This window comes from Myotis myotis, unplaced genomic scaffold (assembly GCF_014108235.1).
Source record: "Myotis myotis isolate mMyoMyo1 unplaced genomic scaffold, mMyoMyo1.p scaffold_m19_p_4, whole genome shotgun sequence".
NCBI lineage: Eukaryota > Metazoa > Chordata > Mammalia > Chiroptera > Vespertilionidae > Myotis > Myotis myotis.
The window spans coordinates 98,780,373-98,852,461 of NW_023416346.1; the positions used below are offsets into that span (position 1 = coordinate 98,780,373).

General features: G+C 40.2%; 1 protein-coding gene, 1 non-coding gene and 1 pseudogene across 2 annotated transcripts; 2 read left to right on the forward strand and 1 right to left on the reverse strand.

Annotated features, from left to right (window-relative positions):
- The first annotated feature begins 8,514 nt into the window (after positions 1-8,514).
- On the forward strand, positions 8,515-13,000 carry LOC118654510 (protein CXorf21-like). The gene is made up of 2 exons (XM_036305876.1): positions 8,515-8,650; positions 11,844-13,000. The coding sequence occupies exon 2, from the start codon at positions 11,886-11,888 to the stop codon at positions 12,810-12,812; it is 927 nt and encodes a 308-aa protein (XP_036161769.1). The 5' UTR covers positions 8,515-8,650; positions 11,844-11,885; the 3' UTR covers positions 12,813-13,000.
- A 614-nt stretch (positions 13,001-13,614) lies between these two features.
- Positions 13,615-13,778, forward strand: LOC118654916. Its single transcript, XR_004967157.1, has one exon. It is a non-coding gene; the product is annotated as a U1 spliceosomal RNA (small nuclear RNA).
- A 23,133-nt stretch (positions 13,779-36,911) lies between these two features.
- On the reverse strand, positions 36,912-37,290 carry LOC118653801 (annotated as a pseudogene).
- Between the last annotated feature and the right edge of the window lie 34,799 nt (positions 37,291-72,089).

The following is a 72,089-nucleotide window of genomic DNA, read 5'->3' on the forward strand; positions in this document are numbered from 1 at the left end:
CATTTTTTTCCCACCATATTTGGTGCTCCCTCTGTTGTGACTGACACAATTTTAGAGATATCAATGTTTAAGTCACTGAATGTTTTTATAACAACCTTACATATTTCATTTCCTGATGTACTTATTGGCACTGATTCTAACTTTATCAACTCTTCTCTCATTGTGAGACCATCAGAATATCTAGCAATAATGGCCAACTGAGCATTTGATGTGACATCAGTAGTTTCATCATGAGAAATCAAAAAACATTTACAACTATTTAAGTCTTTTTTTAATTGATGTTGTACATCTTTGTTAAGATCTATTATTCTGTCTTTGATAGTATTTCTACTGAGTGGCAACTCAGAAATTCTTTTAATAATATCATCTTTATGTTTCATATCATGAAATAGAGCTGGTGCACATCTTAGAAATGTTTCCTTAATAAATTCTCTATCACTGAGGGCTTTTCCATGCTGAGCTATGGAGTGAGCAATACAGTAACTTGTTGATGTTAAATTTGTAAAACATCTTACAAATTTAATGATGGAATTTGATTGACTTTTATAGAGATGTAGCTGCTTAGAAATGTATTCCTTCCTTTCATCGATATTTTTTTCAAGAGCTGACAATGATTAGTTTCAAAATGTCTCTTTACATTCCATGTTCTGCTTACTACCATTTCATTACACAGTATGCACAATGATCTGTTGTTTCTGTCGACAATCCCATACATCTCGGTCCATATGTCTTGAAAGGGTCGGTTGCTGCTACTTCCACTTCCTTTATCATTCAATCTTGGTTTTTTATTTTTTTGATTCTCCATCACAAGGCTGCAAAAATAAATAAATATAAATCATGGTGTTTTTTATAAAAGGTTGATAGGTTTCTTATCTATTAACTTTTTGCAGTGTTGTTGCACTGACTCCTGGTGCAAAATAATTCAAAGATAGTATGTAAAACCAACAAATATATGGTGCTGTAATCAATGATCCGACACGCAGAATGTCTCGTCGAGCACCATTGCACTGTATATCTTTTTCTTCTAACCCTCCCACTCCTGACTCCTAACGAACATGGAGATCAAGTGCGTCCATTTGCCGAATGCACCCAAAGGCACAGGAAGCTTACCCGAGGCACATGTTGACAATAACGAGGCCGTTTCCATAATTGGGCATTTTGTCACTCGAGTAAAAATAAAATGTCATGAGTAAAGATGAATCTCTTTATAGTGAAATTCTTAACCTTTTTATATTAATGTCAATATTGGAACGATGTATCTTGGATGTTTTCACTATGTATCTTTGCTACACAACACCGATGTACATGTTTACATCCGGTTTTAGAATTGCATTATTGATCATGAGTAATGTGAGTAATAATATTACTTGAGTGATGCCCAACTCTGGCTGTTGCAAGAGACAAATATTTGAATTATGCAATTTTTGTCTCTGTCGATGTGTGTCACCCAAAATGAGTTCGCGTGTCACCTCTGACACGCATGTCATAGGTTCACCATCACTGTCCTAGGGCAATGGAAACTAAGGAGAAAATAAACAATTGGAACTACATCAAAATATAAAGCTTCTGAACAACAAGAAAGCCCACTGCATGGGAGAACATATTTGACAATATTATCTCCGATTAGGGTTTAATCTCCAAAATTTACAGAGAACTCATACCACTTAACAAAAGGAAGATAAACAATCCAATCAAAAAAGGGCAACAGACCTAAATAGACAATTTTCGAAAGAGGGCATACAGAAGGCCGAGAGACATATGAAAACATGCTCAAAGTCACTAATCATCCAAGAGATGCAAAGCAAAACAACAATGAGGTGCCATCTCACACCTGTCAGAATGGCTTTTATCAACAAATCAACAAATGAAAAGTGCTGGCAAGTGGAGGGAAAGGAACCCTCTTGCACTGCCAGTGGTAATGCAGACTGGTGCAGCCACTGTGGAAAACAGTATGGTGTTTCCTCAAAAAGTTAAAAATGGAACTCCCATTTGACCCACTAATCCCACTTCTAGGATTATATCCCAAGAAATCAGAAACACTAACCAGAAAGTATATATGCACCCCGATGTTCATAGCAGCACAATTTACAATAGCTAAGATTTGGAAACAGTCTAAGTCCCATCAGCAGATGAGTGGACAAAAAAACTGTGGTACATCTACACAATTGAATACTATGCTGCTATAAAAAAGTATGAACTTTTACCGTTTGCAACAGCATAGATGGAAGTGAAGAACATTTTGCTAAATGAAATAAGCCAGTCAGATAAAGATAAATATCACATGATCTCACTCATATAAGGGATATAATGAACAACATAAACTGATGAACAAAAATAGATCCAGAGACAAGGTTAAACTGAACAAACTGTCCAACCTCAGAGAGAAGGTGGGGGAGGGGAGTTAGAGATCAACCAAAGGACTTCTATGCACGCATATTAGCAAAACCAATGGAAATGGACAATGGGGTGGTGGAAGCTTGTCCAGGGGGCTGGGAATGAAGGGGTGGGTTCAACCTAGGAAAAAGGAGACATATGTAATACTTTAAACAATAAAAAAAAAGAAAAGAAAGAAACATGAAGAACATCAGTCTGCCAGGAAATAATAAGAATAAAGGAATTTGCCCTGACCGGTTTGGCTCTGTGGATAGAGCATCGGCCTGCGGACTGAAAGGTCCCAGGTTTGATTCCTGTCAAGGGCATGTACCTTGGTTGCAGGCACATCCCCAGAAGGGGGTGTGCAGGAAGCAGCTGATTGATGTTTCTCTCTCATCGATGTTTCTAACTCTCTATCCCTCTCCCTTCCTCTCTGTAAAAAATCAATAAAATATATTTTAAAAAAAGAATAAAGGAATTGTAGGTAGGAACCATGAAGCCACATGGTAATTGGATCTTTGGGAGAAAGTGTAGGAATAAAAGCTGAAAAAGTAAACAGGGTAAAGTACATAGACTTTCAGATTTCATTTTAGATTTTGATTTTTTGTATTTTTTAATGTGTTTTTTTTTTGGTCCTGTATAAATGTGCAAAATCTAACTTGCAGATTTGCTGTTAAGATTATATAAGTACAGATGTTGCCTAAGAGCATCTTTCACTTACAAGCCACTCAATAAATTATTTTTATTATTAATCAATGAATGATTAGAAGTCATTGAAAGATTTAACAAGTTTGTGTGAAAGATGAATCAATCTAACATGTCTAGTGAATTTGACAGGGGACAAGCTTAAAAGCAGCTGCAGCAATCCAAGAGAAAGGCAGGGACAGGGGACTAGTAGAATTTAGATCAACTGGATATAGGAGTGATGGGGGCAAAGGAGATAGGGTACAACTGATGAAGGAGTCTAGGTTAGTTAGGAACAAATTGAGATATCGATATTCATTTAATAGTCCTCTGTGGTGGCAATGGTAGAAAACTTATTTTTTTACAATTGTTTTTATTATCTTTCTGGCAACCTGTGTGGGATTGAGACATTTTTGTATTTCACTGTGAGCCATTCCCCTGGTTTTAAGATAAATTAATGCACTATCCTATCTAATAAAAGAGAAACATGGTAATTAGCATACGTTTGCTACCCTTCAGATTGGCTAATCAGTGAGATATGCAAATTACCTGCCAGCCAAGATGGCGGCCGGCAGCCCGGCAGCTTGAAGTTAACATGAGGCAAGCTTGCTTCAGTGACGGAGGAAACCAATGTTCCCCGCCTTCCTTGCCGGCCTCTGAGCTTGCAGTTTGAAACATAGTTACAAATATAGAAGCTAAACAAAACCCCAGAAACCTGCTTGCAGCCCTCTGGGATCTCAGAGCAGGAGTTGATCCAGTGTTTCGACTCTAGAACCCAAACAAACCAGATACCTGCTTTCAGCAGCAGAGGCCTCAGAGCTGGAGCCAGAGCTACAGCTGGCCCAGAACAAGAAAGAAAAAAGAAAAAAAGGAGCAGTTGGGAGCTTCAGTCACCCGCCAGCCTGAAAACAGCCCTCAGCCCCTCACCCAGACTGGCCAGGCACCCCAGTGGGGACCCCCACCCTGAAGGGTGTGTGACCAGCTGCAAACAGCCATCATCCCCTCACCCAGGCTGGCCAGGCACCCCAGTGGGGACCCCCACCCTGAAGGGTGTGTGACCAGCTTCAAACAGCCATCATCCCCTCACCCAGGCTGGCCAGGCACCCCAGTGGGGACCCCCACTCTGATCCAGGACACCCTTCAGGGCAAACCAGCTGGCCCCCACCCGTGCACTAGGCCTCTATCCTATATAGTAAAAGGGTAATATGCCTCCCAGCACCGGGATCAGTGGAGCTGTGAGGCCTCCTGGCACCGGGATCAGAGTGACAGGGGGCAGCGCCCAAACCCCCTGATCTCTCTGCGGCTCTGTGCATGACAGGGTACAGAGCCCCAACCCCCCTGATGGGCCCTTCTCTGTGCGTGACAGGGGGCAGAGCCCCAACCCCATGATTGGCCCTGCTCTGTGCATGACAGGGGCTGGTGCCGCAACCTCCCCATCGACCCTGCCTTGAGTGTGACAGGGGGTGGTGCCCCAACCCCCCAATCGGCCCTACCCTGAGCGTGACTGAGGGTGGCATCGCAACCTTCTGATCTGCCCTGCTCTGTGCATGACAGGGGGCGGCGCCCCACTCCCCAATCGGCCCTGCTCTGAGCCCGACCAGGGGCTGCACCAAAGGATTGGGCCTGCCCTCTGCCAGCAGGTCGTTATCTCCCGAGGGGTCCCAGACTGCGAGAGGGCACAGGCCTGGCTGAGGGACCCCTCTCCCCCCCAAGTGCACAAATTTTTGTGCACCGGACCTCTAGTTTATTATAAGATGATATCTTTGACAACCTAACATACATTTATTGGTATGACTTACATAATTGTATTAACCAACTAGAGGCCTGATGCATAAAATTCATGCCTCTGTAGGGTCCCTAGGCCTGGCTGGCAATCAGGGCCTATCTGTGGGAGGCGACTGGTGGGGGTATCGGGGCCCCCACTGGACCTGCCTTGGCTGGCTTGGGGCCTGCAGGTTCGGGGAAGCTCCTGCATTGAGCATCTGCCCCCTGGTGGTCAGTGTGCATCATAGTGACCAGTCATTCCACAGGTAGTTCCACTGTTCAGTCAATTTGCATGTTAGGCTTTTATTATATAGGATGGCACACCCATAATTAAAAAAAATAAAAATGAAAAAAACAAATTTAGAATAAATCTATTCTACGGGATATTTGTGATAATTACTTTAAAATAATTATTGGCTAAAATAGCCCTAACCGGTTTGGCTCAGTGGATAAAATAATTATTGGCTAAAAAAAAGCTTTATTAATAATTGTAGCCCAAAGTATCAACTATGTAGAAATTTTGTTTATGCTTCTCAGTATACTTTGGCAGTTTGTATCTGGTTTAAAATCATTCTAACGAATGTGGCAGACACTTGTAAGATTGAGAAAATGATTTCTAAAGAAGATATAATAATTTTTCTTGTCCTTTATGTATGTGAATTGTTTATTTTTCAATTGTGCAAATAATACATGAATACATGGTCCTTGTAGAAGTATTCAAACCACAGCAATATTGGAAGTAAAAAGTAATATTACCCATTCACCTTCTATGTGCCACCTACTACCAGAATAAACCATTATTAGCAGTTTGATTTATACCCTTTACCACAAACATAATTACATATATTAGTTCAATTAAGAGGGAGAAAAAGTCAGTTATAGCAGGAAAGCTAAGCACAGTCTTTGATGCCAGGCTTACTGGGTCCAAACCCAGACTCTATACCACTTACAACTGTGTAGTATTGGGCATCTTATCTAACTTCTCTGTTCTTCAGTTTCCTTGTATGTAAAATGGCAATTATAATATCTGATTCATAGAGATGTTATGAAGATTATATAGTTAGTACATGTGAAATATGTAGAAAAGTGCCTGGCACATATTAAATGTTCAATATATGATGCAATCATACTGTATATGTTGTCTACAACTCACATTCCATCAATACACATGAAAGTAATACACTGTAGTAATTAAGAGCATGGGTTCTGAATTCAATTGCCTGGTGCACGTAATAGTTCCACCATTTCCTCACTTTCTGGTCTTCAACAAGTATAAAACATTTCTTTGTATTTGTTTCTTTTGTTACATGGAGATAATAGCTTCTGTTTTTTTTCTCTATTATTGAATTACTAGAGGCCCGGTGCATAAAATTCATGCACAGGGGGGTGGGGGGGTGATCCCTCAGCACGGCCTGCACCCACTCCAATCTGGGACCGCTGGCTCCTAACCGCTCACCTGCCTGCCTACCTGATTGCCCCTAACTGCCTCTGCCTGCATGCCTGATCACCCCTAACTGCCTCTGTCTGCCTGCCTGATAACCCCTAACCACCTCTGCCTGCCAGCCTGATTGCCCCTAACTGACCTCCCCTGTTGGCTTGGTTGCCCCTAACTGCCCTCCCCTGCTGGCCTGGTCACCTTTAACTGCTCTCCCCTGCTGGCCTAATTGCCTCTAACTGCCTCTGACTCAGCCCCCGCCACTGTGGCTTTGTCTGGAAGATGTCCGGTCTAATTAGCATATTACCCTTTTATTAGTATAGATGTGTTTTGTAGTAATTATTATTATTTTATTTTATTTTATTGCTTAAAGTATTACAAAGGGTATTACATATGTGTCCATTTCCCCCCCCCCGCCCTAGACAGTCCCCTAACCTCCCCTATCCCCCAGTGCCTTATGTCCATTGGTTATGCTTATATGCATGCATACAAGTCCTTTGGTTGATCTCTTACCCCCCTACCTCCTGCCTCCCAACCCTCCCTGGCCTTCCCGCTGCAGTTTGACAATCTTTTTGAGGCAGCTCTGCCTCTGTATCTATTATTGTTCAAAAGTTTATAATGGTCTCTATTATCCATGAGTGAGATCATGTGGTATTTTTCCTTCATTGACTGGCTTATTTCACTTAGCATAATGCTCTCCAGTTCCATCCATGCTGTTGCAAATGGTAAGAGTTCCTTCCTTTTTAGAGCAGCATAGTATTCCATCATGTAGATGTACCACAGTTTTCTAATCCATTCATCTACTGATGGGCACTTAGGCTGTTTCCAGATTTTAGCTATGGTGAATTGTGCTGCTATGAACATAGAGGTGCATATATCCTTTCTGATTGGTGTTTCTGGTTTCTTGGGATATATTCCTAGAAGTGGGATCACAGGGTCAAATGGGAGTTCCATTTTCAGTTTTTTGAGGAAACTCCATACTGTCTTCCATAGTGGCTGCACCAGTCTGCATTCCCACCAGCAGTGCACAAGTGTTCCTTTTTCTCCACATCCTCTCCAGCACTTGTCATTTGTTGATTTGTTGATGATAGCCAACCTGACAGGTGTGAGATGGTACCTCATTGTTGTTTTGATTTGCATCTCTCGGATGATTAGTGACTTTGAGCATGTTTTCATATGTCTCTTGGCTTTCTGAATGTCCTCTTTTGAAAGGTGTCTATTTAGGTCCTTTGCCCATTTTTTGATTGGATTGTTTATCTTCCTTTTGTTAAGTTGTATGAGTTCCCTATAAATTTTGGAGATTAGGCCCTTATCAGATATGACATTGGCAAATATATTTTCCCACACAGTGGGTTTTCTCGTGGTTTTGTTGATGGTTTCTTTTGCTGTGCAGAAGCTTTTTATTTTGATGTAGTCCCATTTGTTCATTTTCTCTTTAGTTTCAAGTGCCCTAGGAGCTGTATCAGTGAAGAAATTGCTTCCGCATATGTCTGAGATTTTGTTGCCTTTGGATTCTTCTAGAATTTTTATGGTTTCCTGTCGTACATTTAAGTCCTTTATCCATTTTGAGTTTATTTTTGTGTTTGGTGTAAGTTGGTGGTCTAGTTTCATTTTCTTGCATATATCCGTCCAATTTTCCCAACACCATTTATTGAAGAGACTATCTTGGCTCCATTGGATGTTCTTGCCTCCTTTGTCAAATATTAATTGAGCATATTGGTTCGGGCCGGTTTCTGGGCTCTCTATTCTATTCCATTGATCTATATGCCTATTCTTGTGCCAGTACCAGGCAGTTTTGAGAACAGTGGCTTTGTAATACATCTTGATATCTGGTACTGAGTGTAGTAATTATTTAATAGATGCTTATTATCATTCCATTTTTAAAAATCCTTAGTTTTGTATTTAATGGAATAGATGTATCATAATTTATCTAACCATTATCTTCTTGATGGCCATTTGAGTTATTTTAAATTATTGTTACAAAATATGGTGGTTTCCACACTGCTTTTGTTTTAACTTAAAATTGTTTAAATAACCTTGTCTCTGTCTTTGCTTGAACAACAACGAAAAAAAAAAAAAACTATTGCTGTTAACATTTCCCATAGTCATTTCATTTGCATCTTGAATAAAAACTTTCAAGATCCTCTTTTGGTATGTGTGTTCTTCATCACCATACCATATATGAGATCAGCCCACATCAGTTTCCTGTTAGTTTGGTTTAGTCCTAGGGCATGAATGGAAAGCAGAACCATTTCATTTTGTGTGGTTGAACTTATCTTTCCGAGGTATAAACCAAAAGCTAAGAAACAAAGAAGCCAAAAGGAACTTTTCCTGTGTTTGGAGTGTTGGAATCTCAGAAGACTGAATCTTTAAGTATCTTGATATTTGAAAAAGGTAAATCTAAATTCTTACATATTTTGTGTTGTATTGTTTGATTTTTTTCCAAAAAAAACCATTTAAATGAGAATAATACGTTTCCTGGAAACATTTATAGTAGACACTATAGTCCTATAAAGAAAAATTGTGTCTTGAACCAAGTCTCCTTTTTCTTTTCTCACACTTGTAGAATGTGTAGAAAAAATTGAGATTCTTAAAATTGCATGCCAAACCATGCAAAAGACTGAATTAAGTGCTTTGAGAAATAAGATTTAAGTCAAAAAGAAGGGAGAAAGGGGGGAAGGAAAGGAGGGAGGGAGTGAGGGAAGGTGAAGGGAGAGAGAGGAGGTCAAAAGAAAGGGAAAGACAAAAGAAAAAGAAAAAAGGATGGTAGTGAATTTGGCAAAACATTTATTTATTTATTTATTTATTTATTTGTTTGTTTGTTTGTTTGTTTGTTTATTATTTTAGCTGTTTTTAAGTGTATAATTCAAGGGCATTACGTACTTTCATGTGTTGTACAACAATTACCACTATGATTCCAGAAATTTTTCATCTTGCAAAACTAAAACTCTGCCCATTAAACACTAATTCCCTGTTCCCCTCTACCACCAGCCCCTGACAATCTCTTTTCCACTTTCCATCGCTATGAATTTCTATTTCAAGTTAGATTATTGAAAAGTAAGTGGCTATATTTATATTTTAAACCTGAAAGTATTCATGAGTTTAAACTATGTATAATTAAATATTCATTTCTTGTACACATTTTTAGGCATAGTAAGTTTTTTTCACTGTGTGATTTAAATTACAGTAATTACAGTTAAACTAAGACCAAGGTCTTAATAGCAGGCTTGATTTTAAGTTGACTATTTTAAGAGACAAAGCAGGACATCTACAACAGTGTCAACATCAAAAATTATTTTTGAAAAAGAAAGGTTAGGTGCATTAATAACTTTAAAGAAATCATTTGTGACAACTGGATATATATACATATATAATTAAACATTTGTATAAGTTTGTACTTTTTTATTGTCTGATCTATTTATTTTTATGGAACATTACATTATAAAACATTGAACAGGTTCTGGAATGAATATAAATATATAAGCTGGCCTTTTTCTGCTTCTTCAAGATAAAAAAGTGATTGATATAATTCCATTACTTTGCTTCTCCTTTCAATCTCTACTTTTCTTCTTTTTACTCTTTCTTTTTGTCCAAGGAACAAGAGGGGAGGCTGAAATTGATTAATTAGACAAGACGGAAATACTGTGCTGGCCTAGTTTGCTGTAACTTCCCTCTATGACTAAACTATGCATAGGACCTAGACATAACTGTGCTGTTACTAACCTGTCATTTAAGACAGCATCAAATGGTTTAATGTGATTTAGTCACTCATTCTCTCTTTCTCTCTCAATAGTTTAATACATAGTCACTATCATGGCTTGTTATCAATATGGGATACCAAGTGATGCTTTTGAATTCTCAGTGTTTTTGGAAACTCTTGGCCTTATGTCCAGCTACCTGTGGATTAAAACCCACAGCCTCCATTCTTTTTACACACTTCCTTCAGGCTTCAACTCTGACCCCAGGTTGCAAGCAATGCACCCACCATACGTGTTTGGTTATATGACTCTTTAGCTCTAGAACAGTGTTTCTCAACCTTCTGACCCTTTAAATACATAAGTTCCTCATGTTGTGACCCAACCATAAAATTATTTCCGTTGCTACTTTGCCGGGGTCCAACCCCAGCAGGTCCAGGGGTCCCCAAAGGTGTGGACGGAGTCGGCGAAGAAGGAAGGACACGGAGACAGTGTTCAGTTGATCAGCAGCCTAGCCAGGATCTCCAGCCAAGTTCTGGTCTGGATCTCCAGAGAGGTTCTGCTTAGGATCTCCAGCCAGGTTCTGTGTCCATGTTCTCTTGCTAGGTTCTCCAGCCAGGTTCTCCAGGTTCTCCAGCCAGGTTCAGTCACCAGGTTCTAGTCAGGTTCTCTTGCCAATTTCTGTAGTCAGGTTCAGTCCAGGATCTTTTGCCATGTTCTCTCCAGCGAAGTTCTTCTGTCTCTAGGTTCTGTGTAGGTTCTGTCTTCTTTGGTTCTGTCTTCTAAGTTCTGTCTTCTAAGTTCTGTGTGTTGCTGTCTTGTTACATCTGTATTTATACCAGTTGATTCAATCCTATCAATCTCTATTCCAAAGGTTAGGGCGTTTCTTATCTCCATTCCAGGGAGTAAAGATTATGTAGCTTAAGCATGATTGTTCATAGTTAAAGTGATTAATTACCTGCCTGGCACTTAGTTAAGAGGTTTTATTCCCTCCCTAACTTCAGGGGAAAATCCCTACCTGGGGAAACAACCTTTCTCAGAGAGGAGACCTTGGTTAAAACACATAGTGCCAAGAAGGTGAGCAAACATATTAAGAACAGTATGCCATATATGCCAGGTCCCTTGAAACATATGCTGTGCAGATGTTTCTATCCTGCAGCGACTGTGTCAAGCAGCAAGGATGGACCGGCTTCCGGCACTACTTCATAACTGTAATGTTACTACTGTTATGAATCGTAATGTAAATATCTGATATGCAGGATGGTCTTAGGCGACCCCTGTGAAAGGGTCGTTCGACCACCAAAGGGGTCGTGACCCACAGGTTGAGAATCGCTGCTCTAGCAGATCCGGTCATTTGCAGAGAAAAAGATGAAATAAAGATGATGCATAAGTTTGTACTTTTTAAAACACTTGCATGTACATCATATAATATCCTGACAATAATTCTGTGAATAAAGCAGGGGAGTGTTATCACCATTTAATTAATAGGAAAATTGAGATCCAGGAATGATAATAAATTACCTAATATTAAAAAGTTAGGGGAGGGTGGGAGGGTAAGAGATAAACCAAAGGACTTGTATGCATGCATATCAGCATAACCAATGGACACAGACAGTAGGGGCGTGAGGGCATGTGCTGCGGGGTGGGAGCAACCGGCGAGAGGTCAATGGGGAGGGGGGAGGAAGGAGACATATGTAATACTTTAAACAACAAAGAATTTAAATTAAAAAAGTTAATGGCCTAATTGGAACCCAAATCTCCTTATTCCTGGTCCTATTCTCTGTCTTTTGAGTAACACTACCTCCCTAAATCCTTTGTGTTTCATGTAGAAGAAACATCTTACTTTGACATTTTAATATATGTTGCCTTAATGGGTTCTTTTATAATTTCAGGAATATACTGCACTCTTCTGTTTAGAAATCTTGACTAATAAAATGCTTGGAGAAGCCTTCCTACTTGAACTCCTATACAAAGAACAGAAATATACAACATTTTGTAAACCACCTACATGTAAGAAGACCTCAAACGATGAAAAGGAAACTTGGAAAAAGCAACTTTTAGATATAGAAGACAACTCACTTTCTCCTGATAAAATAGAAAATCAACAAAAGGTTGAAAAAGAAAGGTTAACAAAGCAAATTAATGATACAAATAAAATAAAATTTGTGGATGAAATAACTGTACCAAAATGCAAAAGTGCATCCTTTCCAGGAAATCTGTCTGTTGCACTGCCCATTCCAAAAAGAGAACAATGTGATGAAAGACAACTGGATTTATACCGATCTTGGTCATGTACAAGTATTTGCCAGAATTATCCTGACCTACAGATTGGAGGAGACCACGTGGGCAACATGTATGATTCAGGCTGCTTTGTGGAACACATACGTGATGATGCTTTTAATGGTCCCCTTTTACTTTCAGTAGATATACCATTGGGCCATTCTCCCATCATTGAGCCTCTAGAGAAACTATCTGCCTCAAAACTTTTGAATGGAGATGAAATTCGAGAAAAAAGTATGTTGTTTCATAAGCAGCCTCGCTCTAATTCTATGCTTAATAAGTATATGGAAAACAAGCTGGATGAACTCTACAAACAATTTTTGGAAGAAAATCTCACTAAGTGCCTCTCTATAACCAACCTTACGGCTTCTAATTTGCTAATGAATAATGTAAATCAGTTTAGCCTTCAAATCTCTCAAGAGCAGAACGTAGAGGCTTCGAAAGCCCGGGAAGCTCTCCTACATTCTTTTTCAAGATGTAATCTCTATAACATTTCCCATGGAAACAGTTCTGAATTCAGCACTCCTAACCTACAAATATCAAAACAGAGAAGTAGGGAATTTGCATCACATGTAATATAAAAACCAATTATAGGTTCCTTGCACTGACTTAAGAGATTGGAGTAACAATAGTTTTCTCTGCTTTATCATGTCACATCAGGCCTCCTTTGGGCTGTGGTTATTACATTTTTTGAGAAATTATTTGGCCTTGGCAGGGTAGCTCAGTTGGTTAGAGCACCATCCTTCATACGCCAAGGATGTGGGTTCGATTCCCAGTTGGGGCACAAATCTCTCTCTCTCTCTCTCTCTCTCTCTCTCTCTCTCTCTCTCTCTCTCTCTCTCCATTCCTCTCTCTCACTAAAATCAATAAATAGAAAACAGAAATGATTTCATCAATGGTATATCTGTATTATTTTATGAGACAATTTTAATAATTAAGCTGTATGACCATGTTTGTTAATTATTTTGACATCTTTAATGGTTGCCACATTCATGTTTGTAAATTCTGTATGGCTTATTTATTTAATTGCCACTGGCACCCCAAATTTATTGCCTCACTCTTGCTTTATTTACCAAAAAAGTGGTACAAAATTGAGAAGAGGAAAGGATTATTGCTTTCAGCTACTGAAAGGATCACTAGAAATGATATCATACAGAACCATTTATTTGCCACAAAAATATTTAAAATCTTATGGATTATGCTTATTCTTTCTTTTATTTTTAACATACATACAGATATTTTGACACTGACAGTAAGAATAGCCTAAAGGAAATTCTTCAAACTAAAGTTGGATTTAAATGGCATTGGAAAAGTATGGAAGAAAGGCTTAAGGAAAATATAGAATTTGACATTGAAATTTGCAATTGAAACCTGGTGCTTTCTATACTTACCTGGCAAGGGAGATGCCATGATCAAGAAGGTGGTTGTCCCAGGGTGAGGTTTATCCATTGCACTCCAGATGTGCTGACCCCTGCGATTTCCCCAAATGTGGGAAACTTGACTGCATAATTTGTAGTAGTGGGGGACTGAGTTTGCTTTGCGCTCGCCCCTGAGGGGCGGGGGGGCGGGGGCGGGAAGAAACCTAGTGCTTTCTAACTTTCCCGAGGCAGGCATCAACTTTTTTTTATATCTTTATGTGTGCATGGTGGTTTTAAGGGTTGAGAGGAAAGAAAACATACAGGTAAATAGGACAAAGTATATAGAGAACCACCATCTAGAAATGAAGAGGCTCTCTTGGCAATTTTTGACACTTCTCAGATTATCCTCCATCAAGATCTTGGTTAAGGATAAAAGTCAGCAGGATGTTATAGTGATTTTGAAATCTAAACTAAGTAACAAGACATACCCAAAATAATGTTGTTTTATTGCAGACTTGGAAACAAAACTCTACACTTAGCAGCTTACTAGTACGCTTCTCCTAGATATAGTAAAATGATCGGCATGCACTTTTGCTTGTAAAATAAGATTGTATTTATTTGTTGTAGAATTATTATGATTGCATTATATATTAATAAGATTTGTGCATTAGTGATCACGTGGATTTTTACACATACACAGTTATGTATGTGTGAAAATCCATGATAAATAAAATTATATTTGAAAGCAAAAATAAATAAATGAGGGCAAAAAATGTTCTCATAAGTTAAAATCAAGATAACTGTCTTTTGGAAAAAATGCTTATTGGGAATTTAGGACTTTTCTTCTCTAATCATGTTGTTGTATTCCCTTCCTCGAGGTCTAGTAAAAATTTATTAAAATGTTATTATTTCCTGTTGGTTTTATAATTATTATAGTGTAATGGTATAGCATCATTTGTCACAATTTTATGAAATAGCCTTCAAATAATTATATTTAAGAACATATCTATAAAATGGAAAAAAAGATACACCATTGCCTTTAGATAAATAAATAAAACCTGAATCCCTTAAAAATAATAATAAAAAAAGAACATTTATAAAATGATGAAAATCAAATTACAGTATGTTGACATCAATTACAAATACTGAATTATTGTTATAGGCAGCTAATTCTTTGAATTGTTCTGCTATTTTTTTTAAAGATGAGAAATTTGTAGATTACAGAATTGCAATGTAGTTCTGGTTTTTACTTCCCAAAATGAATAGAGCCGCTTTACCATGAGACCTAAATTGTCATAAGACCTTGGTTTCATCTGACAGTGACTGAAGTTCATAGGTAAGCTATTTCCTGAAATTTATTTATCTCTACAGTTGTAAACTGGACCTACATCTACCAAGTAGAATTTGTGTAGATGAAAAAGTTTAAGGAACAGCTCAGGACTCTGATGACTTGTGTGGTTCTGCCCCTCTCCTTTGAGGGTTCAGCACCACTTTAGAAACTATTTAATTGTAGAGCACCCTTGTATTCTTTTCCTTAGGTGAGGCTTAGGAATTGATATCTAAGGGTTCAACTAATATAGGACCAACTTGAGCCTAGACTCTTAGCATACCTCCAAGGCCAATTCAAGATCAGAATGAATTTTCAGAGTTTTCTATCCTCTAATAGATGTATCCTCAGGACACTCCAGGTACTAGGAGGAACTGACTGGCTACTTATTCATTAAACAAATATTTATTGAGCACTGTGATAGGTGATAGGGATAAAAGGTGAACAAAATTTATGCAGTTACTGCTTTTCACTGAGATTACAGTCCAGCTTATTTAGAATCAAAGAGCAAAAGTAAATCATCACAATCTAATTTTAGAGCCTTGAAAGTTATGAGCATGTTAATAGTTCTGCCTGTTTAGCTTGTTAATAATCTAGTCTGAGTCTTGTATCCAGGACCGCTATTTGGTTGCCATTCCAGAATACCTCTACTGATTACTAAACATGCTAAAATATCTCCATGCCAATTGGTATGAAGCTGCTATCCCCAACCTTGCAAGTCCTCTCACCATGGGTATCCTGGTCATTCTGACTCCTTCTTTGGGAACCTTGTATCTTCTTATCATCCAGCAACTGAACAGACAAAGAGGCTTTAGTACCCAACTCCAGTCCTACCCAGGACACTTCTTATTCATTAGAGCTGTTAAATATTTTGACCATCACTTCTGCTTTTTTCTACTTCAGTATTGAGATTCCAATTCCAAAACCCTGTTAAGTAATACCATTATTCCTAGACTTTAGCCCTGCTTTTATTGCAGCTACTAAGTAAATGAAGATGTATTCATGAACAACAAATATGTGATTGTACCTTCCTCACTGTCTCTTTTTTTTATTCTCTCTTGCTTTCCTCTGAATCTTTATTGCTGCATTCTTCTCTAAGGCCATTTGCTTCTTGATAGATTACCCAGGTGCATACTAACTTATAGAATTATGGCCTATTACCTGTTGACCAAATTGAGGTACTTGAAACACTAAAGAGAGGACCTCATTATGGGTGTTGTACCTTGATTACCCTGAATACTCTATATTATTCCTGTTTTATATGTTGTCTCAGACCTAAAAGCTACTGATATTGCATTGTGTTTCATAACAAAAGAGTGATTTCTGTTTCAGACACTGATGAGTTATATTGTAAAGCTTAACTACAAAATAGGTCCATGCCCTGGTTAGTGTGGATCAGTTGATAGAGAGTTGGCCTGTGCACCGAAGGGTGTCAGGTTTGATTCCCAGTCAAGGGCCAGTACCTGGGCTGCAGGTTCCATCCCTAGCTCTGGTCGTAGTGGGTGCGGGAGGCAACCAATCATTGTGTCTCACATTGTTTCTCTCTCTCTCTCTCTCTCTCCCATCCCCCTCCCTCCCTTCCACTTTCTCTTAAAGTCAATGGAAAAACTATCCTCAGGTGAGGATAAATAAAATAAAATAAAATAAAATAAAATAAAATAAAATAAAATAAAATAATAAAGTAAAATAAAAATAGGTCCATGTCCTGAGAAGACTGGCTATATATGTGAAGTTTCTTAAGTGTCTATTATAGAGATTTATCCATGTAACTGAAGATTTTATTACCTACTAAATGCCCATCTACCTATAGGTAGAATGCTATTATTAGCCATTGTCATTCTGTAATATGAATAGCTACCATTTTTAGTATCTATTATATGATAAACATTCTACTAATCTTTACTCATTTAATTATTTACACAATATCAGATAGGTAATATTATTATCCCAATTTTAGACAAAGAAAGTTAAAGTTCAGAGATGTTAAAATGTTTTACTCAAGATCATATAGTTACTCTGAGTAATAATCAGTATTCAAATGAAGTCATTCTGACATCAGAACTTTTGCTGTTACCCTAGGGCAGTGGTCGGCAAACTCATTAGTCAACAGAGCCAAATATCAACAATATGATTGAAATTTCTTTTGAGAATCAAATTTTTTAAACTTAAACTATATAGGTAGGTACATTCAACTTTAAATGCAACTTTAAATTCACTGTTTTCGTCTTCCTTTTTTCTTTGCTTCTTCTTTGTAGCCATCTCAAACAGGGCACCTAAAAAATGTTTCATTTTATAATAATAAAGCCACCAACACAAAGTAATTACAATTCTTAAATTGATGACAAAAATACAGGTAGGATTTGCAGTTGGTTGGAAAAATACAGGTAACTTCATGCTTCAAGTAGGTACTTTTGTCACCTGCGCGCGATTTGCGGACGCGACTAGCACTAACCACTGCACAATGAGACTGCTGACTGACTGGCTCACTCAACTCCTGCATGAATCACGCGCGCCTCCCCCTCGCGCGCTGCGTATCCACCACCCGTGTGCACGGCCTCTCCCGTCGTCTGACCAACTGACACCCCCCACTTCTAACGCCACTTCCTCAAAATAGACTCGCCCAGGCGGAAAACCGACTTCTGCACATGGGCCACGAAGTTTCAATCGCACTGTACATGCGCGCCCGTACGTGGTATTTTGTGGAAGAGCCACACTCAAGGGGCCAAAGAGCCACATGTGGCTCGCGAGCCACGGTTTGCTGACCAGTGCCCTAGGGCAGGAGTGAGAAACCTTTTCTCTGCCAAGGGTCATTTTGATATTTACAATATCATTTGCCGGCCATGTAATTATGTTTAAAAAATTAGTCTGCTATATTTGGTCAAACATCTAATTAACTCTGAAGTTAACGTATAATTATTGCCTGTTACCTGTTGACCAAATTGAGCCCTAATGCCTTGTCAGGACCTGACCAAATGATTCCGTGGGCCTTATACGGCCTGTGGGCCAGACATTCCCCATTCCTGCCCTAAGGGTTGCCAGATTTAGCAAATAGAAATCCAAAATACCTAGTTAAATTTGAATTTCTGGACAACAACAAGTTAGTTTTATTATAGATATGTCCCCATGCAATTTTTGGAACACACTTATGCTAAAAATATTCATTTATCTGAAATTCAAATTTGCCTTGGCATCCTGTATTTAATCTGGCCTTACTTTTAAACATTATCCTTTGCTTTTTCTAGGATGATTTAAAAAGCAGGGTGAATGATGAAGGTGGAGAGAGAGTAGTGGAATAGAATGTGAAGGCAGTGGGTGAAGAACTGAAGGACCCAAGTAAGTGAGAAAAGACCAAGATAAATATCACATGATCTCACTCATTTATGGAATATAATGAACAACATAAACTGATAAACAAAAACATAACCAGAGACAGAGAAGCATCGATCAGACCGTCAAACCTCAGAGGGAAGGTAGGGGAGGGTGGGGATAAGGGGGAGAGATCAACCAAAGGACTTGTATGCAAGCATATAAGCCTAACCAATGGACACAGACAACAGGGGGGTGAGGGCATGTGTGGGGGGAATGGGGGGATAAGGACACATATGTAATAACTTAATCAATAAAGAAATTTTTTAAAAAAGAATTCTGGAGGCTGTAAATCAAAGATACCATTTTATAGAGTCAATATCCTGAAGGAGACCTGGGGAGCAAGATTAATCTCCTGGGTACTTTGTAGACTGTTTTTTTTTTTTTTTTTTTTTTTTTAAAGTTGTTTTATTGCTTAAAGTATTACAAAGAGTATTACATATGTCTCCTTTTTTTTTCTCCCCTTGACCTTCCCCTGGCCTCCCCTACCCACCAGTGTCTCGTGTCCATTTGTTATGCTTATATGCATGCATACAAGTCCTTCGATTGATCTCTTACAGCCCACCTTAACCCTGCCTGGCCTTCCCCTAAGTTTTTTTTTTCCTGTGTGGGTGTATTGAGACATCCACATTTCAATTCTGTTACATGAGTAAATCATTCATTGAAGCAAATTGGAAGAGTTCTAGAAAGAGCAGGGGTTCTACTGAAGCATCCATCTTATATAAAAAGTGCTGTTTGAAATTTTAACCCTGCTATTTTGGCTTCTGTAAATGCTTGCTTGCTTAAATAATAAGAAAAATAAGACTACTTCCATTCTAGAGAGGCCATAAACTATGCCCCAGACAGAGTTGTCAGTGCTGACATCAGGCCAGGCCTTGAGATATGGTCTCATGGCCCCTTCCCCGCACACAGGCCTTTTCTCTCAGAAGGCCTGGAAGTCTCATTCCACATTTGGGAGACAAAGGACTGGAAAAAAGTATAAATAAAGAGAGTTGCCTCCATGTTGGGGGCCCAGAATTTGGAAGACACATTTTTCTGGGCCTGCGCATAATCATAATTAAAATGTAACTCCCTTTCTCTATGCGTGGCTTGGTTTTTCTCCCATCTTCTGCAACACTACAATGAAAATATTTGTGTTTTAGTAAAGTTCCGACTCAGCCACTCACTCACTGCCTGACAAAGCACTTTGCTTCTCTGAGTCCTTATCTGGAAAATGAGGATGGCAACATTTGTCCCAACTATATCACAGAACTGTTTTGAGTGTTAAGAGAGGTGAAAAGATTTGATTAATAAGTGACAAAAAGCTTCTACTAATATAAGGCCTTTTTATAAGGAATCAGTACAATTCTAACAAGTAAATGAATCATCATGCTCAAGGTTGAGACAAGGGAAAGATTATTTTTCATCAACCTGTTTAATGATTGTAATAAATCCCTTCATATCACTTAACAGGACCACCTAAAAGTGAAAAGAGGCCCTAACTGGTTTGGCTCAGTGGATAGATACCACTGCGGACTGATGGGTCAGAGGTTCGATTCTGGTCAAGGGCATGTACCTTGGTTGTGGGCATATCCCCAGTAGGAGGTGTGCAGGAGGCAGCTGATCAATGTTTCTCTCTCATCCATGTTTCTAACTCTCTATCCCTCTCTTTCCTCTCTGTAAAAAATCAATAAGATATATATTTAAAAAAAAAAGAAAAGAAAAGAGGAGAGTCCACACATGCTGTTAGTGTTTACTACTGGGAGGGAACACTTTGTGTTCTACAGGGATACATTATCTGAAAAAAATTTTAAAACTTTTTATAGAATTTGTTGGGGTAACATTGGTTAATAAAAGTATATAACTTTCAGTTGTACAGTTCTATAATACATCATCTGTGTATTGTATTATGTGCTCACCACCCAAAGTCATCTCCTTCCATCACCATTTATCCCCACTTTTCTCCCTCCCCCCAACCCCTTTCCCTCTGGGAATCACCATATGGTTGTCTGTGTCTATAAGTTTGTTTTTTTTTTCCTTAGTTCCTTCACTTTTTTTCACCCATCTCTCAGCCCCTTCCCCTCTATCAGCTGTCAGTCTGTTCTCTGTATCTATAAGTCTGTTTATAGTTTGTTAGCTTAGAATAAAAAAAAAAATTATCTAATTTTTCCTAAGTGTTTGAGAATGTTTATAGCATTATGATTTAAATTTCTATTCCTGATGAGGGAAATTTAAGGTAAATGCCCCTTAAAGATAAATCATATTGTTAACACTGAGTGAGAGAAACAGAAACTTTATTTATTTTTTTATTGATTTGAGAAAGGAAGGGAGAGAGAGAGAAACACTGACTTGAGAGTGAACATGGATCGGTTGCCTCCTGCATGCTTTGACCAGTGACTGAATCCGAAATCTGGGTATGTGCCCTGACCTGGAATCGAACCTTAGACCTTTCAGTTTTTGGAACAACACTCCAACCAATTGAGGCTCATCGGTTAGGGCAGAAACAGAAACTTTTAAAAATAATGTGCATTATTTCCTATTAAACTGAAGAGTGTGTGGCTGGTGGAAACTTTTGTGGAAGAGTCACTGATGGGTAGGTTTCAGCAGCAAATTCTGTAGCTACAGTAGTTTGTTTTTCTAAGGGAATATAATATTGGCAGAGATTAGGATACTACTTGAAAGAGAGAGGTGACCGTATGCTGTCAAAAAAGTGTGATTGGTAGTCACAACATACTCCCGTGGATATAAAGTACAGCATAGGAAATATAGTCAATAATATTCTAATAACTAGATATGGTGCCAGGTGGGTACTAGAAATATTGGGGGGGGACACTTTATAAATTATATGATTGTCTAGCCACTATGTTGTACACCTGAAACTAATATAAAACAATATTGAATGTAAACTGTAATTGAAAAATAAAATTTAAAAATATAACATTTATTTAGAACAAAAGCAAGTGTGATGGCAGGACTGTGTAGTTGGTAAAATTTGTTTCTCTGGCCTCCTCATTATTGAAATAATAATAGTAATGATAATAATAATGTTATAAATCATAGAGGTGTGAATATGTCAGTATTTCTTCTTCTAAAGGTGTATGAATTATAAGCCTAACTTTCCAGTGTGGCACAACAGTTTGCATTCTTTGGAAAAAGGCATTAAGCTTCATCCAGCTACCTATGGGATGAGGGTTTGAGCTTCCTATCCCAGTTCCTTAAAATCCCACTACCTAGGCAATCCTGAACTGCTTAGGTCTAAAGTCAGTCCTGTGAGGGCAACAGAGCCATTTTATACAATAGGAGCTAGTGCTCCTTCCTTAGGAAATGTCTTATGAGAGACTCAGAAAAATGTGAGTGGAAGTATTTCAGAAGTATATGACAACAATAGCAAAACTATAATAGAAGAAAAATAAGGGAGGATTTATTATGAGTTTTTAGGCCTTTACTTTCTAAACTTAGATATTATAGAATTGCAGGACGTTATAGATATAAAATTCCATAGAGATAATATAGATTATCATCCTTAAAAAGCCACAGAACTAAGTACACCTCTTTCTCTGTCTCTTAAACACACACACACACACACACACACACACACACACACACACACACACGCTTGCTTATGTAATAGCTCAATGTATACAAGAGTTATTTTGAGAGTTATTGTGATTAAAAGAGGAAGGATTTTGACCCTTTTCCCACATTAAGGCAACACTTCAGGTGTTCTTTATAATAGTTGGAAAATTATGGATCTAATACCGAACTTACACATCATAGATTAAAAATATTATTCTCAAGGAGAGGAAAATAAATTGTCCAAGCAATTAGTGAATGACCAACTGGTACTGTTACCCAGGTCTTCTGATTCAAAGTCAAATTTGCTTTCTTATTCTTCAGTCAAAGCACCAGGCTTCTATATACTGGAACCAGAATCTCATCCTCATCACCATCATCATTGCTATCACTGATAGCAGCCATAATAAATTTTACCTTGTGGCAGGTGTGCCAGAACTGGCATGGACTCTTGTATAATGGCATGAGGTCTTATGGTTGCTTTCAAATTCTCATCTAAAATGATGACAGAAACTGCTGATTCTGGCATCTAACCACTGAGAGTCACTCACATTTCTCACTCCCTACCCCAGATCCACTAATATTTAAGGTTGAGCCTGGCCGGTATGGCTAAGTGGTTGAGCATCGACCTATGAACCAGGAGATTGTGGTTCAATTCCCAGTCATGACACATGCCTGGTTTGCGGGCTTGATCCCCATTGGGGGTATGCAGGAGGCAGATGATCAGTGTGTCTCACTCATCATTGATATGTCTACCTTGTTCTCCCTTTTCCTTCCTCTCTGAAATCAAATTTTAAAAAGAAAATTTAAAAAAGATTTAGGGTTGACACACCATGTATTTTTCAAATTTATTCTAGTATTTATAACTTCTCAAAAAGAAATAACAACATTAGATGTGATAATTTCTCACTGGTTTAGTTGTTAAATGGGCAGTGGTGAGGAAATAATCAAAGTGATTAGAGTGTTCATACAATAGAAAGGATGATAAATTACTGTGAGTGCATTTTTGCAAGAATAAAGCAAATCAATTAAAAATGAGTCAAACCACCATTCTTTGTTTGAATAAGCAGATAAGCAAAATATATTTACTTTCTACTCTTTTGCCACTGCAGAACATTGAAACTACTCTTTAATATTTAAATATATATGGGACAGCTTCTTCAGTGGTGCTAATGTTGAGACAAAGGAGGAGGTGCTCATGTTCAGACAAATGATAAATCTCATTACATTTTACATGTAAGGATCTGGATGGACCAGAATGAAATCTGATAGCTGGCTGATGTTGAGCAATGAATGAACTAGCCAGTGTGAAAACCCTTAAACTGAAAAAAAGATTTTTAAAAAAGGCTGAAAAATATTTTATATGGTCTACAGATAAATAATATGTTTATAGAATGCTAGATCTCTTCCAGGCTATTTCTCAACTTTGAGTCTCAATCAAAACCACCTGAAAATCTTCGCTGAGATAATTTTCTTGGCCTTCAACCCAGAAATACCAAATCTCACTTTGAGGTTTGGGCTTGGAAATATTATCTAGGTATATATATATATATATATATATATATATATATATATATATATATATATATATATTTGGTAAGTAACTTCTGATCTAGATCAATTCCTTCACTGTAAAGATAAGGTAACATAGAACCAGAAAGGGTAAGTGACTCACTGAAGGTCATTTTGTTTCCCTTTTCATCTGTATCTATGAACAACAAATGTTGGAGGAGGAAGGAAGGAAGTGATACAAAAGGGTGCCCCTTTATCAGAGAGGTTTACATTAGGAAACAATTCAAGTCAGCTTCATATTTTCTCCTGAAGCGTTTGGGGACATGGGTGAGAAATTTTGAGACCTAATACTGAAAGATAAAGAGGGATACAGAGTCATTTATTCTTCATAAAATAATGTATAATGGGTCTTCTCAGAATTCTTTTTTTTTCTTCCAATTTTTAAATACTTTATTTATTTATTTTTTTTATTATTATTAGTTAAGGTATTACAAATGTGTCCTCATCCCCCCCATTATTCTTAATACTTTATTTCATGGGATATACCAGATCCTGTTAAAGTTAGTGTGACTCTAAAAGGTAGGTGCAGTTTATAAGCTTATTTACTTAGCATATTTACTGTTCTTTATACTTTGAATATAGTCTAATTCAGTTTATTGCAATGAGGAGACCACGATTTTTTTTTTAATCCTCACCTGAGGATATGTTTATTGATTTGATAGAGAGGAAGAAAGAGAGAGAAGCATCAATGTAAGAGGGAAATATCAATTGGCTGCCTCCCATATGTGCTCCAACAGGGGATCAAAAACACAACCTAAGTATATGCCCTGAATGGGAGTCAAACCTGCAACCTTTTTGTGTACAGGAAGATGTTCCAACCAACTAAGCCATGTGGTCAGAACAGGAGGCCACAATTTTAATGCCACTTTATACTGTGAACTCCTAATTTTAGTCATTTGGTTTGCTACTGTTTAATCATTAATTTTTCAATTATGACTATTCCTTTGTACTTGTACTTTGAGAGTACAGTGATGATATCAAGGGGGCTCATTTATGCCAGGCATTAGTGTTATTTACTTGGGTTCCATTCTAAAATAATTATATCAAAAAGAAAAATGATGTTAGGAGGTAATACTTTCTAGTATATTGTTTTCAAACTTCTGACGGTCTAAATCATTTATCCAAAACAGTTATTTTATTGTATTATTATTTTAAAAGTTCTTGAGGAACAAACCTTCAATTGGGTACTGTGATGTTTTATCACCCAACTAGTGAGAAAAATTTTCCTTATGGACCTATTGTTCTTATAATATTCCCCCCCCCCCCGAGAATAAATATTCAGATCAACTGAGAACTTGTGTGCATATTTGCATATAACCCATGGACACAGATAATATAGTGGTGAAGGTCTGGGGTGGGGCTGGGGGTGGGCTAAAAGAGGTCAATGTGGAGAAAAAGAGGACATATGTAATACTTTCAACAATAAAGATTTTCTTCCTTCCTTTCTTTCTTTCTTTCTTTCTTTCTTTCTTTCTTTCTTTCTTTCTTTCTTTCTTTCTTTCTTTCTTTCCTCCTTCCTTCCTTCCTTCCTTCCTTCCTTCCTTCCTTCCTTCCTTCCTTCCTTCCTTCCTTCCTTGGAGGATTGGATTTTAGGTGGTCTTTATTCCAGCATTCTCAATACCTAGAATTCTGAGATTCAGAAACCATTTCTTTTGCACTTTGGGCCTTCAGGGTCATTTTAGGGTAATTTTTTTTTATTATCTTGGAGAATAGCTCCTAGTTTCTGTTGAGATGGTTAATCTATACTAATTTCCTTACCAAATGTTCACTTGACCACACATTCAGTGTTTATTTTCCCTAAATATTTGACCACATCCACTCATTTTAATGTTGCAATAGCCACAGTGAACATATGATTTAACAATATATTTTCCCACTTAACATATTCCATACTTTTCTATATTTATACTATTTTTAAACTTATTTTTTATGATTCCATAGCAGTATGTTGAGTTGATGAAAAATTATTTCTGATCAGTAACTTCTCCTTTTCTGATTATTTAAGTTTGTTTCTCATTTTACTATTGTGGTATTGACCAAAATCAATTTTAAACTTTAATAAGAAATAAAAATATTTCTTTGAGACAAAAGAGCTGCAGACCAGGAGACACAGATTCAGGTAGAAACTTAAATTGTGCTTTACTGTGACAAAGAACAAGGCACATTTATAGAGAATTTTCCCACCCACAATTCTCATTCTGGTCAATTCATGTATATGAGGTTTCCAAATTGCATGGTTCCGATTGTGCTAAATCATTCAGTTCTGATTGGTAAGTATAGATAAAAATTAGGATATAATTTGTGTCATTCTGATTGGATGGGACAGGTCTCAGTCCATTGGTTGAAAGAAGAAACCAATGCTTTTCTACAGTGGTTAACTCGGGTGGCATAAACAAGCAGGGCATAGTATGGGATGCCAAGCAATCAGTCTGAGGTTTTTTCGGGTATGCAAAGTATGTGGTGAGGAACCCCTGTCAGCAAGTGACCACTGGACTCTTATTATTAATAAAATGTGGGCCCCTGGTTGGTCATACAGAGTCCATCTCAATAGATAAATTCCTTCTTGGGGTTCACATAAATTAATCTTCTTTGCCAGGGTCCACAGTAGTCAATTCTCTAATTTTCTTTGTGCAAACTGTTTTTTGGTTTACCTTTTGGACTCTTTTCATTCTGCTATTCCTCCTCTTCCTCCTTTTTCTTTTCCTTGTTTTTCTGCCTTTGGATTATTTCCTTGGGGAATATTCACAGGAATGGACCAAAAGGTCAAAAGACATTGCCTTCCTTAAATCATTCCCCATTTTTTAAACTTATCTAATATCCTAATGGCTTTCTTTACTTAAATACCTCACTTGCCTGACAGACTTATAAGTGTCTGTCTACTATAATGGAGTCAGAAAACATCTAACTAGCCTCGGCTTTAATATTTGGTAGGGCCAAACATTGTTATGCTGCCATACAGGCTCTAAATTGGTAAGAGCTGAGTCACAGTCACTCGATCAGCAACCAAATCACAGCATAACCCATCTTCAGTATTTCTTCAGTCCATAGGATTGGGGTTTATTTTATTTTATTTATTTATTTTTTAAGAAGGAAGGGAGAGGGATAGAGAGTTAGAAGCATCGATGAGAGAGAAACATTAATCAACTGCCTCCTGCACACCTCCTACTGAGGATGTGCCTGCAACCAAGGTACATACCCTTGACCGGAATCGAACCTGGGGCCTTTCAGTCTGCAGGCCGACACTCTATCCACTGAGCCAAACCTGTTAGGACTGGGGCTTATTTTAAATCCAACTACTTAGTTTGCCTTGTTGAGCATTCTAATTTCCTTCTCAGACATGAAACTTTCTTAGGAGTTCAACCCTTTAGGGTTTCCTGATACTAGCCTGTGTCAATGTTTTCCTTGACTGAGGGAATCCTATTTCTCATCTTGCATGCTATTAATTAGTTGGAAAGATTTCTCATTGGGACATTGGGAATCCTTCCATAGCCAGGATATATTCATATCCCACTGTGTTATTGTCTGTCACTTATCATATCTCATGACTGGACCCTATTCAGTAAATTGGAATCCACTCTGATACAAAACTATTCATTTTGCTCTTGATAGGACCAGAATTTGGAACTAAATTACTTTCCACATTTTTTCTTTATACAATTTCCACTTTGTCGGCTACCTTTTTGGACTTTATACTGTATATCTTGTCTACACTTCCACAAGTCTTTATTCTACCTTAGGTACATCATTAAAGAACATTTAATGGCTCTTAATGCATATTATCATATTGAAAAAAATTGTAAAATTGTACATATTTATAGTGCTAACAGTAACATATCATTGTTACCACAAATTCATAAAAGATACTAGGTATTATTGATTTGAAAAAATAGTAATTAGTTTAATGAGTAGAAAATAAGAAGGCAAATTTTAAAATACAAGCAACACATTATCTCAGAAAAGTGACATTTAAGGTCTGATTTATTTTATTTAGTAATCCTTCTTCTTTTTATAAATAATTGTTATAGTAATATTAAACCTATAATTTCTACCACAAGCATAATAATAATTAAAGATGGCTTAAAATTAAATATACAAACATTAAAGTTACAAAAAAGCTTAAAAGATATATCACAAAAATATATAGAAAAAAAGAATGGGAATAGTAATTGCTGTTCAATTTTGCTCTGAGCATCTGGCAGCCAAATGGTGAAAATATGTTGGATTATTAAATTCTTATTATACAGTAATTTATTTTAAAATATATATATTTGAAATATAAATTCAATAGGTTTTTGAAAAATTTTTGAGATTTTAATTTTTGTTGCTGTGTGCTCAATTAAAAGTCTACAAATACTACCCAAAATATTTTTATTCTTCTTCCAATCTATATTAACCAGCCATTTCGTTTTCTGTTTTGCTGCTTCAAATTTTGCAGATTCACTTATTTGATTGTACCTTAAAGCTATTCATGTGTTATATGCTCACTTGCTCTCCCTCTCTCCCCTCTCCCTCCTCCCTCCCTCCACTTCCCTCCCTCTTCCTCCTCCTCCTCCTCCTCCTCCTCCTCCTCCTCCTCCTCGTCCTCCTTCTTCTTTCTCTCTCTCTCTCCTCAGAATTGACTAAATAATAGAAAAGCTGGATGCATACTGCAGTGTAGGAAATACAGTAGAAAAATCTTCATTCCATTTGACTCAGTACTGTCATCTAGTGGAGAAAAGTGGGAATTGTGAGTTTATATTCAAAAATGTTTAGGAACTAGTAAGTAATCTTTTCGTGTTCTTTCCAAATTATCCATGATAAATACATATTGCCTTTTCAATGGAGAAAAATAAATAAAAATGATTTATTTTTGTAAAGATTAATATATGACCTATTTTCACCGTTTTGTTTCCATTAGGGCTTCAATCAACCATCAGGTTGAAATTGCATTTCATGTGATTTTTAGTATGCTCTGCTTTCATAATGAATTTTTTCATTGTCTCTATGAATAGAGAAAGTTTATATACTTTAAATTATGCAATTATATCTGCAATTTATTACATATTTACAATGGATTATCTCATTTAATTCTGTAAGGAATACGATTATAATCTTCATTGTATACATGAAACTGAGGATCAGAGATCTTAAATGAATGTCTCAAAGTCTCAAAGGTAGGAAGTTATGGATCAAACTCTAGAATCTAAATTTTTCTGGCTCCAAAGAAAATATTCTTAACCACTGTCCTATGTTCATTACTCTGGTTATGGTGTAAGGCTTGGAAGACAGAATAGAAAGCAATATCAATATGAGGGTAGACATGTAGACTTATAATTTTGTTTCATGAAAATTTTTGGCCAAAAATCAAGAGAGACTTTCAACCTCATTTCCAGGCACCTAATTAATTAATGTGTTCTTTTCATGGGATAGCAGGTAAAACATTTGAGACATTAGAAGACATTGGTCATACAGATTTCTAACATAATTCCTTAATTTCCTGCTCAAGACAACCTGAAGAAATCAGGGTTTTCTTACTGTGAATTATTAGCCTTTCAATGTTGAGGTTTCTCTTTTTGACAGTTGAATTGGTGTGTGGGCTCCATGTAATCTTAGGCATGATGGGCAATTAGAAATGCAAGGACCGGAAAAAAAGCCTTTCTTTTTCTTTGCTGTGGCCTTCCACAATTCTTTCATTTGGGGTTTGTTTCTTTGTCTCCCCATTTTTTTTCTGCCCCTTTGTATTTGTTTCTATGTATTACGTCAAACTGCTATGCCTCCCAGATTTGTAGGGTGATCTTATGTAGTAGATGTTTTGTAGGACCCAGTGGGGCAGTCTCTTAGATTTACTGAGCTGGTGAATTAGCTTGTTAGAATTATTTTGGGTTCTCCTGTTGTAGCTGGGTATTGAATATTATTGTCTGTTCATGAATGGAATCTTCTCTCAGCTGGCATACTATGTGGCTCACCTCCGACCCCCTCTTGTGAGCTGTTGTGAAGGTGCTGACAGAAGAGAACAAAATACAACACAACAAAAAGTGAAACAAAAGAAGCAAAATTAAAACATACACAAGACCCCTACTACCAAGCAAAAGCAACTCCCAGAGAAGAGAGAATTAGGAAAGAGGAAAGAGAGCAAGAATGATAGAAAAAAAGAAAGAAAAAATATGAGATGAAAAATAACAATACCATCAACCAAATAAGAAACAACAACAACCATACAAACAAAAAAAGGGAGGGGGAAGGAATATGTAGGTGTAGATTTGAAATAAAGAAATTTAGAATAAAGAATTAGGGGAATAGGGGAAGGAAAAATGGTTTAAAATAAAGGTGGAAGAAATAAAGCCAAAAATATTTTGAAAAGGAAAATAAAGGAGAAAGCAGATACATCCAGAATAAAAAAGGAAAGAAGTTGAGATAGCACAGGAAAAGGAAAAGATAGAAATAGAAGAAAAAAAGAGAAGTTTTTTTTTAAAGGAGGGGGAAAAAAGGTGTATATATAGGTGCAGATATGAAATAAAGAAAGAATAAAGAATTAGGGGAATAGGGGAAGTTAAAACAATTTACAATAAAGGAGGAAAAAACAAATGCCAAAACAATTGAAAAGTACAATGTAGGAGAAAGCAGATAGACCAAAAATAAGAAAACTAAAAAATAAGATGAGATAGCAGGGGAAAAGGAAAAGAAAGAAAAAAAGAGAAAGGGGAAAAATAAGATTGAGTAGGAAAAAGAAAGAGGAAAATTTGATAGATGAATGAAACAATGGAGGCTAGAATAATAACAGATCAATAAAGCAGATAAATAAGATAAACAAAAAGAAAGGAAGAAGAAACTTTTTAAAAAAATAGGAGAAGAAAAAAATGAAAAAAGAGGGGGGAAAAGTGGAGTTCCATTAGCTGAGTTTTGTGCTCCAAGGGATCTCCCTTTGTATCCTATTCTTCATTTTTTAAAATAATTCTTTATTGTTGAAAGTATTACATAAGTGCCCCTTCCCCCCCCCCCCCCGCATTGACCCCTTCCAGCCTGTCCCCGGCCCCCAGCCCCAGGCCTTCAGCACCCTATTGTCTGTGTCCCTGGGTTATGCATATATGCCTACAAGGTCTTTGGTTGATTATCTCCTACCCACCCACCTCCCCCACCTTCCCTCTGAAATTCCACAGTTTCTTGTATGCTTCTATGTCTCTGGATCCACTCCATTCATCAGTTTATTTTGTTACTTAGATTCCACATATGAGTGCAATCATGTGATACTTGTCTTTCTCTGACTGACTTATTTCACTTAGCATGATACTCTCCAGGTCTCTCCATGCTGTCTCAAAGGGTAAGAGATCCTTCTTTTTCACTGCTGCATAGTATTCCATGGTATAAATATACCACAGCTTTTTTATCCACTGATCTACTGATGGGCACTTGGGCTGTTTCCAGATCTTAGCTATTGTAAATTGTGCTGCTATGAACATAGGGGTGCATACATTCTTTCTAATTATTGTTTCGGGATTATTAGGATATATTCCTAGAGGTGGGATCACTGGGTCAAATGGTAGTTCCATATTTAATTTTTTGAGGGAACTCCACACTATTTTCCATAATGGTTGCACCAGTCTGCATTCACACCAGCAGTGTATTAGGGTTCCCTTTTCTCCACGTCCTTGCCAGCCCATTTCATTGGTTAGTTTGTTGATGGTAGCCACTCTGACAGGTCTGAGGTTATACCTCATTGTTATTTTAATTTGCATCTCTCTGGTGATCAGTGACTTTGTGCATTTTTTCATATGTCTCTTGGCCATCTGTATGTCCTCTTTAAAGAAGTGTCTATTTAGGTCATTTGCCCATTTTTTAATTGGAATGTTTATCTTTTATTAAGTTGTATCAGTTCCTTATATATTTTGGATATTAACCCTTTATCATATGTATCATTGCCAAATATGTTCTCCCATACAGTGGGCTCCCTTTACATTTTGTTGATAGTTTCTTTTGCTGTGCAGAAGCTTTTGATTTTGTACTCAGGAAACGACAGGACTTTGAAAAAAGAGATAGAAGAAGATATAAACAAGTGGAAGAATTTACCATGTTCATGGATTGGTAGAATCAACATCATTAAAATGTCTATACTAACCAAGGCAATCTACATACAGTTTCAATGCAATCCCTATTAAAATACCAATGGCATATTTTACAGAGCTAGAACAAATACTCCAAAAATTTATATGGAATCAAAAAAGACCCTGAATAGCTGCAGCAAGCTTGAGAAAGAAAAACAAAGTTGGAAGAATCACAATACCAGATTTCAAGTTATACTACAAAGCCACTGTAATCAAAACAGCCTGGTACTGGCACAAGAATAGGTATATAGATCAATGGAACACAACTGAGACCCAAGAAATTGACCCAAGCCATTATGCTCAGTTAATATTTGACAAAGGAGGCAAGAGCATACAATGGAATCAAGAGAGTCTCTTCAATCAATGATGTTGGGAAAATTGGACAGATACATGCAAAAAAATGAAACTAGACCACCAACTTACACCATACACAAGAATAAACTAAAAATGGATAAAAGACTTAAATGTAAGTCATGAAACCATAAAAATCCTAGAAGAAACTATAGGCAGCAAAATCTCAGACATCTCTCATAGCAATGTGTTTACAGATACATCTCCTAAGGCAAAGGAAACTAAGGAGAAGATAAACAAATGTATCCTACACTTCTGATGATTGTTGCTGACTGTTTTATCTGCCAATTCTGTGCCTCCCAGGAGGTACTTAGGTGCTAACCAGTGTCAGGAACTGTCCTCCTCTGGCTTTCAGCAACCTGCTTGAAGCTCCAAGTGATCCACAGTTTGTATCTATCTCCACAGGACTTGGCTGCCAGCAGGAGGGGCGATCTGCCCTCCAAAGTAGGTTTTTTAGTAGCATAGGGCCCAGGACTGGGCCAGTAAACTTCCCCTGGTTCTCAGGGCTCTGCCTCTGCCTGCCTTTGCCTGTTAGCCAGCTGTCAATCTTAATCACTCAGAAGTTTGTTTCTGAAAGGGCTTTAGGTGGGGGAGGTGCTGTTCAGATTTTAGGGAATGTAGTTGGTGTGTTTCCCTGTCACAGAGAAACTCCTCTGCAAGTGGCCCAAAATATTACTCTGCCCTTGGCTGGTCAGAGATTCTTGTATGCAATCCAGTGGGATCTGCTGGAAACCTGGAGTTTCAATCAGCTCTCCTTTGCTGAGAATGTACCAGTTTTCCAGGATAATAGGGCAAAAGGCCCCTCCCCCAATTCAGTTACTGATTCTCCTAGGACTGTTCAAACCCTTAGCCCTGGCCTCTGCTTTTGTTTCATCTGCAAAGGTCAAAATGCAGAGTGTGGCAGGCAGGGCTCCTGAGCATGGGGTGGGCTATAACATCTAGGGCAGGCTTTTTTTTTTTTTTTCTTTACCTGTCCTTTGGCTGCTTGGGCTACAGAGAGTCCCTGGTTAGGCATTTTTGTCTGGATGGGCTGAAGGCTATATTAAGCTTTAGATTGAGCTATAAATTAGCTCCCTGCCTAATTGGGGCTTCAGAACAGACCACAGGGTCAGAAATGCTCTTTTTTGTGTGGATCCAATTAGAACTAGAGAGAGAGGCCCTCTGTCTTAGATCTTCATATACAGAGCTTCTGGCCTGGAATCCACTCAAATGCTACTGTCATCAGGACTGCAGGGTGGGCTACGAAAATTTTTGCTTAGGCAGGGTTGGAGGCACTATTCAGCAGTAAACCTACCTACCCATTACCTTCCCTGCCTGTGTGAGGTTGCAGAATAGAGACCAGGGTTGACACTCCACATGTTTGGTAAGTTAATTAGGCAGAACTATGCACCATGCTCTCTGGACAGAAAGAGATGGCATCTTGGCTCTTTAGACAGGGAAAACTAAGGCGTTTTCCAGGTGCTCTGCCCAGTCTTCTTGGTTGGGTAGGGCCAGGAGCTACACTCAACAATTGTCAGCCTTGTCTGGCTGGAGCAGCAAAAATAGCTCCAAAGCTAGTGAATCACTGCCCTCAAGTTTCCTGACCAAACAGGGGCACATTCTTTGCTCTGCAGATCAGCGGTGCTGCTTGCTGAATTCTCCACTTAAATGCTGCTGGACTAAGCAGCTTCCTAGATGCTCTGGCCAGGCTTTCTGGTTGGGTGGGACCAGGAGCTAGACATAGCAGTGGCCAAGGTTTTGAATTAGCTCCCACACCTTGATAGAGTGGTAGACTAGGCTCCAGGGCTGCCAAGGCCTTTTGTTTGAGGTCCTAATTTAGGCAAACCTGCACCCTGCCAAGTTTCCTGGTCAGACTATGCCACTGTATTGGCTATGCAGATATGCAAAGCCACTGGTTGGGAATTCTACTTAGGTGTTCTAAGTAGGAACTCAGCCTGTCAACCAAGTACTGGTTGCTCCTCCCCTCTTCTCCATCACAATCTGATTCCTAGTGGTTATCCCTTCAGATTTACCCTCAATTCTTTTTTTTTTTCAAATATATTTTATTGATTTTTTACAGAGAGGAAGGGAGAGGAATAGAGAGTTAGAAACATCTATGAGAGAGAATCATCGATCAGCTGCCTCCTGCACATCTCCTACTGGGGATGTGCCCGCAACCCAGGTACATGCCCTTGACCGGAATCGAACCTGGGACCTCTCAGTCCGCAGGCCGACGCTCTATCCACTGAGCCAAACCGGTTTCGGCTACCCTCAATTCTAATAAAGCAAGGGGACCACCCAAGAAGTAAACTATAATGCTGATAGTGGTGAATGTTCCTACACCTAAAAAGTCAATTAATAGTTGACAAAGTAGGCAAGAACATATAATCAGTTCAAGACAGTGTATTTAGTAAATGAGCTAAATGGACAGATACATGCAAAAAATGAAACTAGACCACCTTCTTAAAACATGAACAATAATGAACTCAAATTAGATTAAATACTTCAAAGTAAAACTGCAAGCAAAAATAAAACTCTTAGAAAAAAACATAGACAGTAAAATTTCAGACATTTCTTGTAATAATACATTTTCTGATATATATCCTCATACAAAGGAAATGAAAGAAAAAAATGAATAGGACTACATCAAATTAAACTGTTTTTGCATAGCAATGGAAACTATTAACAAAATGAAAAGAAAACCCACTGATTGGAAGAATATATTCTCCAATGATACATCTGATAGGGGTTTAATATCCATATTTTTAAAGTACACACACCACTCAATACCTGAAAAAACAAACAATCCAATTATAAAATGGGCAAAGAACCTGAATAGACACTCCTCAAAAAGGACATATAGATAGCTACTAGACATATGAAAAAATGCTCAACACTAATCATCAGAGAAATGCAAATTAAAACCAGAATGATATATCACCTCACGCTTGTCAGAATGACTATCACCAATAAATCCAGAAATGACAAGTGTTGAGGAGGATGTGGAGAAAAGGAACCCTCTTGCATTATTGGCGAGAATGCAGATTAGTGCAGTCACTGTGGAAAACAGTTTAGAGTTTACTCATAAAATTTGCAATCGCACTGCCTTATGACACATTGATTCTACCTCTGGATATATATCTGAAGAAACACAAAATACTAATTCAAAAGAATATATGCATCTCTATGTTCATTGCAGCATTATCTATAATAGTCAAGATATGAAAGCAACCCAAGTGCCCATAAGTGGATAAAAAGCAGTGGTACATATATAGGACAGCCTATTACTTGGCCATAAAAAATAAAGCAATTTTACCATTTGGACTACATGGATGGACATAGAGGGTATTATGCTAAATTAAATAAGTCATTCAGAGAAAGAAAAATAGCATATAATTTCACATTAATGTGAAATATAAAGAACAGTATACATTAACAAACAAAACAGAAACAGACTCACAGGTATAGAGAACAGACTGATGGTTGCTAGAGGGAAGAATTTGATGCACTGAGTGGAAAAGTGAAAGTTTGAGAGGTACAGATTGGTAATTACAAAATAGTCATGAGTATGTAAAGTATAGCACAGAAAATAGGTCCATAATCTATATATATAAAACCTTAATGTGCAAATTGAACAGCAGAACAACCGAACAACCAAACAACTGGTTGCTATGACAAGCGCTGACCACCAGGGGATGCACGCGGAACATGGCAGACATTGGCCTTGGCAGGATGGTGGAGCGGGTGAGTGGGGGCACCAGACCAAGGTGGAGTGCTGGTTGCTGTCATTGGGGCGAGCCTCTAGTGGTTACTGAAATATCTTTACTCCTGCAGGCCGGGGTTCCACTTGGTGCTCACACCTGCTGCTGGTGCTGGCCCTGCTCACACCCACTGCCAACAACAGCTGCCACTTGCACCCGCTACCAGCACCTAGTGCTGGCCCCAATCGCTCTGTGCCGTCAGTGGGTGCAAGCGGCAGCTGTGGGCCCCGATTGCCCCTCGGGGCTTCTGCACCTCCCCCTGCCCCTGAGGGGCAATTGGGGCAGCAGCTGCCACTCTCATCCACTAATGCTGATGGCACTGGCCCCACTTGCACCTGCTTCTGGTGCTAGCCCCAATCACTCCATGCCGTCAGCGGGTGTGAGCAGGGCCAGTGCTGTCAGTGCATGGGAGTGGCGGCAACGAGATCAGGGCTGACGGCAGACCAGGGACTGGGGGCTGCAGGGAGAGGGGCCAGGCAGGGGTGTGGAGGATGGGCCAAGACCCGCCCCTGTGCCCACCACAGCCTCGCAGCCCACAGTTCCTGTCAAGGTGCATGAATTCGTGCACTGGGCCCCTAGTATTGTAATAACTATATATGGTGCCAGGTGGGTACTGGAAATATTAGGGTAGGGGAGGGCATTTTGTAAAGTATATGATTGTCTTTCTACTATGCTTTATACCTGAAACTAATACAAAATAATATTGAATGTAAACTGTAATTCAAATATGTTTAGAAATAAATTAAGAAAGAAAATCTAGCAGGACAAAAAGGGTGTTAATGCAAAATAAAATCCAAAAAAAGTTATATAAAAAGAAGAATTCTTAATTACGTTCATTTGGCATCCAATTAATTTTATTTTAAATTACATTAGCAGTAAAGGCTTTTAAAAAATTATCTTTATTGTTGAAAATTACAGATATCCTCCTTCCCCCCCGCATTGACCCCCTTTACTCTGCCACTGCTCCTTCCCCAGTTCTTCCCCGCAGTATTGCCTGTCCATGGGTTATACATATATGCATATAAGTTCATTGGTTAATCTCTTCCCATCCCCCCTTCCCTCTGAAATATGTCATGCTTCAATGGTTCTGGATCTTTTTTGTTCATCAGTTTATTTTATTCATTAGATTCCACATATAAGCAAGATAATGTGATATTTATCTTTCTCTAACTGGCTTGTTTTGCTTAGCATAATACTCTCCAGTTCCCTCCATGTTGTCTCAAAGGAAGATATCCTTTTTTATAGCTGCATAGTATTCCATTTTGTAAATGTATAAAAGTGTTTTTTTTAAATAAAGTTTTATTTTTCAAAATGTACAGCTGGTGAGACCTGCTGTTCATGCATCTTCTCCAGCAGCTAGGGCATCCCCACCTTTGGTGTTTCTGGTGCAAATCACTTGAGCTCCATGCTTTGATACTAGTTTTATAAGCCCTTTACTAAGGAGCTCCTAAAGGGCTGCCCTGGCCAAGGAGCTGCAAATATTTAGTCTCTCAGAGACTACAGCTGGGGTTATAAGCTTGTAGTTGGGAACTGCCTTACAGAGCTTGTCATATGTGGCTTTGTCAAATAAGACCAGGTTATTGAGCTTGTCCTGAACTTTGCCTTTGAACCATTTCTTCTTTTTTGGCCTTGCTCCCTGACTTGTTCAAGGGGTCTTTGTCTTTCTTGGCCAAATTTCCAGAACCTTTATTCTTCTTGTCGTCCTTGGGTGGCATTGCAGGACTCGCAGAACAGAGATACGCTGCTGCCTTGCCAAGATGTCAGCCCAAGAGCTGCATCAAAGTTTTTTAATCCATATCTACTGATGGGCACTTGGGATGTTTCCAGATCTTCACCATCTATATATATAAAAGCTTAAGTGACCATTTGACCGTTCAACCGTTTGACCAGTAGCTATGATGCACACTAACCACCAGGGGGCAGACACTCAATGCACAGGCTTGGAAACATGGAATAGACTGATGAATCTCAGAGGGAAGGAGGAGGGGGAGATTGGGAAGAGATTAACCAAGATCTTATATGCATACTAGGGGTCCCTCGGCCTGACCTGTGGAGATTGGACTGAAACTGGCTCTCCGACATCCCCTGCAGGGTCCCAGATTGTGAGAGAGCACAAGCCAGGCCAAGGGATTCGTGCACTAGGCCTCTAGTTATAAATAAGGCTGCTATGAACATAGGGTTGCATATATTCTTTCTGATTGGTGTTTCTGGCTCCTTATTTTCTTATCAATATATTTTCTGGATAATGTGAATATTAATTTTAAATTACAACAAGTTTATTGTAATTAGTTGTTTTTAAGCATACAATTGTATATTAAATGTAAATTGCTTATTTATAACTCTTAGTTTATAGTAACAGTCCATATAATAATAAAGATAATTTTTGTTTTTTTAAGTTCTTTATTGTTTAAAGTATTACAATAAGCATATGTTTTATGCAAGATAACATTTAACAATTTAATTCCTGTCTCTTATATGCATACAGAAACCTTTGCTTGTAAGAGACATGGAGGGGGAAGCAAAACTCTTATGAGAGAATTTGATTTTGAACTGGAGAAATTTGGACTGGCTCATAGTAAAAAATTAACATTTAATAAATCAAATGAACAAGGATACTGATAGTTCAATTGAATAAAAAAACCCACAATCATTTTTGTCCTATACACTACCAGAGTTATTTTTCATGGGGATAAAATAAGGCATGGGTAGTGTAAATTTTAACACTCTGCAAATATAAACACTTGTCATAGTTTTAACATTTCAGAAAGAGAAATGCGTATCATTATAAGTAATATATTTATATTTTGATACTATATTATTATGAATACAATGGGGCCTTGGCTTACGAGTTTAATTTGTTCCGAGACCGAGCTCATTAAGGAGCTCATTAACTCAAATTACTCTATCAACTCAATGCAAAAAATTGGCCGAGAGACAGCTGGTATCTCAAAAAACTCGTTAGTTGGGACACTCGTAAATCAAGGCCCCACTGTAGCTATGAAATTAAACTAGATTTATCTGTTAATCAAAACATCCTATCTAATAATAGACAAACATGGTAATTAACCATACCTCCGCTACACTTCCCATTGGCTAATCAGGGCGATATGCAAATTAACTGCCAACCAAGATGGCGGCCAGCAGCCAGGCAGCTGAAGCGAACAGGAGGCTTGCTTGCTCCAGTAATGGAGGAAGCCAAGGTTCCCTGCCTGCTGCAGCCAGGCCCTGAGCTCCAGTCTAAGCAACAATGTTGCAATTATAGAAGCTAAACAAACCCCAGAAACCTGCTTTCAGCCAGCCGGCCTCGGAGCTGAAGCCACAATAAAGTTTCAATTACAGAAGGTAAATAAATCCCAGAATAAAAAAAGAAAAAAGAAAAAAAGGAGAGACTGGGAGCTTCAGTTCAGGCTTGGCCAGCCTGAAAACAGCCCTCAGCCCCTCATCCAGGCTGGCCAGGCACCCCAGTGAGGACCCCCACCCTTAAGGGAGTGCGGGCAGACTGAAAACAGCCATCAGCCCCTCATCCAGGCTGGCCAGGCACCCCAGTGGGGACCCCAACCCTAAAGGGGGTGCAGGCAGCCTGAAAACAGCCATCAGCCCCTCATCCAGGCTGGCCAGGCACCCAAGCAGGACCCCCACCCTGATCCGGTACACCATTCAGGGCAAACCAGCCTGCCCCCACCCGTGCACCAGGCCTCTATCCTATATAGTAAAAGGGTAATATGCTAACTGACCCTAACAGTAGAAAGACTGGGAATGACTGGTCACTATGACACACACTGACCACCAAGGGGCAGATGCTGAAGCTGCCCTGTGGTGGTCAGTGTGTTCCCACATGGGGGAGCTCTCTTCAGCCACAAGCCAGGCTGATGGCTGCCAGTACAACGGTGGTGGTGGGAGCCTCTCCTCCCTCCTCAGCAGCACTAAGGATGTCCGACTGCAGCTTAGGTCTGCTCCCCGCTGGCAAGTGGACATCCCCTGAGGGCTGCCAGGCTGCCAGAGGGATGTCTGATTGCCATCTTCGGCCCAATCCCCTGAGGAGAAGGCCTCAGCCAGCAGGTGGTCATCCCCCAAGGGGTCCCAGACTGAGAGAGGGCATAGGCCTGGCTGAGGTACCTCCCTCCCCCCCAGTGCACAAATTTTTGTGCACCAGGCCTCTAGTCTTTATTATAAGCCAGATACAGTTTAGTTCCTAGGCTCTGAAAGAATGACAGCTGGAAAAGGTAAGGAATGAACCAATAACTACACAAAATGCCATGAACATATATCCCATTTTCTGTGACTAAGAGATCTGATTTTCAAGTATATTATAAGCTGTACAGTGTGGTGTCTAAGAATAGAAGCTTTGATGCCAGGCAATTAAGTGGAAATTCCAGCTCTGTTTCTCACTAGCATTGTAAATTGGGCAACTTGGTCTACCTTCCTTATCTACAAGTTGGGTGTTGTAAATATTATCATAGCACTTCGAATGTGCGTAGTATAAATAAAAAATCCAGAAAGCTACCTATTTTTAGTTTTCAGTTTGTCATATAGCTTTCATAAGTCTTATTTCATTTTTCTAATTCCATAGACATCTTAAAAAAATTTTATTGATTTTCAGAGTGAGGAAAGGAGAAAGAGAGAGAGATAGAAACATCAATGATGAGAGAATCATTGATTGGCTGCCTCCTGAAAGGCCTACTGAGGATGGAGCCCACAACTTGGGCATGTGCCCTGACCAGGAATTGAACTGTGACCTCCTGGTCAATGCTCAACCACTGAGCCACACCAGCAGAGCTAATCCCATAAAATCTTTAAGAAAAAGGTTGCATGGGAATTTTAATACATGAGAGAATATCATTTTTTAAAAAAGTGAATCATGAGTTCCCTTGTAAAACTTACCCTCATGCCTATCCTGAATTACCACAATAGTTTTCCAACTGCTTTTCCTTCTTCTATACTTGCCCTCTCCCAACCATTACATAAGCAGATTGTGTCATCACTCTGTTCAAGTGTTTACAAAGGTTCATAATCTCACTTAGAGAAAAAGCTTAAGTTCTATATGGTTTACTTTTATCCCCTGTCATCTCACTGTTCTCTTACTTGGTTATCTATTTTAGGGTTTATTTGCAAGATGAAACTAATCTTTCTTTGTGTGTTGGTCCTAATACTTGAACCCTTGTTCATTTGACAATAGCCACATCATCATCCTTATTATCCCTTGAATATGCTCCTTCCCTAGAATTTTTGCTCTAGTTGTTTCACTGTGGTTTATCCTATATAATAAAAGCCTAATATGCTAAGTGTCTGGTCGTCTGGTTGTCCATTCAACCAATCAAAGCATAATATGCTAATGATATGCTAAAGCTGCTCAACCACTGGCTATGACGTGCACTGACCACCAGGGGACAGATGCTCTGACTGGTAGGTTAGCTTGCTGCTGGGGTCTGGCCGATTGGGACTGAGCAAGATGGGCTGGACACACCCTGGAGCTCTCCCACAGTCCCTCCCTGCCTGGCCAACCTCCTATGTCCCTCCCGGGCCCAGATCGTGCACCAGTAGGGTCCCTCGGCCTGGCATGCACCCTCTCACAATCTAGGACCCCTCCTGGGATGTTGTAGAGCCAAGTTCAGCTCGATCCCACAGGCCAGGCTGAGGGACCCCACTGGTACACTAATTCATGCACCAGGTCTCTAGTATTGAAATATGACCCCAGTGATCAGGAGTACAAAAGAAACAGAGTGAAATGTGAAAGGAAGGAAAGCCAATGGAAGGATAGTTTTCAGATTGTCTATGTTGTAGTTACCCCATAGATACTGAATGAACCCTTACCCAATATTTGATTTGTATGTCCAGAGTGATTATACCACAGAGAGGGCAGGAAAAAGTTTATTACTCAAATAATGAGGTTTTCTGGGCATATTAATTAGGGGAGGATCCCAAGTAGGTCCAAAAAATGGCTGAAAAAGTAGGAAAAGGAGATTGGCTTGGGATTCTTAATGTGGTTAGAGGATGGGGCTAGTATGAGCATTTTCTCACATGAACCAGGACTTGCACAAATTGAACTAGGTGCTAGAACACAAAAGGGAGCACACAAAACTTCATCAGCTTTTTCTGATGTGGAAAGGAGTAAAGCTTAAAAGTTTTGAGCAGTGAAACATATAATATTGGAGTCATACTTCTAATATAGTATACTATCACTATAATGTACTGGCACTTGATTCTGCTAGAACTTTTTAAGGTGTCATATGAAATAAACACAAGGAAAAGTATTAGTAAAGATGGCCTAAAATCTTTAACTCCCCTACCCTACTGAGATATGCATGCCTGTGTACAGGTAGGTTACTCAGAGCAGCAAACTCTGTATATAGTGCAGGCCTGAGGCAAAACACTGTCTGATGCAGGTCACAACCTGCATGGAACTATTTGCTGTACTATTGGCTGGAGTAAGATGTTAATTTGAGGGGATTTAGAAGTGGTTCAGAAGAAATGTCTGGCAAATGTTTACCATGTATTCCCTGCACCCACTAGAATGTATGCTCCACTAGGGCAGAGATGAGTGTCTGTTTTCTTTAAGGGTGCAAACTCTTACACCTAAAATTGTGTCTGGCTCATAGAATTTAATCAACTTTTGTTGAATGAACTAAGTACTACATATAGAGCATACAAGCAGGAATTATAACCCTGGTCTTATTATTTCTAGCTCAGCAATATTTCCATGGACTGCAGACTATCAACTTATAGTAAATATTATTTCAACTGAAAGAGACAATATATGAATCAACTGAACCATAATAGGCACTTAAAATGTGAGTTAACTACACTTTCAAAAATTGTATATAAATTGTCAGACATTTAACCTAATTGAAGTTTGAAAAATTAAGACATTGAAATTAATCTATTCATAATTTGTAAAAATAATCTTGACAATTGTTGAAATGAGAGTAGAAAAATTATAGTTAACTATTGAATAGATATATGTAGGTTATCTATTTTAGGGTTTATTTGCAAGCTGAAACTAATCTTTCTTTGTGTGTTGGAAATCCATAGCTAGTGTATTAAATTAAGAACAAGCAGATTATGACCTTTTGAATGAGAAGGCACAAACAAGCGACTCACACAGGCTTGGCAGATAACTTCCTCAAAATCTGAGCTCTCACTTTGGGGAAGTGAAAACCCCAGTGCCATTTTGTTTGAAGATACAGTTTCAATACACTTAATAAAGGAAGTAGAGTTACAATATTTATTACTTATAGATCTCAGAAATGTAGATGGGGGCACAATGAGCTAGAAGGGAAGGTCTCATCCCTAGGTCACAAGTGAGCAGGAGATAGAGAGCAGGGTAGTGATCACCTATTACTTTTAAAATGGCAGGGGCAGAGGTCACCAACTTTTGCTGGTTCAACTCTAAGTTGTTCTTATAAAATGTGTCTTGGCTAAAGCAAAGCAGGAACTTGTGGTAGGAATCCAAATATCAAATCCTTATCTTGATGTCCGGACTCAGGGTTTTCATACAAAAAAATGCTTAGTCAGAAACTCAGAATAGCTACTTTCTCATCACACTTAGTCTCCTTTCTCCTAGATTCTGGCACATGTAATTAAGTTCTAAGTAATTAGAGATTAATATTAATACTATATTCTTTTTAAATTAATAAGACATATAACCACATTGGAGAAAATTAGGAAAGTATGGGAAACAATAATTCTTGTCTAACCTTCATAATATAGCTACACTTAAAATGTTGATATTTCCGGAGAAACCAAGATGGCAGCAGAGGTAAACACCTGAAATTGCTGCCTCGCACAACCAATTCAAAAATACAACTAAAAGACAAAACAGACATCATCCAGAACCACAGGAAGGCTGGCTGAGTGGAAATTCTACAACTAGAAGGAAAGAGAAAAGCACACTGAGGCTCAGAGGAGGTGCGGAAGTAAAGTGCAGAGGTACGGAGGCTGGAGCACGCACTGAAAGGGGCTGGCAACAGAGGACGCCGGTGTCTTTTGCAATCCGGAGGGAGGCACAAGCTCCCGACTGCCCTGACTCCAGTTCCGAGCAAGTCTCTGGGGACCCAGACTCATATGCTTCCCTCAGATGCTTTCCCAGGGGAGAAACTGGACTGTCTGGCAGTGGGCAGAACTCGAAGGCGGCTTTCTCTCAGAGGTGCTTGCAGTGATTACCAGAGACACTGAGACGTGGGACCACTTAGGGCAGGACTAAGGATCAGCCATAGCTGCTTGCTCCACCCTATTGATTCCCTGAGACCCCGCCCCACCCTAGCTGCCAGCAGAGGCTTTTGCATATGAATGGGCTGGCCCTTTGAGATTTAAAATTACCTAACAAACTGCAGCTGGGTAAGAAAAACCCAGAACATCCAAAAGAAGGCCCACGGCCCCACAGCAGCCTGCATTGCTTCACAGATGGGCCTCATCTGTGCACCTCCAAACCCCAAACAAGGAAGGGGAATCTAGAGATCTCTTCATAGCTCCTGCTGGGTAGCCTCAGGGAGAGGCTAAACTAGCACCTCCTTAGAACCAAGAGCCAGTGTACCCAGTGGTCAGATTTAAACCACCCAGATTACAACTCCTCAGATCCATAAGGGATACACTGAGGGGGAAGACTCAGTGAGCACCAAAGCCCCACTGAAGCAAGTCTTGCCCCAGAAGGGTGTCTTCAGCACAGAAGTTCTCCCACCGTAGACACAGCTGATTCTCACAGCCAATTGGCCTGGAGGTCAATTAAGCCCAGTGATACCTACAACAATCAAGGCTTAACTACAACAAGACTGTGCACAAAGACCACAAAGGGGTGCACCAAGAGTGTCCAACTCAGGTAATTGGGGACGCTGAGCCACTGGGCCCTATAGGACACCTAGCACACAAAGCCACTCTATCAGCACAGGGAAGCATAAAAAATGCAGAGACAAAGAAACAGATCACAAATGACAGAAATGGAGAAAAGAAAACTACTGGATATAGAGTTCAAAACCACACCTTTAAGGTTTTTCAAGAATTTTCTAGAAACCGCTGATAAATTTAGTGAGACCCTCGAGGATATGAAAAAAGACCAACTAGAAATTAAGCATACACTGACTGAAATAAAGAATAATATACAGAGATTCAACAGCAAACAAGAGGATCCCAAGAATCAAGTCAAAGATTTGAAATACGAAGAAGTAAAGAACACCCAACCGGAAAAGCAAAAAGAAAAAAGAATCCAAAAATATGAAGATAGTGTAAGGAGCCTCTGGGACAACTTCAAGCATCCCAACATCCAAATTATAGGGATGCCAGAAGAAGAGAGAGAGCAAGATATTGAAAACCTATTTGAAGAAATAATGACAGAAAACTTCCCCTACCTGGTGAAAGAAATAGACTTACAAGTCCAGGAAGCGCAGAGAACCCCAAACAAAAGGAATCCAAAGAGGGTCACACCAAGACACATCATAATTAAAATGCCAAGGGAAAAATACAAAGAGAGCATCTTAAAAGCAGCAAGAGAAAAACAGTCAGTTACCTACAAGGGAGTACCCATACAACTGTCAGCTGATTTCTCAACAGAAACTATGCAGGCCAGAAGGGAGTGGCAAGAAATATTCAAAGTTATGAATAGCAAGAACCTACAACCAAGATTCTTTATCCAGCAAAGCTATCATTCAGAATTGAAGGCCAGATAAAGAGCTTCACAGATAAGAAAAAGGTAAAGGAGTTCATCACCACCAAACCAGTATTATATGAAATGCTGAAAGGTATTCTTTAAGAAGAGGAAGAAGAAAAAGGTAAAGATAAAAATTATGAACAACAAATACATATCTATCAACAAGTGAATCTAAAAATCAAGTGGATAAAAAATCTGATGAACAGAGTAAACTGATGAATATAATAGAATCAGGGGCATAGAAAGGGAGTGGACTGACAATTCTCGGGGGGGAAAGGGGTGTGGGGGTGTGGGAAGAGACTGTACAAAAATTGTACACCTATGGATTAGGACAGTGGGGGGGGGTAAGGGCAGAGGGTTGGGAGGGAACTGGGTGGAGGGGAGCTATGCAGGGGGAAAATAGGAACAACTGTAATAATCTGAACAGTAAAGATTTATTTAAAAAAATGTTGATATTTCCTTTTTGATTCTTTACGTTTGCGCATTATTTACAATGTTGTTTGTTGTCTATTATCTAGCAAATGTGAAGCTGAAAAAATGATCTAGACCAGTGGTTGGCAAACTGCGGTTTGCGAGCCACATGCGGCTCTTTGGCCCCTTGAGTGTGGCTCTTCCACAAAATACCCTGTGCGGGCGTGCACGTACAGTACGATTGAAACTTCGTGGCCCATGCGCATAAGTCGGTATTTTGTGGAAGAGCCACACTCAAGCAGCCAAAAAGGCACATGTGACTCGTGAGCCACAGTTTGCCGACCACTGATCTAGACCATCTGAAAGCCTACTTTACTGACATAGTTTTGCTTTGTTATATTGGAAAAATTAGGAACTAACACTGTAACAAATACAGTTAATTTTTTTTGCATTTACTAGTAAAAACATTTTATTGATGTATATCTGACAAAGAATAAACTATCCTATATGATAAAAGCCTAATATGCTAAGTGTCTGGTCATTCCTTCAACCAATCAAAGCATAATATGCTAATGATATGCTAAGGCCACTCAACTGCTTGCTATGACGTGCACTGACCACCAAAGGGAAAACAGTCAACCGGTCCACCAGTCGCTATGATGTGCACTGACCACCAGGGGGCAGATGCTCTGACTGGTAGGTTAGCTTGCTGCTGGGGTCCGGCCAATAGGGACTGAGTGAGATGGGCCAGACATGCCTTGGAGCCTTCCTGCAGTCCCTCTTCAGCTGGCCAACCTCCCGTGTCCCTCCCTAGCTCTGATAGTGCATTGGTGGGGCCCCTCAGCCTAGCCGGCACCCTCTCGCAATCTGAGGCCCCTTGAGGGATGTCAGAGTGCCAATTTTAGCTTGATCCCACAGGCCAGGCCAAGGGATCCCATGATGCACAAATTCATGCACCAGGCCTCTAGTTTTAAATAAGTGAATTATGATATACTAGAGGCCTGGTGCACAAAATTCATGCACTTGTGTGTGGGGGGGTCCCTCAGCCCAACGTGTGCCCTCTCATAGCCCTTGGGGGATGTCCGACTGATGGCTTAGGCCCACTCCCTGCTGTCAGTTAGACATACTTAGCGCTGCTACAGAGGCAGGAGAGGCTCCCACCACCACCACTGCACATGACAGCCATAAGCCCAGCTTCTGGCTGAGAGACTCTCCCACTGTGGTAGTGCACTAACCACCAGAGGGCAGCTCCTGCATTGAGCAGGATGGGGCCAAAATCGGCTCTCTGACATTCCTCAAGGGGTCCTGGATTGCAAAAGGGCACAGGCCAGGCTGAGGGACCACACTGGTGCACAATTGGAGCCAAGGAGGGATGCGGGAGAGCTCCAGGGTGTGTCCAGCCCATCTCACTCATTCCTGATTGGCTGGACCCCAGCAGCAAGCTAACCTACTGGTTGACTGTATGCCACCTGGTGGTCAGTGCACATCATAGGGACAGGTCCACCAATAGACTTTCTGAACCCTGGTGGTCAGTGCATGTCATAGCAAGGAATTGAGCGGTCTTAGCATATCATTAGCATATTATGCTTTGATTGGTTGAATTGCTGGCCAGTTGACCAGATACTTAGCATATTAGGCTTTTATTATATAGGATACTAGAAGCCCAACACATGAAATTCGTGCAAGGGTAGGCCCTTGCAGCTGCCCAGGCTGTTACCTCAGCCCTCACAGCCACCCTGGCTGCTGCCTTGGCCCTCGCAGCTCTGGATTCATCCAGAAGATCGTCTGGACAGTCATCCGAACAGTCATTCTGCTGTTTGGTCTAATTAGCATATTAGCTCTTTATTATATAGGACTAGAGGCATGGTGCACGAAGTTCGTGTGGGGAGTGGGCCTAAGCCATCAGTCGGACACCCTTAGTGCAGCAGCAGAGGCAGAAGAGGCTCCCGCAACCGCCACTGCGCTCACCAGCCGTGAGCCCGGCTTCTGGCTGAGCGGCGCTCCCCTAGTGGGAGCTCACTGACCACCAGGGGACAGCTCCTGCATTGAGTGGCTGCCCCCTGGTGGTCAGTGCACATCATAGTGACCAATTGTTTCACCATTTGGTCAATTTTGCATATTAGCTTTTTATTGTATAGGGCTAGAGGCCCGTTGCAGAAAGATTCCTGCAAGAATAGGGCTTCCTCGGGCCTATTCCTGAAAGAATGGGGTTTCCTGAGGCTGGAGGGAAGCAGTGGAGAAGGGAGCAAAGCCCACCAAGGCGGGCTTTGCTCCCTTCTCCGCCGCCTCTATTCCTCCAGTTTCCACTGCCTGGCTCCCTCCTTTCTCTGCTGCCTGGCTTCCTCCCTTCTCTGCTGCCTTGCTCCCTCCCTTCTCCGCCTCCTCGCTCCCTCCCTTCTCCACTGCCTGGTTCCCTCCCTTTCCCGCCGCCTCAGCTCCCTCCCATGTCCACTGCCTTAGCTCTGCTCCCGTCTCTGCTACCTCTGATCCATTTCCTTCTCCACCTCTTGGCTCCCTTCTGCAGTGCTTGGCTTCCTTCTACACTGTCTTCAGTCTTCGCTGGGTACCTATGTATGCAAATTAACTTCCATCTTTGTTAGGTTAATTTGCATACTCTTCTGATTGGCTGGTGGGCGTAGCAAAGGTATGGTCAATTAGCATCTTTGTCTTTTATTAGAGTAGATGAAGATAGTCCATAATGATGTCACCTCTCTCATTCCTGATAATGGTAATATGTGTACTTTCTCTTTTTTTCTGATTAGTTGGAGAGTTACAAATTTTATTCATTTTCTCAAAAACAGCTATTAATTTGATTGATTTGTCTCTGATATATCCTCTGATCTTTATCATTTTCTTACTCTAAGTTTAATTTACTCTTCTTTTTCTAGTCTTTTCAAGAAGAAGCTAAAGTCATGTATATAAGACCTTTATTATTTTTCTAATATAGACAGTGTAATAAATTTCCAAGTTCTAATTTAGCAGTATCCACCATTTTAAAAAATATTTAGATGTAAACTTTATGTATTTTTAAATATTTTCTAATTTTTTTATTTTATTCTTTGACCCATAAAACATTTAAGTGTTTTATTGCATTTCTAAAAGATATGGAGATTTCCTATAGGTTATCCTGTGTTTATTACTAATTTAACTCCTTTTTGGTCAGGAACACACTTTACATTGAACACTTTTATGATTTTTAAGATTTGCTTCATACCTCAGCATATGATCCATTTTAGTAGATGTTTCACATTACCTTGAAAAAATATATATCCTGCTGTTCCTGGATAGAGTGACATATAAGTATCAATTAACTCAAGTTGGTTGATAGTGTTGTTTAAATCAATATACTTGCTGATTTTCTGTGAAATATTTCTATCAATTATTAAAGACTAATATTGAAATCTTTCACTATAATTATGGACTTGTCTATTTCTTTTCAAAATTCTACCAGTTTTGTTTCTTCATTTGTTTTAAAATTCTTTTATGAGATGAATAATAAATTATCATGTTCTCTTGATTAATTTATCTCTTTATCATTATAAAACTAGTAGCCCTGCACACAAATCCGTGCACCAGTAGCTCTTTGTGGGGCCTGGCCACTCCGCACCCACTGCCCAGAGGCTCTCTGTGGCCCAGAGGCCCATCCGTGGCTGGGCACGGAATGCTTGCTTCATTGCTGGGGTGACAACACAAGCATATCCCCTCCACCCCCGCCGCTCTGTGCCTGCTGCCCAGAGGCCCTCAGTGGTCAGGGTGGAACACTTGCCTTGTTGTCACTGTGGCGACAAAGCAAGCATTCTGCCAGGTCACTCACGCTGCCTGCTCTCAGTAGCCGCCTCCCCCCACCTCCCGGGACTGGGGGACTCCAGCGGGGATGAGAAGACTGGGCATCACCATCTTTGTGATGGAGTAATGGTTAATTTGCATTTTACCCTTTTATTAGATAGGATTACTTATTCATGACAATACTGGTTATTTTTTGGAAATCAACTTTATATGGCATTAATATATCCACTCCAGTTTTATTTTGTTATATATTTTCTATCCTCTTATTTTAACTTATTTGTGTTCTTATAGGAAATATGTAATTGGGTATTGTTTTCTTATTCAAGCTGAGAAATTCTGCCTTTTTATTAGATCATTTAATTTATCTGATTAGTGTTATATTAAAGTTTATCATCTCACCATTTGTTTTTTATTTCTTTCTGTTCTTTCTTCCCACTTCTTTTTTCCTCCTTTTTATTGAATTTATTGGATTGAAATTGGTCAACAAAACTATACAGGATTCAGGTGTACAACTTCAAAACACACCATCTGTACACTGCACTGTGTGCTCACCATCCCAAGTCAAGTCCCCCTCCATCACTACCCATCTCTCCTTCATTCTCCTCTACCATACCCAACCCCATTCCCCCAGCAATTACCATAGTGTTATCCCTGTCCATGAGTTTTTTCTCTCTTATTTTTATTTAAACCTTCACCCCACTCTTAGACCTCCCTACCAAAGCTGACAGCCTGCTCTCTATCTAAGAGTCTGTCTCTATTTTTCTTGTTAGGTCATTTTGTTCATTAGATTCCTATTCATTTTTTTGACATTTTTATCTTCATACCTGGCTTTTTAGCTATAATTATTTGTTTTATTCTTTCAGTGATTGCATTTGGATTTGTAGTTGAGTATACAACTTAATTCATCACAATATAATTTCAAGTGATAGTAGACGAGTTTTTTGGATTATAAGTAACTTATAATAGTATACTTCTATATCTCACCTGCTACCTTTTGTACTATTGTCATAACACATTTAGCTTCTGCATGTGTTATTAATCCCAAAATGCTTTTTTTTTGTATTTTGCTTTAAACAGTGTATTATTTTTACATAGGTTTAAATAATATGAAATCTCTAAATTTATGCCTTTCCATTTCCCTCTATTTTTTAGTGTAGAAAAGTTTTCATTTGATGCCATTTCCTTCCACTTGAAGATTTTTAAAAATCATTTCTTGTGATGCAGTTATGTTTGTGATGAATTCCTCCAAATGCTGTTTTCTGAAAGAAAAAAAAAAATCTTTATTTTAGCATAATTTAAAAAATATTTGCACTAGACTTCTAGGTTGATAACATTTTTTTTTTCTTTTAGTTCCTTTAATTGTTTTTTTTTTAATTGTTTGAAGTATTATATATGTCTCCTTTTTCAGGTATTGACCCCTCCCCTGGTCATTCTCACCTCCAAAGGCAAGCCCCCATGGCCCCAGTGTCTGTGTCCATTAGTTATGCTAACATGCATGCATACAAGTTCTTTGGTTGATCTCTAACCCCCCACTGCCCCGCTCCCCTTCATTTGTTTCTGGATCAATTTTTGTTCATCAGTTTATGTTGAACATTATATCCCACATATGAATGAGCTTATGTGATATTTATCTTTCTCTGGCTGGCTTATTTTGCTTAACATAATGCTCTCCAGTTCCATCCACGCTGTTGCAAATGGTAAAAGTTCCTTCTTTTTTATAGCGTCATAGTATTCCATTGTGCAGATGTACCACCGGTTTTATTCCATTCATCTGCTGATGGACACTTAGGCTGTTTCCAAATCTTAGCTATGGTAAATTGTGCTGCTATGAACATAGGGGTGCATATATCCATTCTGATTGGTGTTTCTGGTTTCTTGGGATATATTCCTAGAAGTGGGATCACTGGGTCAAATGGGAGTTCCATTTTTAATTTTTTTTTTGGTTTATTGTTTTTTTTTAATTAAATCTTTATTGTTCAGATTATTACAGTTGTTCCTCTTTTTTCCCCCCATAGCTCTCCTTCACCCAGTTCCCACCGCACCCTCTGCCCTTACCCCTCCCACTGTCCTCATCCATAGGTGTACGATTTTTGTCCAGTCTCTTCCTGCACCCCCACATCCCTTTCCCCCCAAGAATTGTCAGTTCACTCCCTTTCCATGCCTCTGGTTCTATTATATTCACCAGTTTACTCTGTTCATCAGATTTTTTATTCACTTGACTTTTAGATTCACTTGTTGATAGATATGTATTTGCTGTTCATAATTTTTATCTTTTTTTGTGTTTTCTTTTTTTTTATTATTATTATTATTAGTTAAGGTATTACAAATGTGTCCTCATCCCCCCCATTAACCCCCAACCTCCCCCACACACACAAACTCATGCTCCCATCCCCCTGTTGTCCATGTCCATTGGTATGGCATATATACATGTATACAAGTCCTTCGGTTGATCTCTTCCCCTTACGCCCGCCCTCCCCTACTTTCCTTCTGGGGACTGATAGCCTGATTGCTGTTTCTCAGTCTTTGGGTCTGTCCCTTTTCATCAGTCTATGTTGTTCTCTATAATCCACAAATGAGTGAGATCATGTGGTATTTATCTTTCTCTGACTGGCTTATTTCACTTAGCATAATGCTCTCCAGTTCCATCCATGCTGTTGCAAAAGGCAAGAGTTCCTTTTTTTTTACCGCAGCATAGTATTCCATTGTGTATATGTACCACAGTTTTCTAATCCACTCATCTGCTGATGGGCACTTAGGCTGTTTCCAAATCATAGCTATGGTGAATTGTGCTGCTATGAACATAGGGGTGCATATATCCTTTCTGATTGGTGTTTCTGGTTTCTTGGGATATATTCCTAGTAGTGGGATCACTGGGTCAAATGGGAGTTCCATTTTTAGTCTTCTGAGGTAGCTCCATACTGTTCTCCACAGTGGCTGCACCAGTCTGCATTCCCACCAGCAGTGCAGAAGGGTTCCTTTTTCTCCACATCCTCTCCAACACTTGTTGTTTGTTGATTTGTTGATGATAGCCATTCTACAGGTGTGAGATGATAACGCATTGTCGTTTTGATTTGCATCTCTCGTATAATTAGTGACTTTGAGCAGGTTTTCATATGTCTTTCAGCCTTCTGTATGTCCTCTTTCGAAAAGTGTCTATCTAGGTCCGTTGCCCATTTTTTTATTGGATTGTTTATCTTCCTTTTGTTAAGTTTCATGAGATCCCTGTAAATGTTGGAAATTAAACCCTTATCAGTGGTATCATTGGCAAATATGTTCTCCCATGTAGTGGGTCTTCTTGTTGTTTTGTTGATGGTTTCCTTTGCTGTGCAAAAGCTTTTTATTTTGATGTAGTCCCATTTGTTTATTTTCTCTTTAGTTTCCATTGCCCTAGGAGCATTATCAGAGAAGAAATTTCTTCGGCATATGTTTGCGATTTCGCTGCCTGTGGATTCCTCTAGTATTTTTATGGTTTCCCGTCTTACGTTTAAGTCTTTTATCCATTTTGAGTTTATTTTTGTGTATGGTGTGAGTTGGTGATCTAGTTTCATCCTTTTGCATGTATCTGTCCAATTTTCCCAACACCATTTATTGAAAAGACTGTCTTGACTCCATTGTATGCTCTTGCCTCCTTTGTCGAATATTAATTGGGCATAGTGGTTTGGGTTGATTTCTGGGGTCTCTATTCTATTCCATTGATCTATATGTCTGTTCTTGTGCCAGTACCAAGCTGTTTTAAGAACAGTGGCTTTGTAATACAGTTTGATATCTGGTATTGAGATCCCACCTACTTTGTTCTTTCTGAGGATTGTTGCAGCTATTCGGGGTCTTTTTTTATTCCAGATGAATTTTTGGAACGTTCGTTCTAGATCTGTGAAATATGCTGTTGGTAATTTAATGGGGATTGCATTGAATCTATAAATTGCTTTGGGTAGTATGGACATTTTGATGATGTTGATTCTACCTATCCATGAACACGGTATATTCTTCCATCTGTTTATGTCTTCCTCTATCTCTTTTTTCAGTGTCCTGTAGTTTTCAGCATATAAGTCTTTTACCTCTTTAGTTAAGTTTATTCCTAGGTATTTTAATTTTTTTGGTGCAATGGTAAATGGGATTGCTTCTGTAGTTTCACTTTCTGTAAGTTCACTATTGGTGTAAAGAAATGCCATGGATTTCTTAGCATTAATTTTGTATCCTGCTACATTGCCGAATTCATTTATTAAGTCTAGTAATTTTTTGATGGAGTCTTTAGGGTTCTGTATGTACAGTATCATGTCATCTGCAAATAAGGACAGTTTTACTTCTTCTTTTCCAATCTGGATGCCTTTTATTTCTTCTTCGTGTCTGATCGCAATGGCTAGTACTTCCAGTACTATGTTGAACAGGAGTGGTGAGAGGGGGCATCCCTGTCTTGTTCCTGTTTTTAGGGGGAATGGTTTTAGTTTTTGCCCATTGATTATGATGTTGGCTGTGGGTTTGTCATATATGGATTTTATTATGTTGAGGTATGATCCCTCAATTCCTATCTTGCTGAGAGTTTTTATCAAGAAAGGGTGTTGGATTTTGTCAAATGCTTTTTCCGCATCAATTGATATGACTATGTGGTTTTTCTCTCTCAATTTGTTTATGTGATGTATCACATTTATTGATTTGCGGATATTGTACCATCCTTGCATCCCTGGGATAAATCCTACTTGGTCATGGTGTATGATCTTTTTGATGTACTGCTGGATCCGATTTGCTAGGATTTTGTTGAGGATTTTGGCATCTATGTTCATGAGGGATATTGGCCTATAATTCTCTTTCATTGTATTGTCTTTATCTGGTTTTGGGATTAGGGTGATGTTGGCTTCATAGAATGAGCTGGGAAGTGCTCCTTCCTCTTGGATCTTTTGACATAGTCTGAGGAGGATAGGTTTTAGTTCTTCCTTGAATGTTTGGTAAAACTCCCCTGTGAAGCCATCTGGCCCCGGGCTTTTGTTTGCTGGAAGCTTTTTGATTACTGCTTCGATTTCCTCCATAGTTATTGGCCTATTGAGATTTTTAGATTCTTCCTGGTTAAGTTTTGGAAGGTTGTATTTATCTAGGAATATGTCCATTTCCTCCAGGTTGTCTAGTATGTTGGAGTAGAGCTGTTCATAGTATTTTCTAACAATCCTTTGTATTTCTATGGGGTCTGTTGTCATTTCTCCTCTTTCATTTCTGATTTTGTTTATTTGGGTCCTCTCTCTTTGTTTCTTGGTGAGCCTGGCTAGAGGTGTATCAATCTTGTTTATCCTTTCAAAGAACCAGCTCTTGGTTTTGTTGATCTTTTGTATTGTTTTTTTGGTCTCTATGTCGTTTATCTCCGCTCTGATCTTTGTTATTTCCTTCCTTCTTTTTACAGTGGGCTTTTTTTGTTGCTCTCTTTCTAATTCTTCGAGTTGTAGTGTTAGGTCATTTATTCCCATTGTTTCTTGTTTCTTGTAGTAGGCTTGTAGAGCTATGAACTTCCCTCTCAAGACTGCTTTTGCTGTGTCCCATAGGTTTTGGATTGTTGTGTTTTCATTGTCATTTGTTGCCATGATGTTTTTTATTTCTTCTTTGATCTCACTGGTGACCCAGTCGTTGTTTAATAGCATGCTATTTATTCTCCATGTGTTTGATTTTTTTGGATTGTTTTTGTTGTAGTTGATTTCCAGTTTTATGCCTTTGTGGTCTGAGAAGATACTTGATATGATTTCAATTTTCTTGAATTTGAAGAGACTTTGTCTGTGACCCAATATATGGTCTATCTTTGAAGATGACAAATGTGCACTTGAGGAGAATGTATATTCTGTGGCTTTGGGGTGAAATGTTCTGAAGATGTCAATTAATTCCATCTGATCTAGTGAGTCATTTAGGACTGATGTTTCTTTGCTGAGTTTCTGTTTAGAGGATTTGTCCAGTGGAGATAATGGGGTGTTAAGATCCCCTACTATGATTGTATTGCTGTCAATCTCTCCCTTGATCTTCTCCAGAAGATTTCTTACGTATTTGGGTGCTCCTATATTGGGTGCATATATATTTACCAGAGTTATTTCTTCTTGTTGGACTGCTCCCTTTAGTATTATGAAGTGGCCTTCTTGATCTCTTTTTATGTCCTTCACTTTGAGATCTAATTTGTCAGATATAAGTATTGCTACCCTGGCTTTTTTTTCACTTCCATTGGCCTGAAAAACCTTTTTCCATCCCTTCACCATCAGTCTGTGTGCGCCTTTTTTTCTGAGGTGGGTTTCCTGTAGACAGCAGATATATGGGTCATGTTTTCTTATCCACTCATTTACCCTATGCCTTTTGACTGGGGAATTTAATCCATTTACATTTAAAATTATTATTGATAGAAACTTGTTAGTCGCTATTTTTGTTCTTTACCGCTGCGTTCCTTCTTTGTTTCCTGTTTTTTCTATTTACAGCAGACCCTTTAGCATTTCTTGCATTGCTGGTTTGGTTGTAATAAACTCCCGTAGACCGTTTTTGTCTGTGAAGCTCCTGATTTGACCCTCAATTTTGATTGATAGCCTCGCTGGGTATAGTATTCTTGGATTCAGACCCTTCCTTTGCATGACTTTGTATATTTCATTCCATTCCCTTCTTGCCTGATGTGTTTCTGTTGAGAAATCGGTCGCTAGTCTGATGGGGGATCCTTTGTAGGTAACTTTCTGTCTCTCTCTGGCTGCTTTTAAGATTCTTGCTTTGTCGTTGGTGTTTGCCAATTTAATTATTATGTGCCTTGGTGTCGGTCTTTTCGGGTTCATTTTGTTTGGGACTCTGTGAGCTTCTTGGATTTGTGTGTTTTTTCCTCCCTATATCAGGGAAATTTTCTGTTACTATTTTTTCAAACAGGTTTTCTATTCCTTGCTCAGTTTCCTCTCCTTCTGGCACCCCTATTATTCGGATGTTGTTTCGTTTAGCATTGTCCCATAGTTCTCTTAGGCTCTCCTCCTGCTTTTTAATTTTTTTTTCTAGAAGCTGTTCTGTTTGGGTATTTTTTTCTACCTTGTCTTCTAGCTCGCTGATGCGGTCCTCTGCTTCTTCTAGTCTACTGTTGATGCTTTCTATTGAGTTCTTTATGGCAGTGATGTCGTTTTTCATTTCTTCTTGGTTTCTCTTCATTTCCTCTTGGTTCTTCTTCATTTCCTCTTGGTTCCTACACATATTGTTGAATTGGTCTTCCATTCTTTTCATCCACCTTATGGCCATTACTCTGAATTCTTTCTCTGACAGGTTGCTTGCCTCCATTGCCTCCATTTCGTTTACTTCCTTTTCTGATGATGCCTGTTTTTCTTTCATATTTAGGTTGGTTCTTTGTTTCACCATGATTTCTCTTCTCAAGGCGTTTGGTTATGTAGTTCTCTCTCTGCTGCGCTGATTCAAAGGCACAAAATACAACACAACAAGGCACAACGTACAAGGCAACAAACTAAATGCATTCACGATATTAATAACCCCAAATAAAGGTGACCCCCCGAGCGAAGAGAATTAGGGGATAAAGAAGAAAAAAGAGAAAAAGATTAAAGAGAAAAATAAAAAACAAAAAGGAGTGCCGAAATGAGATTGGGAAAAGGGAGAGAAGAAAAAAACAAAAATACAAAAAAAAAAAAAGTAAGAGAATGAAATAGAGGTGGGGAAGAGGCTATTTGTATGGGGAGAGCGAGGGATTGGAATTTAGATATATAAGTAGGGTGAAATTTAGACAGTGGGTAGAAAGAAGGAATAGGTAAAATCCAAAGCAGGAATAGGGTAAGAGAAACAGGACAACAAAAGGGGAAAAGTGAGGAAGAGAGTTTTGGCTTAAGGGTAAATGTGAGCTAGAGAGAAATGATGCTAAAGGAACGATGAAAATAGTGTGTATAACACTAATCCCAAAATAAAATAAAGAAAAATAAAAAAAATAATAAAAAATAAAATGACACTTGAAAAAATGGTAAAAGGATAGCAATAATACTGGTTAAAAAAATGTAGTAATTAAAAAGGTAAAATCAAGTGATGAAAAAAATAAAAAATAAAATAAAAAAATAAAATAGGTTCTTAATGAAATGGTGAAAAAAGAATTAAAAAAAATATATAGATATAAAAATATTCGGAAGTGAAGGTGCTTCAGATCTTCCACTCTTCTTTTTGGCACGCCTCAGTCCTGCCAGGCATTCAGGGGAGTGTTTAACTTCCCTGCGATACACTGTCCCTCCGTGCAGTAAACCACAGACCTGATTTTAAGGCAGCTTGTATTTGTTTACCAGACTGCCTTTATTTGTGATCGCAGAAGAGACAGTTCGTGGCTCTGCCTCTGGGTGGCAGTGTGTCTGGATTGACCTCCGAGGCTATAAGTCCTCTCTATCAGTAGGGTTTTGTTTCTTTTTTTTTTCCTCTATGGTATTTGGAATTGATTCGGGAAAGACCACTGCCCAGAGCTGGCTCCTTGCCTCTGCCCGCTGTTTCCCAGGCTCCCCAAAAAGAACTTTCCCCTACAGGCTCTGCGAATGACCCCAACTGGGGAATCCCATGCACTGGGTTTAATAATCAAATGCACGGATCTAAGGGGAACTGTAACAAGAGCCTGATAGTTGTGCGAATTCGCAAGCCTCCACCTTCCAGGTCTGCGCACAGTCTCCGCGCGCCCACTCGCCCCTGGCACCAAGCAGCCAGCAGACTGGCAAAGTCCAAGGCTGCTCCTTTACATCCAGTCCAGCTATGGGCTCATTTTTCACGTTCCCTTCTGCCAGCAGCCCTGTGGGGCCCCTTCCCCACTCGCGGGTCACGCTGGTCCCAACAGCTGCAGACTCTGTGGGGCGCAGATTCTGCCCCGCGCGTGTGAGCTCGGTCCTCCCTCCAACCCGAACTGCAAACCGCACCTTTAGGGGATGTCCAACCTTTCCGTGAGAAGAAACAGTGCTCGTCTGAGTTCAGGCAGTCACGCTGCTTGAGATCCCTTGTTTCCAGGTTAGTAGCTGGTCTCTGGATGCCGGCAACAACCACCCAAGATGGCGCAGTCTCCGCTGCTTAGCAGGCGCACCACGAGAGGCTTCAGCCGCAGTCTCCAACCGTCCTTTTTTTTCCTGGGGGTTCTCGGTCTTTCCTAGCTGCAGACAGTCTCTCAGCTGAAAATCCTTTGCCTATTCGGGCTGCATGTTACCCGTTTCAGCTGCTCACCCTTATCTGCTCCAAGACACGGCACAGGACACGTCCGTTTATACCGCCGCCATTTTCCCTCCGTATAATTTTTATCTTTAACTTTTTCTTTTTCCTCTTCTTAAAGAATACCTTTCAGCATTTCATATAATACTGGTTTGGTGGTGATGAACTCCTTTAGCTTTTCCTTATCTGTGAAGCTCTTTATCTGACCTTCAATTCTGAGTGATAGCTTTGCTGGGTAAAGTAATCTTGGTTGTAGGTTCTTGGCATTCATCACTTTGAATATTTCTTGCCACTCCCTTCTGGCCTGCATAGTTTCTGTTGAGAATTCAGCTGACAGTCGTATGGGTACTCCCTTGTAGGTAACTGACTGTTTTTCTCTTGCTGCTTTTAAGATGCTCTCTTTGTATTTTTCCCTTGGCATTTTAATTATGATGTGTCTTGGTGTGACCCTCTTTGGATTCCTTTTGTTTGGGGTTCTCTGCGCTTCCTGGACTTGTAAGTCTATTTCTTTCACCAGGTAGGGGAAGTTTTCTATCATTATTTCTTCAAATAGGTTTTCAATATCTTGCTCTCTCTCTTCTTCTGGCATCCCTATAATTCATATGTTGGTACGCTTGAAGTTGTTCCAGAGGCTCCTTACACGACTGTCTTCATATTTTTGGATTCTTTTTTCTTTTTGCTTTTCTGGTTGGGTATTTTTTGCTTCTTCGTATTTCAAATCTTTGACTTGATTCTTGGGATCCTCTTGTCTGCTGTTGGATCTCTGTATATTATTCTTTATTTCAGTCAGTGTATGCTTAATTTCTAGTTGGTCTTTTTTCATATCCTCGAGGGTCTCACTAAATTTATTGGCCGTTTCTAGAAAATTCTTGAAAAACATTATAACCGTGGTTTTGAACTCTATATCCAGTAGTTTGCTTTCCTCCATTTCTATCATTTGTCACCTGTTTCTTTGTCTCCTCATTTTTTATGCTTCCCTGTGTTGGTAGAGTGGCTTTGTGTGCTAAGTGTCCTATAGGGCCAAGTGGCTCAGTGTCCTCAGTTGGACACTCTTGGTGCACCCCTTTGTGGTCTTTGTGCACAGTCTTGTTGTAGTTAAGCCTTGATTGTTGTAGGTATCACTGGGCTTAATTGACCTCCAGGCCAACTGGCTGTGAGAATCAGCTGTGTCTACAGTGGGAGAACTTCTGTGCTAAAGACATTTTTATGAGGCAAGACTTGCTTTAGTGGGCCTTTGGTGCTCACTGAGTCTTCCCCCTGAGTGTATCCCTTATGGATCTGAGGAGTTGTAATCTGGATGGTCCCACTCTGACCACTGGGTACACTGGCTCTTGGATCTAAGGAGGTGCTAATTTAGCCTCTGCCTGAGGCTACCCAGCAGGAGCAATGAAGAGATCTTTAGATTCCCCTTCCTTGTTTGGGGTTTGGAGGTGCCCAGATGAGGCCCAGCTGTAAAGCAATGCAGCTGCTGTGGGGCCTTGGGCCTTTTATTGGAAGTTCTGGGTCTGTCTGGCCCAGCTGCAGTTTGTTTGGTAATTTTCAGATTGCAAAGGGCCAGGATATTCATATGGAAAAGCCTCTACCACAGCTTGGGTGGAGCGGTGTCTCAGGGAATCAACAGGGCTGAGCAAACAGCTATGGCTGATCCTCAGCCCTACCCTAAGAGGCCCCCTAGTCTCTGTCCCAGTAATCGCTGCAAGCACCTCTGAGAGAAAGCTGCCCTCGAGTTCCGAGTTCTGCCTGCTGCCAGACAGTCCAGTTTCTCCCCATATGAGTCCGGGACCCCAGAGACTTCCCAGAACTGGAGTTCAGAGCTGTCAGGGGCCTGCTGATTCAAAAAGACAGCCGCGTCCTCATTTGCCACCCCTTGCCGCGCACCTCCTCTAAGTCTTAGTGTGCTTTTCTCTATCTTTCTAGTTGTACAATTTCCACTCAGCCAGCCTTCCTGTAGTTCTGGATGTTGTCCGTTTTGTCTTTTAGTTGTATTTTTGAATTTGTTGTGGGAGGCAGCAATTTCCGGTGTTTACCTATGCCACCATCTTGGTTTCTCCTCCCATTTTTAATTTTTTTGAGGTTACTCCATACTGTTCTTCACAGTGGCTGTACCAGTCTGCACTCCCATCAGCAGTACACAAGGGTTCCTTTTTCTCTGTATCCTCGCCATCACTTTTCATTTGTTGATTTCTTGATGATAGCCATTCTGACAGGTGTGAGATGGTACCTCATTGTTGTTTTGATTTGCATCTCTCGGCTGAATAGTGACTTTGAGCATCTTTTCATACGTCTCTAGTCTAGGCCTTCTGTATGTTCTTTTTTGAAAAGTGTCTATTTAGGTCTTTGCCCATTTTTTGACTGGATTGTTTATCTTCCTTTTGTTAAGTTGTATGAGTACTCTTTAAATGTTGGAGATTAAACCCTTATCTGAAATATCATTAGCAAATATGTTCTCTCATGCAGTGGGCTTTCTTGTTTTTTGGTTGATGGTTTCTTTTGCTCTGCAGAAGCTTTTTATTTTGATGTAGTTCCATGTGTTTATTTTCTCCTTAATCTCCATTGCCCTAGGAGCTATATAAGTAAAGATATTGCTACAACATATGTCTGATATTTTGTTGCCTATGGAGTGTTCTAAGATTTTTATGGTTTCCCATCTTACATTTAAGTCTGTTTGCCATTTTGAGTTTGTTTTGTGTATGGTGTAATTTGGTGATCTAGTTTCATTTTTTGCATATAACTGACCAATGTTCCCACATCATTTATTTTTTAAAAATATATTTTATCGATTTTTTACAGAGATGAAGGGAGAGGGATAGTTAGAAACATTGATGGAAGAGAAACATTGATCAGCTGCCTCCTGTGCACCTCCTACTGGGCATGTGCCCACAACCAAGGTACGTGCCTTTGACTGGAATCGAACCTGGGACCTTTCAGTCTGCAGGCTGATGCTCTATCTACTGAGCCAAACTAGTTAGTGCCCAGCATCATTTATTGAAGACTGTCTTGACTCCATTGTATGCTCTTGCCTCCTTTGTCAAATATTAATTGAGGATAATGGCTTTGGTCCACTTCTGGGATCTCTGTTCTGTTCCATTGGTCCATATGTCTGTTTTTGTGCCAATACCAGGCAATTTTGAGAATAGTGGCTTTGTAATACAGCTCGATATGTGGTATTGAGATCACTCCTATTTTGTTCTTCTTTCTTAGGATCTACACTGCCCAGGCCACGTGAACTGCAGCTGCACCCGCCCAAGTGGGCAAGGTCTCTCTGTTGTTTTGTTTTGGTCTGGCCTCCACTTCCTTCAGCCAGGGACCTGCGCTTGCACTGAAACTGTGAACGGCTCCATGGTCCTACCTTTTGGTGGACGGTAAATGCACTCCCACCTCCCAGATTCTGAAGTTAGACACTGGCAGGTTCCAAGTTGCTCGTGGGGAGAGCACTGCCCTAGGTCCAGAACAGACTCAGGCATTAGTGGCTAGGAGGCATCCCAGGCGTTGCCCAAACCTGCTGCCACATGCCCTTCTACAGCACCGACAGGCGCAAACTTCCTTCCTGTGGGTCCCGGAGCTCTACGAATTGTGGTGGAGATGGGAGGTGATGGAAGGGTCCACAGGGCCATTGGGGACCCCCAGCCGAGCAGGACGCCCACCCACCCTGACCCTGGGGTGCCGGGAGCTGCCTGGAGCAGGGTCAAGGGTGGGCCAGGCTGCACCTGGCTGCCTGAACCTGGGCGTAGCTGCAGGCCCTCCACCCTAGCTTCCTAGGTGAGAGCGATCTGGGGCCAGGCTGGCTGTGGGAGGGGCTGTGGGAGGTTGAGGCATAGCAGGTCGCACCCTGTCCAGCCTCTGTGCAGGCATGGCGCCAGGCCCCTGCTGCGCTGCTGCTCTGTGACTGCCTCTGTGGAAGGGCAGCACTGGGACCTGGACCGCGCAGACCCCTCTTCCACTGCCTCTGCAAAAGGGGTTGTGGCGCCGCCTTCCTCTGCTCCCTTGGCAACCTTCCTTTAGCTTCCGGGGCCCCTGTGAGAGCTGCCTTCCTCCTGTGGCTCCCACCTCTCCTGCACCAGTGGTCCTTGCTCTTGCAGGTGCTGTGGCTTTGTCAGGAAGGACGCCCGGATGGTTGTCTGGAAGGTCTCCTGGCCTAATTAGCATACTACTCTTTTATTAATATAGACTAGAGGCCTGGTGCACAAAAATTTGTGCACTCGGGGTGGGGAGGTCCCTCAGCCCGGCCTGTACCCTCTTGCAATCTGGGACCCCTCAGGGGATGACCACCTGCTGGCTTAGGCCTGCTCCCTGGGGGATTGGGCCTAAGATGGCAATCAGACATCCCTCTGGCAGCCCGGCAGCCCTCAGGTGATGTCCATTTGCCAGCGGGGAGCAGGCCTAAACTGCAGTCAGACATCCTTAGTACTGCTGAGGAGGCAGGAGAGGCTCCCACCACCACCGCTGTACTGGCAGCAATCAGCCTGGCTTGTGGCTGAGCAGAGCTCCTCCCATGTGAGAGCCCCCTGACCACCAGAGGGCAGCTCCTGCATTGAGCATCTGCCCCCTGGAGGTCAGTGTGTGTCATAGTGACCAGTCATTCCCAGTCTTTCTGCTGTTAGGGTCAGTTTGCATATTACCCTTTTACTACATAGGATAGAGGCCTGGTGCATGAGTGGGGGCCAGCTGGTTTGCCCTGAAGGCTGTCCCGGATCAGGGTGGGGGTCCCGCTTGGGTGCCTGGCCAGCCTGGGTGAGGGGATGATGGCTGTTTGCAGCTGGTCACACCCTCTTCAGGGTGGAGGTCCCTACTGGGGTGCCTGGCCAGTCTGGGTGAGGGGCTGAGGGCCGTTTTCAGGCTGGCGGGAGACTGAAGCTCCCAACCTCTCTTTTTTTTTATTCTGGGATTTATTTACCTTCTATGGCTGTCACTGGAGCTGAGAGCCGGCTTTAGCTCTGAGGCCAGCTCCAGCTTGAGGCCTCGGCTGCTGAAAGCAGGTATCTGGGTTTGTTTGGCTTCTATAATTGAAACACTGTTACAGCTCCAGCTCTGAGGCCTTGCTGGCTGAAAGCAGGTATCTGGGGTTTGTTTAGCTTCTATAATTGCAACATTGTTTCTTAGAGTGCAGCTCAGAGCTGGGCTGCGGCAGGCGGGGAACCCTGGCTTCCTCCATCACTGGAGCAAGCAAGCCTCCTGTTCGCTTCAGCTGCCTGGCTTCCGGCCGCCATATTGGATGGCAGTTAATTTGCATATCACCGTGATTAGCCAATGGGAAGTGTGTTGGAGATACAGTTAATTACCATGTTTGTCTTTTATTAGATTAGATAACATGCTATATAGCCTCCATGTATTTGAATGTTTTGGGGTGTTTTTATTGTAGTTGATCTCTGGTTTCATGCCACTGAGAAAATGCTTGATATTATTTCAATCCTCCTGAATATGTAGAAACTTACTTGTGCCCTAGTATGTGGTCTATCTTTGAGAATGTCTCATGTGCACTTGAGAAGAATATATATTCTGTATCATTGGGGTGAAATGTTCTACAAATGCCTATTAAATCTGGCTCTCCCCTGTGGAGGAGGTTGGGCAGGCCAGGTACACCACTCATCAATATAGTGGGGCAGGCCCCTTGCACTGCTGGTTGCATCAGCCAGCTGGTCCTCCAAGGTGCACAGTTCAGAGTAACTGAACTGGTATGACTAGTTTGTGCCTGGGGACTTCGGGTCTCAGCAGTGGGGCTGTAGGCATCTGTAAGTGGCCTAGAGGTGCCCGGGCAGGGTTGCTCCCCACAGCCTCTTTCCACTGGGGAACCTGAAGCTCTCTCAAAATTGCATGCTCTCCTCTGAAATGGAGAGAAGTACCAGGCTGAGGAGTATGCCACATGGCAGTTCCTCTGCCTGGAGAGCCCAAGTTGCCCTCCTAAGATTCTGTTCCCACAAACAGATGCCCTTCCACACTCACACTCACACAAACTCTCCCTCTCACCTACTCACCCACTCACCCTCACTCCAGACCTGACCAATGCCATATTCTGAACTCAAGGCTTAATCCTTTAGTTTTGTTCCTTAAAGACATTTGGCATATCTTTAGAGCTGGTGATATGTGAAGAACCAAGGGAGAAGAAATAAAATTAAATAAAATGTTGTGACAATATCCTACCCTAGCAGAATAAATTGAAAAAATATTACATAATTGTTTTCAACTGAAGATAGCCATTTGTAAAAATAGTGTTTACCTGTTAGAAAGGCCAAGGCAAAAAGAGTTCTCTCAGGTGAATATTCTTTTTATGGAAAGTATAAATGCAAATAAATTGAGAATCAAGTATATTTTTGTTAAATATGTATACCCTACATACAAGAGTGAATAATATTGTGTGGCAACTCATGTGGACAGGACCTGAAAGGAGATACTTCAAGGGTCATCTCAAGTTTGGGGTTTTATATGTGTGGTTTGCAATAGAATCATTTTGCTCAAGAGAAATACAGAATCATAAGACAGAGTTAAGGCTGGGAATAGAGAGTAAATGAATGTGATAATATAATGGAGAACTAAACAAAGGTAGAAGTAAGGAACTTCTGTAGAGAGGTAAATGTTAAGTACTGTCATCATTCATTCATTCATTCAACCCATATTCATTGTAGAAATATTATCCTGCTGTGATAAGAAAATCGTCCTCAGAAATAAAATAGATATAAAATCTGAATTCTAATTTGATATTTACAAGTTGTGTTCTTGAACAAGTTAATGAGCTTTTCTGAGTCTCTTTCCACAACTGTAAATTTTGGAGAATAATAAGCATCTCACAGTGTTATTGTGAAGATGGACTGAGTTTTTGCATTTAATAGTAACATTCAATATATTATAGTTGTAAATAACAAAAGTATAACTATTTTGTTTTTTACACTATTTGCTATTATTTATTCAACTCTTTTTGTATACCAAAAAAAACAAAACAAAAAAAACCAAGCTTTGGAATTGTTAAGAAACCATAACAAGTATGAATTGAATGAAGCCAGGGTTCTGAATAATTCAAATTTGCTACAACATCTCTTTTAATGTGCCCCAGGAAATCTTTATGGGCAAGAGAGAATCTGTGAAGAAGCCAAACTGGAGTGAACAACAAAGAAGTCCCACCAAAAACTTTATGGTTTACCAGGGTCCTAATAAGTTCCACATTTGTAGTATGATCAAACTTATATGTATAAATTAAATAGAAAGTCTCTAATAGCATGGCATGATGGAAAATTGAAAGAAAATTTTATTGTTTAATGTGATAGGATGATCATCAAAATACTGTTTTTCAGGGGGAAAAAAGTGTGTATAAGGAACATCACCAGCCTTTTAAGCAACATTTTTGACACATTTTCTTAGTAGTCATTGATGGAAGCTACTATGTAGTGCCCACAATAAGAAGCTGTTCTGTAGCAGGCCATCACTGTTACCTAAAAGCAAACTAAAATAGCGTAAACAATTGTACTGTAGAAAACCTTTCTGTTGCACCTTACTGATCACTGGCAATACCTATGTTGGCTTTTGTATTTCTGCACCATTATGTGTCTTTCTGGATAATTACCAGTTAATGTGAAAAAGTAGGTGGAAAAAACAACAACAAAACACCTTGAAATTTCTGATACAGAATCCTCAAACCTCTCCTCTTATCTGTCTATAGCAACTTCCTGATTTAAAAAGAAGTTTCAAAATATTTGTTTAAAATGCCCCTGATTCCCAGTTTGAATAAACAAAATGACATTCAGCTAAAATTATTCTGCTTTATCCACAAATAAATTCCATTATCATGAACTGTCAAAGTAAAATGGAAGCCTCTTAACTAAAGTGTCAGTTGTTTTCTTCGTATGTTTTATGGTATTAACTGTATAAAGCTGTATGAAGTGTTTGTGTGTGGAGGGGAAAAAATAACTGCAATTTTGCAACAATGTGTGGGTTGTATCAATCACTCTCCTCCCCATTTTTCTCCAATTATCCCTTTAGAGAAAGGCTGGTAGACAGCTACAATAGGAAAGTCCTTGGTAAGTGACTTGTTTCCCTGACTTTGTCTATCACTTATGTTAGACAGTAAGCACTTCAAAAGTCATATATCATATTAATAAAACCATGATTACAGCATAATTCTTGGCACTTACTACAAGACTAGAGGCCTAGTGCACAAAATTTGTGCACAGGGGAGAGGGGGGGACTTGGCCCTCAGCCCAGCCTGCACCCTCTCCAATCCAGGACCCCTCAGGGGATATCTCCAGGATTAGGCCTAAACCGGCAATCGGATATACCTCTCACAATCTGGGACTGCTGGCTCCTAACTTCTCACCTGCCTGCCTTCCTGATCACCCCTAACTGTGCCACCTGCTGGGCTGGTCATTCTTAACTGCCCCCCGTGCCAGCCTGGTTGCCCCCAACTACCTCTCCTGCTGGCCTGGTTGCCCCTCACTGCCCCCGCTGCTGGCCTGGTCACCCCACACAGCTTGCTGTTCGGTTGTTGCATGAGGGCATCCCAACCAATTTGCATATTCCTCTATTATTAGTATAGATTATATTTCAAATTCTATCATGAGCAGAATGCTATAATGTGTTTACATCTTAGTTAAGAGGAAAATAAGTTGCTACACACTGGTAGTGATGAAATTCATCTTCTGACATCATCTTCTGTGAGCTTGTATTTCATTTAAATAGCTACACTTCTCCTATTACCCCATTTTGTGGTATGTGGAATATTTAGTTCTTTGAAAGAATTAGATCCCTCTTTTCTTACCTTAATTTTTAAGGAAATTTGATGTTAATGCTAGAGTGAACTCATAAATTCTCTGTCAAGTAATTATTAACTTTATGGAACATCTGTGGACATATTTAGGATCCTATTCCAGCTTTTCCCCTTGTTGCCTTTGTACTTTTTCCAGACTTCTGGGTATTCAGAGACTGTAAACTGAGAAAATCCTATATAATAAAGAGGGAATGTGCAAATTGACCATCACTCCGTCACAAATATGGCAGCACACACAGCAGAGGCCAAGTTCCCATAACAGGCCTTAATGAGCAATCAGCAGGGACCTGAGGCTGGGCCACCCCCCAACCCCCATGGGGCTTGACAGGGGACCTCAGGCCGCACCCCACCACCTGGCAGGGCTTGACAGGGGACTTCAAGGTGCAACCCCCTGCCTTGGTGCTGGCCCAGGGGACCTCAGGCTGCTCCCCCGGCCCTGGGCCAGGGGACCTAAGGCTGTGCCCCCACCCCAGTTTTGGGGGACCTGAGGCTGTGCCCCCCCCTGGCGGGGCTTGATAGAGGAGCTGAGGCCATGCCCCCCACCCCGGCACCAGGTTGGGGACCTCAGGCCATGCCCCTCACCCAGCAGGGCTTGACGGGTGACCTCAAGGTGGGCCAACCGCCCTGGTGCTGGACCAGGGGACCTCAGGCTGCTCTCCCAACCCTGGGCCGGGGGACCTCAGTCTGTGCCCCCCACCCCATCACCAGGGGACCTGAGGCTGCGCCCCCTGCCCAGTGTGGCTTGACGGGGGACCTCAAGGCATGCCCCTCACTCCGGCACTGGGCTGGGGATCTCAGGCCACGCCCCCTGCCCAATGGGGCTTGACAAGAGACCTCAGCCTGTGCCCCTTGCCCAGCAGGGCTTGGCAAGGGTGCAACCAGCCAGGTCTGGATCTAGCCTAATGAGGGTGGAGCCAGCCAGGTCTGGGTCTTGCGTGATTTCGAGGCACATGTGGGTGGGTGGGAACTAGACTCTGGGTCCTGTGGTGCACCCTAAACACTGACAGGAGGAATATTTTCATATACATTTTACTAATTTTATTTCATCTCTGACACTTATAGAGAAAGGGCAAATAGCAATATTAAAATATTTCCTCTAATTAATCCCCTTTTAATGTGCACGAATTTCATGCACTGGCCACTAGTATTATATAATGTCTTCATTTAAAAATTGCATAGACTAGATTTGTGTCCCTTCCATATGGATGGCTTCCACAAATCCTGAGATGCCATTGCAAAAGTGTGAGAGTAATAAAAATAACAGCAACCACCACCACCACAATCATCATCATCATCATTATTATAATCATCACATTGGCTAACATTTATTGAGTGTTTATTCTGTGCCAGGTTCTGTATAAATTGTGTGGACGAAAGGGGCCACAGGCTGACCTGACAAGCTCAGGGGAGGCCTGCATGGCATTTTTGCAAACTCGGAGACCTAAAGTAACCACAAAGGATGGTCTGAAATTTAACTAAAAGCAGTTACAGTGGGCAGTTACGTCCTAGGCCAGTATCTTCACTGACAAGGTCAACCTTTACCTTAACTAAGCCTATCTTGTCTTTTTGCATCTAGGATAACATACCCTTGAAATGTCTGGCTAACTTGTGACTTCCCTGTATCTGGAGCCCCTGGGGCACAACCAAATGTGCTGGGTCCTAGGACAGATACCACAAATTTCTTCATCATCATGTGAATTGTTCCTGCACCCACCTAAGTATGTGTCCATCATTTTACTTTTTATCCAATCCCAGGGGTTTCCCTGCTTTGCTTTATCCCTCCTCCTTAATCTATCACCAATGAATTTCATGTAACCCACCTATGTTCCTCCTTTGATTGGAATGTATAAATACAAATGTAAACCCGCCATTCTCTGGAGCACTATTTCAATTCATTAAGGTTCTGCTTCCCAGCATATGTCAACAGTTTGGCTCAAATAAACTCACCAAAAATTCTTTACAGGTTTCAATGGTTTTTTTTACGTTAACAATTGTTTATATTCACTATTTCTTTAATTATCACAATAATCCAATGTTGTAGGTATTGTTATTTTTCATATCTTACAGATGAGAAAATTAAGTTTAGAGAATTTAAGTAATTTTCCCAAGGTCATTCAACTTAAAAGTGACAAACCAAGGATTAAAACTTAGCCTGTATTATTCCAAAGTACTTGTACTTAATACTATATTGTCATCCAGGAGCTCTCATTCTTCTTTTATTTTCAGAATTTGGAAGCATTGTCTAGTCCTCTTTCCCTCTTTTACTTGTGGTCTGAAGCTGAAACCCTATGTTCCACCCCTAGATCTTGGACATATTTTTCCATAGCAGGGTAGCTCCTGGGAGTTAAAATCAGGGAAGGAAACATGAAAGACTCTCTTCTCATTTTCTAACACAGTTATTAGCTTACTTTATACCAAACCAAGCCTCTGTCCTATAAATTTACCATATGTGTGTACTTAAAGAATCCTTATCTTCACCCCTCAGCTTATGCCCCTACTTTTTGGAAATGTCAAGAATGGGTAACTATGATTATGGATTTTGTTTTGGAAATGTAAATTAATCATGCTGAATTCATGTAGGCATACAATGATTCATGATTACCACCTATGAATATGTCAGTCAATGTAGTAGAAAGAACATAGAGCTTTACAATTTAAGAAAGTTAGGTTAAACCTAGATTATGTGACAAACCCTATGCGAATGGGAAAGTTTATTAATTGCTTTGATAATCACTTTCCTTTCCTGTAATGATATCTGTTTTTTAAGAGCTGTAGTGTAGATTAAATGAGATTATGGCTTCAAAGTGCCTGGCAATATGCTGACACATGGTAGTCACTCTGATACCATTGTTGTAATGTACCCTGCGAATCACAGAAGGATGCCTCAAGAAGTCGAATTAAAGAGTCATATTTATTGCAATCTGGGACTATGAGGGGCCATTCCCCGAATCTCATAGTAATAAGATGGTCACAAAACCAGACTTATACAGGCAAAGATCACAAAGGTATTGATTATATCCCAAGGTTTGGAATGAGGAACCTGATTTGCAAAAAGCAGTTTACAGAAGCAGAAGCAGCATGTTATCTAAATCACAGTCTTTGGGTCGCCAGAACACTGAGTCAACAGGGATACGTTAACTGGAGCCCTCTGACCTTGGGATAATTGTGCTGTCCTTCCCAGGTAAAGGAAAATGTGCTTTCTAAGACAAAATGACCACAACAAATGGGATTTCACATTACAATTAATAGGGTATTTAATCGAATGGGATGATTTATATAATTCAGAAAATCAAAATAACTTTTCTATTGTTAAACAAAGCAAATAAGTACAGAAGCCAAACAGCAGGGTTAAAGTTAAACTATAGTTTCTACCTGAGATGATTGCTACCATGCTTCACCATTAATAATCTGGTTATTATTAACAGGAAGGAGTAAAGGGGAGACTAGATAATATAGACATGCCATTTATACAGCTTGCCAGAAAGCTACAGTTAACATTATCTAAGTCTGTTCCCTGCAGATTGTTAGGGGAAGGGACTGGACAAAAGATTCATGCCCAGTAAGATCTGGGTGATGTGGGAAGACACCAGTCAATCACACCTGGAAGAAAGTCAATTGCCAGAATAGGTGTGGCCACTGCAAGGCCAAGAAATCTGAGATACTTAACTTCTGAATAAAGGAGCACTCTTTCTCCTCTCTCCTGCTTGCCGGGTCTTCTGGGGTTCCTATTGCAGTGGATGCATTCCCCTGCATTCACTCACATGGCTCACAACCATATGGGACCCACACCATAGACTAATGTACTTTAATTAGCCTAATGCTGCACCAGGCTCAATTCCACCATGGGATAGAAACTCTGGAGACAGGATTTGCTTTTAGCTCTACTAAAGCCCCAGCTGACCCTTTTTAAGGACTGGGTTAAGGAATATGGGACTCTACAACCCGAGGAATATAACTACATGAAAGTAAAGCCTTTTACTACATCGCATCCTCCCAGAGGGGTCTCTGGAAGTGCTCATTCCAGTGGTGCTGCAAGAATCCCACTCCCATTAGTAACAGAGAAATTCCACTCGTCTAATCCTCTGAAATGAACTCCAAAAGTATTAGTTGTTATTATTCTCTTATTTTTGTACAGACTATAGCAGGGGTGGGCAAACTTTTTGACTCGAGGGCCACAATGGGTTCTTAAACTGGACTGGAGGGCCGGAACAAAAGCATGGATGGAGTGTTTGTGTGAACTAATATAAATTCAAAGTAAACATCATTACATAAAAGGGTACGGTCTTTTTTTTTTTTTAGTTTTATTCATTTCAAAGGGGCCGGATCTGGCCTACGGGCCGTAGTTTGCCCACGGCTGGATTATATGTTTAAAAGGAGAGGGGATAGAAAAAGAACTGTGGAGGGAGGAAAAATGGCAGCCAAATAGGCAGACATGTTCTGTGCCTTGTCCCAGAGCAGATAAAAGGACCAATTAAATTGAATAACATCCACCCAGAATTAGTGAAGTAGACACAGTTGGTGAGACAATTCACAGCCGAGAAGAACAGAGGACACCTGGAGAATGGTAGGATCAGGGATCTGGGCTGGATAGAGATGCGTGACCACAGGGCTGAGAGGGTCGGAAGGATGCTGCACTGCACCAAGGCCACACCCTCTGGGGACAGATGTAACATCCGACTGTGGAAAGGAAGTCCATAGGGCTGCTGGTAGCTGGGGAATGTATCTAAATCCACAGCCACCAGTGGCTGCACCCAGCAAGGCGGCCTGAAGAGCTG

What these genes read in the sequence shown, in the direction of transcription:
- LOC118654510 (XM_036305876.1), top strand. Translation starts at nt 11,886, where the DNA reads ATGCTTGGAGAAGCCTTCCTACTTGAACTCCTATACAAAGAACAGAAA.